Source organism: Rana temporaria, chromosome 7 (assembly GCF_905171775.1).
Source record: "Rana temporaria chromosome 7, aRanTem1.1, whole genome shotgun sequence".
Taxonomy (NCBI): domain Eukaryota; kingdom Metazoa; phylum Chordata; class Amphibia; order Anura; family Ranidae; genus Rana; species Rana temporaria.
In genome coordinates, this window is record NC_053495.1 from 60,887,224 (window position 1) to 60,959,312 (window position 72,089).

Sequence of the window (72,089 nt, forward strand, 5' to 3'; positions counted from 1 at the left end):
CTGGAGTGACGAGTCTGCCTGCAGCAGCTAGTGGCAACACTTTGCATGCCTGAGGGCACATCCTGGATCCAGAGGCTGCGGTGAGTCAGTGGCTCTTCATGGGGAAGTAAAAAAACAAGAGAGGGTCCCCACAAGTGTGTTCCAGAGGAAGGGAGAGCGATCATGCTGAGCTGCAAACATAGAGCTGTGACACTGCTCTGGCTGACATCACAAGCCCGGCTAAACAGAGGTGAAAGGTTCTCAGGGTCTGAGGGACATGAAAGTGACTTTAAAACTGATATATTAACAAACAACCCCTAAGGTGAGAAATTAAACACCTTTCCAATCTCAGGTCACCCAATAATAGATACTGATGAAGAGATGTTAGTGTCTTTGAGAGATGCAGCAGGATATGCTGTCATATATGTAGAAATCTAAAATGGAAATTGATGCATTAGGAGAAAAAGTATATTATATTGAACATAAAATGGGTGACTTTAAAGAAGCTCACAACGATCTAGTGGGCGCCTATTTTGATCTTGAGGAAGAAATTAAACATCTAAAGCTGAAAGTTGCATACCTGGAGAACAGGTCTAGGGGCAACAATATAAAATTCCATGGAATTCCTGAAAATGTTAAAATGAAAATTTGAAACAATTTCTACGGTGTATGATCTTAGACCTGATCCCCATGGTTTCTCACCAGGAATTGCTAATTGTTGCCTAAACCCCCAAATATACCCCAAAAAAATGCCAAGAGATGTTTTAGCTAAAATACATTCCATGTGAAAGATCAAATGATGCAATTTGCGAATCAACATTCACCACTCCCAGATCCTTACGCGGGTATGCTTTTCTATTCAGATCTCCATGCGTGCGGCGTGGAAGAATCTGAATACCATAACCAAAATTCTCTGTAACCACAATATAATCTACAAGTGGGAGTCCCCCACTAAATTACTGATTGATTGGAACAACACCACTTATTCAATATCTACATTGGACGATGATCTGAAGATCCTTAAATCATGGAGTTTACTACCTAACAACGATTGTAACATTTTGGAAAAATCCCATCTGGAAAATATTTCCCCTCAATGGCACAACAGCCTTGCATAAAAGCTCTCATTACTCACCGAATTAACTGATTTCTATGCCCCCTTATATGAAGTTACAGTACACTAATCATCTCAGGTTCAGGAAACTCTATTGTTTCAGTAGGTGAATTTAAATTGTGCCCCATGTTAAAAGTGCAGTTTAACCACTTCACCCCCTGGAAGAATTTACCCCCTTTCCGATCAGAGTATTTTTTTCGATTCGGCACTGTGTCGCATTAACCGACAATTGCACGGTCGTGTGACGTTGCACCCAAACAAAATTGACGTCCTTTTTTCCCACAAATGGGAAGTTATTTTTTATTAGTAATGGCGGCGATCAGTGATTTTTATCGTGATTGCGACATTAATGGTGGACACATCAGACACTTTTGACACTATTTTGGGACCATTGTCATTTATACAGCGATCAGTGCTATAAAAATGCACTGATAATGTGTAAATGACACTGACAGGGAAGGGGTTAAACACTAGGGGGCAATGAAGGGGTTAAGTGTGTCCTAGGAAGTTATTCTAACTGTGGGGGGCTGGGCTACAAGTGTCATGGCAGTGATCACTGCTCCTGATGAAAAGGAGCAGTAGATCACTGTCCTGTTACTAGGCAGAACAGGGAAATGCCTTTACTCGTGACACGATCGCGGGACACCAGCGGACATCGAGTCTGCGCACCTGCACGGCAGCAAATTTAAAGCAACGTTACAGGTATGTTGCTTTGCGCAGCCATGCCATTCTGCCGACGCATATCGGCGTTAGCCAAGTGGTTACAATGCACACTTGAGTTGCCCGGCAACTCAAACATTTTTACTGTTCCTTTTATGTTTTGTTCGAACTGTTTACTTCTTACCGTTTACCTTTTTTCTATTTACTGAAAGGATCCTTTTTTTTCCCTTTTCTTTGGAAGCTACACCGCTCTTGGAAGACTCATTGGTCTAATGACACTTATATTTATGATGGTAAAGCTATATCTCACTTCTAGACCTTTCCAATATGACAATAATTAAACTTTTGTCACTTAAAGCAGAGGTCCACCCAAAAGTGGAACTTCCGCTTGTTGTACTCCTCCACAATTGGCACCTTTCGGTGAGGAGGGGGGACAGGATACCTGTCTTTCACAGGTATCCTGTTCCCACTTCTGGGGGCCTCAGCCGTGGGTCTTGACGTCAACACCTGAGCTCCATCCTCCTTCCCTGGCCACCGGGTCAGTAGGAGAGAGGAGCGAAGCCTTGTGCATGTGCAGTAGGGTTCCCAGCGTGAAGCCATAAGGCTCCACTGCCGGGTTCCCTTACTCGCAATGGAGGCGGCATGCACCCGACAGCTGATGGAAACATCAGCTGTGGTGTCGACATCACTGGACTCCAGGACAGGTAAGTGTCCGATTATTAAAAGTCAGCAGCTGTAGTATGTGCAGCTGCTGGCTTTTAATTTTAGCAGCGGTGGGCGGACCTCCACTTTAATGTGAAAGGGGTGAATAGCCCATACAAATGGAAGGCTCTACGGACTGAACAACTGGAGGGCCATCGTTTGGAGTCCCCTGGCCTACAGTATCGATTGATAACTTGAATGGAAAAAAATAAGTTTAACTGGGATGAACCATTTATTTCATATCTTGGAATACAACTTATCTATCCCTCATCTAAATTGTATTAAGTCAGTTACCCTTAAGCCTCATACACACGATCGGACTTCCATCGGACTTTTCTGTGGACTTTGGTCCGAAGGGCGTTGGCCGTGAACTGGTTCTGCATACACACGGCAGAAATTTTTCAGCCAACATTCACCAAACCACGTGGTTTTTCAGCTCTTTACTGCCACCCTTTGGGCAACTTCTACTATTGTTGTCTGATGTTTAGCATTGGTTCTGAGCATGCGTGCTTGTACTTTGGATTTTAGTCCGATCGACTTGTGTACACAGGATCGGATGATTCTCCATTGGACATTTGTTGTCGGAAAGTTTGAGAGCATGCACAGCGAACATTTGTCAGTTGAAAAACCGTCAACAATTGTCCCATGGAGCATACAGACGGTCAGATTGTCAGATAAAACACATCCGTCGGACCGTTGTTGTCCGATCGTGTGTATGGGCCTTTAGACCAAAAAAATAGACTTCAAAAACATTCAGAAAACACAACTCTCTTGGGTTGGATGAATGGCAGCATTTAAAATGCAAACTTTACAGATAAGTTTGCATTTTAAATGCTGCTATTCGTTCTCTTCCCATTCTTGTGTCTTCTAGATTTTTTTTAAGAAAGTGAATTCACATTTTCAATATTAATTACTGCTAACTCTAATGGAGGCATGAACCTCCCAGATATCCGACATTACTACTATGCATCACTTCTAGACAAGATTAAATATTAGTTCTCTCCTACTAATGACAAACTATGGTTAAACATTGAGAGAGGAGCTACCAAGGGTAACGATATCTTTGTTCTAACCACTGCATATAATTTACTTCCTAAAGTAATTATACCCAATCTTCTTACTATTAAATCTATATTGTCAGCTTTTAAATACATTACATCTAAATCGCAACAAATGGGCAAAATAACTAACATATTCAATCCTTTAAGGCCCTGTACACACGAGAGAATATCTGTTGGAAACGGTCCGCCGGACCGTTTCCAGGGGGCATTTCTGCTCCCGATTTTGATCTGATGGCTGTACACACCATCAGATCAAAATCCCAGCGGAAAACATACGCAGTGACGTGGCCGCGCCATCGCCGCGACGATGACGAGGAGACGTGCGCGACCCTGGAAGGTAAATTCTTCCACGCATGCGTCGAATCACTTCGATGCATGCGAGGGATGGGGATCGCTTGGACTTATCCGGTGAGTCTGTACAGACGACCGGATCAGTCCAACGGACAGGTTTCCAGCGGATAGATTTCTTAGCATGCTAAGAAATTTTTATCCGCTTGAAAACCGTCGGCTGGAGAAATGTCCGCCGAAAAATGTCTGCTAGGCCGTACACACGACCGGATTTGTCTGCTGGAACTGATCCGCGGATAAATCCCAACGGACAGATCCGGTCGTGTGTACGAGGCCTAAGGCCCCATACACACGATAGAATCCATCCGCTGAAAAATCTCAGCGGATCGGTTTCAGCGGATAGATTCTATGGTGTGTACATTCCAGCGGATCTTTATCCGCGGATATTTCCGAATTCCAGCAGATAAAAATTTGTTGACATGCCAACAAATCTATCCGCTGGAATCGGATCCCACGGATCCCACGGATCGATCCGCTGGTCTGTACAGACTCACCGGATCGATCCGTCCGAGGGGATCCCCCGCATGCGTCGTAATGATTCGACGCATGCGTGGAATTCCTTATATGACTGCCTCGCGCACGTCGCCGCGTCATCATCGCGGCGATGGCGCGACACGTCATCGCCAGAGGATTTCGTCGCGGATTTCGATTCGATGGTGAGTACACTCCATCGGATGGAAATCCGCGCAAATCCTCTCGTGTGTATGGGGCCTATGGAGTAATAGAATATTGCAAAGCTTGCCTTTCAGTGAGTATATAGATTACATTTCTATTATAATTTACCTTGTATCCATAAGAACTTGGGGCCAGATTCAGGTACCTGCGCCACGGCGTAACGTATCCCGTTTACGTTACACCGCCGCAGGTTTACAGCGTAAGTGCCTGATTCACAAAGCTCTTACCTGTAAACTTGCGGCGGTGTAACGTAAATCTGCTCGGCGCAAGCCCGCCTAATTCAAATGGGGCGGGCACCATTTAAATTAGGAGCGTTCCCGCGCCGAACGTACTGCGCATGCTCCGTCGGGAAAATTACCTGACGTACATTGCGCTAAATGACGTTGCACGGACGTCATTTGTTTAGACGTTAACGTAAATGGCGTCCAGCGCCATTCACGGATGACTTACGCAAACGACGTGATTTTTTAAATTTCGACGCGGGAACGACGGCCATACTTAACATGGCTCAGAACACCTAAGGCTCAGCCCTAATTTTACGACGCGTATCTCGATGGAAACAACGTAAAGTTAGAGCGACGGGTAACGCGGACGTTCATGGATTGCCGTAACTAGTCATTTGCATATTCTACGCCGACCGCAATGGCCTCGCCACCTAGCGGCCGGCATAGAATTGCATCCTAAGATCCGACAGTGTAAGTCAATTACACCTGTCGGATCTTAGGGCTATCTATGCGTAACTGATTCTATGAATCAGCCGCATAGTTAGGACGGGCGGATCACAGAGATACGACGGCGTATCAGGAGATACGCCATCGTATCTCTTTTGTGAATCTGGCCCTTGGTTCTTAGCAAGTTAAGTAAATTTGATCACCTGAGGAATTTTAATCCTGAGAAAAAAAATTATATTCCTCTATCGATTTGGGAATACTTTATGTCTAATGTTGATCAGAAGGTAAGAGGAATATCTTTATTTTATAAGCTCCTTTCCATTTTTCCCAATAATATAAAAAATTCTAATATGCTAAAATGGGAAAAATAATTATCTCAAACTTTTTCCTGGGATTCTTGGTGAAAGGCCATACTGATTTATAACATGGCTTCCTAATGTATTGAACATTGGCAACATTTTCAGAAAATAGTAAACGGATGGATTTTGACACCCTACAAAGTGTCAAAATTATTTCCATCTTTATTTCCCATATGTTGGAGTTGTAATGACCAGGTTGGTACACTTTACCATACCCTACGGGATTGCAAAACTTTACACAGTTTTTGGAACTCAATATCTTCCTTTATTGCATCCTTTACAGGAAATCTACTCACACTTACTTGAGCGATGGCCCTTTTAGGAATTAATTTAGACTTATAGCCTCTAAAATATAAAACAACAGTGGCTAATATTCTAATAGCTTGCAAGACTTGCCTTAACAAAGCTGTTGAAATCTATTAATGCCCCAACTTTTCTGATGTAATTTTAAGATTGAATACGCAAGCTCAGTATGAGTTAATGTTAGCCTATAAAAACTACACCATGGCTAGACTTAAGAAATCCTGGCAAGCTTAGATTCTTCACCCTAGAGCTTCTAAATATCTAAAAGACTTTACCCGTCAATCATAAAATGTATATTACCCACCATTTACCAACGAGTGTTCAATTCCATATGTAGCTTCTTATGTATTTCTTTTTTTTCTTTTATTCTCTCTCAAATCCCCCCTTCTCTAGAAGGCACATGTACAGTCATGCCAATGAACATATAAATGATTCAGAGAAGGATTGGGAGAAAGTGCTGTGGTCAGATGAGACCACAATTGAGCTCTTTGGCATTAACTCGACTCGCCGTATTTGGCCCTAAGAAAACCATCCCTACAGTCAAGCACGAAGGTGGCAACATGATGCTTTGGCGCATTGAGGGGCTAATGGACAGGGCCATGTATTGTAAAATCTTGGATGAGAACCTTCTTCCCTTAGCCAGAACACTACAATGAAGTAGTAGCTTAAGAAGAAGCACATTAATGTTATGGAGTGGCCTAGTCAGTCTCCAGACCTTAATCCTATAGAAAATTTATGGAGGCAGCTGAAACTTCGAGTTGCCAAGAGACAGCCAAGAAACCTTAAGGATTTAGAGAAGATTTGGAAAGAAGAGTGGACCAAAATCCCTCATTAGATGTGTGCAAACCTGGTAACAAACTACAACAAACATCTTACCAAGGTGCTTGCCAACAAGGGTTTCTCCACGAGTACTAAGTCATGTTTTGCTTGTGGATCAAGTACTTATTTTACTCACTGAACTGCAATATAAAGCAGAAATTCTGTGATTGTTTCATCTTTCCATCTATTAAACCTTCTGAGCTTGTTGTTGGATTGTAAAACATGTTTTATGCCACTAAATACCTTATACAGCCCACTCCCTGTTTCTTGTCTGGTAATAAGGCCTAGGCTTATGACATCATGTACCGCTCTCTCTCGTGAGAGTTTGCCAGGAAGGGAGGGTGGTGAGTCATAAGAGGGCCAATGAGATCTGTAGAGCTGGAGGTGTGTCTGTGTAAATCCAGGAAGTGAACAGGCAGCAGCTTTAGCTGCCCACAGCTAAAATGGATACAGCCAGACTCAGTAAAGGGAAATTTCTGCAGCATATTTGGCAAGTACAGAATGACAGTGTATATAAAAAAAAATGCTGGAGGGGAGCTTCAGAATGGCAAAGATGTTTTTATTACAAATGATGTGAGCAGACTGCAGTTCCTCTTTAATTTATAGCTTTTTTTTATGTGTTTTTTCTGGATTTTTGGTTGATATTCTGTCTCTATCATTTAAAATACATTTAAAATACACCTACTGTATGATAAAAATAATAGACCCTTAATTTCTTTGTAAGTGGGAAAACATACAAAATCTACAGGGGATCAAATAATTTTTTACCCTACTGTATGTAGCCCTCGGTTGCTACTAGTAACTAACATCCACCAAATCACCCTGTTGCCAGATCCCCATATATCACTTCTGAGACAATGAGCAGTCATTTGCGTCGTTTTGTTTTCTTTATTGCGGGATACAACTTGGTTGGGGTATAGGAGAATATGAGATGCCCATAACACTTATTGAATTGCCATCACATTTATAGAACATTGATTTAGCCCTGAAAAATGATGCCCTTCTAACATTCAGAGTCTCTTCCCCTGCATATCTCCACTGTAGACTATTGCTCCTCCTCTTTTTCTCTAGCTCCTGCAGATTATCACTCCTCAAGATTCCTCTCCTCTTGTACAAATCCTTTGCTGCAAACTGTTAGATTCCTGTCTCATCCCTTCCAGTAAGACCAATGGGGATCGCTCTGAATAACACCAGCTTGCTGGCTGTACTTAGTTACTGTAATAAAGTCTCTTGAATGGTGTGGCCTGAGCAAATTACTAAGCCAGAGGCATACAGTACCTCTCCCCGGCAGCCTAGCAATTTTAGTAGCTACACAGCCTCTTGGATGATGTTACCTGAGTGCTTTACTAGGCCAGAGGCATACAGTACCTCTCCCCGGCGGCCTAGCAATTTTAGTAGCTACACAGCCTCTTGGATGATGTTACCTGAGTGCTTTACTAGGCCAGAGGCATACAGTACCTCTCCCTGGCAGCCTAGCAGTTTTAATAGCACATGGCAACAAATGGACTACTGCTTCCAGCCAGCCCAAAGTGCAAATCCTGTGTTTCCTGGCCACAGGAACTTGACACTACACTCCGCAGTCTCTCTTCTGTTTCGGAACTCCTCGCCCAGCACTCCATTGTGACTTCCACACTGACCTTCTCCTGCACTAACTTCATGGTGAAGATCCAGGAATACATCCTAGCAGCTCCTCCGCGTCCCCCCACATGGGGATGCCCTGCAGCAGCTGCCTATAACTCCATTCTCACTTCTCCAGCCCGACAGAATCCTCCCCAGCAAAATGTGACCTCAGCTTATATGGGAGGCCTGCCATAATGGGAATTGGTTGGGGCTCCTCACATGAGCTGCCTGCCACTCCATCTTCAGGTCCAGCCCCTATTCTAGAACAATCTTCCTGAAAGTAGAGAAGGTGCTTCAGAGCCAGACCACAGGTGGTCACACCCACTGCTACACTAATCACTCCCAGTCCCAGATCAAAACAAACAGGCCTAGCCTAGAGCACAGGCCTGCCTAAATTTGCCTGCACTGACAGTTTCAACCTTGAAAAATCCTATTCTAGCACCTACCTATGGTGAACTGGCCCTCAAACTTTCATTGAGAATTCGGAGACCACATGTGATGCTGCATTGGAAAATTGGCCAGCACATGGACATTTTTAATAAATGAGATTTGGCCAAAATGTGCTACCGACAAGGTGTACAGGTAGGTGTTTTACTACAAGAATGAAGATTCCACAAATGACACAGCAGTGTAAAATTAGCCAGCAACAGGACAATTTTAATAAGCAGCCCCAAATTTACTATATACAAACAGCACAGCAGGAACAAAAATTGTCTCTGGACAGCAGCACTAAGAAAAAATTGTAGCCGTTTATTAAAAGAAGGACCGCACTACAAGTCACAGCAAAATAAAATAAAACCTGACCGCTGACGCGTTTCGCACTGAAACTAGTGCTTAGTCATAGCACAGCAATCTAAAATTGTCCAGCTGCAAAACAATTTTAAATAGTGATTTTCAGACCAAAGTTACTAAAGACAAAAAGCGAAGGTAAGGGTTTTACTTAAACTGCCCAGAAGCAGGGCAGTTAAATTTTTTTAATTTAGGCCCACATTTAGAGAAAATTAGTACAGGTAGAGGTTTTACTACAAGAATCTCATCCCTACTAGTAAAATGGTTCGGAAAGCAGAAGGTAAAGTGGACCAGTAATGCAGCCACAAAGGAGGCCACAGAAAAAGTATTAAACAAAGGCTAAGTCCATCCAAATCTGATAATTCATCACTGGGTGAACAGCTGTTTTATAGCACATGCTAGCTGCTAAAAGCAATTTTGGTTTCAACACTGAGATTTTTCATCTGTTCTCTCCCAACTGTGGTCATTATATGTCAATATGAATTGTGTTGGACAGGGTAGGCTTTCCCAAACTCTTCATACTAAATGATCTATACTTAAAGTGTTACTAAACCCAGGACCCTGCATTCACTATATCTGGTCTCCCACAGTACACAGAACACGGAGATGCAATCATTTTACTAACTATAAGCTGCCAAATACCTTTTCTCATCAGTAGTATATAGCAGTCTTGTGACTTTTATATCAGTGCCTTATTAAAGCTTGTAGGAGAAATTCTTTATACTGCACTGGCTGTCCTATTAGGATGCGGGACCCCTGACCCTCTGTCTGGACAGTTATGATTGGCCCTGAGTTGATCACATTCACTCTCTCAAGAAAAAAAAAAAAACTCTCTAGCAATACACACCAAACTGAGCATGTGCAGCCTGACTCTACTAACTCTGCCTTATCGGGACATGTTTTGGTGACAGTGGAAGAAGGGGAGGATCTGTGCATACAGGATCAAATAGCCTTTTTACACAATACAGAGGATTAACCCCTTAGTTTCCACAGTGAGTAGAACAAGCATGCTTTACTGCATATAGAGACTGATTTTACTATTGTGGGTTTAGTAACAAACAAAACCACTCCCTAGTCCCCAGGCAATTATAAACCAACCCAAGAACACAATAAAGTTATTAAAAAAATAAATGGCCAATGTCTAATTAAAGTAAACTTGTAATGCTTTAAATTTTAAAATGTCTCCAAATTTCAGCTTCAAAAAATAAAATTTAGCGCTGCCCCACCCCTTTTCCAACTCTTTAACCTCAATACTGATCTATACCTCCCAACTTTCTGAGATAGGAATGAGGGACACCTTTTATCACAAGTGTGTAGGCAAAGCACACTCCCTGCCAAGCCGCTCATAACTTACATTAGCGGCAGCCACAGTGCCCGGTTACCATGGCAGGTTAACGTCACACATTCAAACTCCTCCCAACGTGTTTTGCACGAGCATGCATTCTCAGAAGCCTCGCTTGTGCAAAACGCGCTGGGAAGAGCTTGGCTGTGTGACGTCACACCGCCACAGTAACCAGGTACTGTGGCAGCTGCTGATGTAAGTAATGAGCGGCTTTTTTTATCCTTGTTGATGGTGGTTTTTAAAATAGATTACTGTGATTCTCCTCTGAGATATTTGTGAGGTGAATAAAGCATGCAATAAAATACTACACTATCAGTTCCTTTTTGCTTGGGTCTTTGACTTTTCATGAGGATTGATTGCTAAAGACGGCTACCCCCAGTGGAAGAAAGAAGGACTAATGCTGCGTACACACGATCAGAATTTCCGACAACAGATGTTTGATGTGAGCTTTTGGTCAGATATTCCAACCGTGTGTATGCTCCATAGGACATTTGCCATCGGAATTTCCAACAACAAATGTTTGAGAGCTGGTTCTCAATTTTTCCGACAACAAAAGTTCTTGTCGGAAACTCTGATCTGTATGCAATTCCGACGCACAAAAATCCTCTGCAGGTTCTGAATCAATTCGGTGCATGCTCGGAATCACTGAACTTAATTTTTTTCGGCTCATCGTAGTGTTGTATGTGACCACTGTCTTGACCTTCGGAATTTCCGACAACATGTGTGACCGTGTGTATGCAACACAAGTTTGAGCCAACATTCCGTCGTAAAAAAATCCACGGTTTTGTTGTCGGAATGTCTGATCGTGTGTACGCAGCATAAGAAATCATTCTGAGAGCTGATTTATATGTGTCATGCTGTTTATAACGTGGCAGCTTTATAATTGGTGGAACTATTACACTATCCGGTGGAAGCTTGCATCACAATTTTGGGTGATTTAATTTAGCAATGGTTGCTGCTTATAATTTGGCTGCCATAACTTCCGGTGAGTTATTCACTTTGGCTAATCTAGAAAGAAGCACAAACATATTTTTGATATGCAGTGAATTCACAAGGTGGAGGGAATTATTTGGGATTGCTTCTGCACTTTTGGAGTTTAATCTTTCTTTTATTTAAATATTTTAATAGCGCTGCATATCTTGTTTATCTGTTACTATTTATGGTTTGTACTTAGACCATATTTGCAAGCAGCTTAGTGGGATTAGCGCTGACATTGTCTATTTTATTCGTCTGACCATGTATGGTGTGAACATGGCACATAGAAAACAAATTTGTGTTAAGCCTGTATTATGCAGATCAACACAACGCAACGGAGATGGTGTGGACGATCCCTAAAACCCTGTACACACGGGCTGAGCATCGGGCATTATTCGGCTTGTGTGTACAGCAGCCAGTCCAACAGAAACCCGCTGAATGTCCGGCTTCTGTCAAAGGGGCATGACTGAAAAAGGTCTGATCAATGCTCTTAGCCAATGGCTGACATTGTCTATTTTATTCGTCTGACCTTGTATTGTGTGAACATGGCACATAGAAAACAAATTTGTGGTAAGCCTGTATTGATCTATGCAGATCGACACAGCCCAACGGAGATGGTGTGACCGAGCCCTAAAATTCTGTCCACACGGACCGAACATCGGGCGTAATTCGGTTTGTGTGTATGGCAGCCAGTCCAACAGGAGCCCGCTGAATGTCCGGCTTCTGTCGAAGGGGCGTGACTTAAAAAGGTCTTATCAGCACTCTTAGCCAATTGCGCTGACTGGTGTGTTCTATCGAGGGGGGGGTGTGCCCCCCTGTCAGAACACAATAGCTCAGTGGGGGAGATCGCTGTACTAATATCGGATTGTTAATACAATCCTCTCGAGCTCTTCAGTTTGCTAATGTGTACTAGGCATCAGAATCGCTCTGGTGCGTCCCAGAAGCACTGCACAGAGTAGAGCAAGTATTTGAAATTTCGGATTACTGGACTAGCTGTGTGGGCACAGCATTCCTGGAGGTATATAGCCAGATTCATGTAGACGTGCCTAACGTTAGGCAGGCGTAGCATATCTCATATACGCTACGCCGCCGTAAGTTAGAGAGGCAAGTGCTGTATTCACAAAGCACTTGCGTCCTAAGTTACGGCAATGTAGTGTAAATGTGCCGGCGTAAGCGCACCTAATTCAGATTGGGAAGAGGTGGGCGTGTTTTATGTTAATAAGGCATGACCCCATGTAATTGACGTTTTGAACGTACGGCGCATGCGCCGTCCGTGGACATAACCCAGTGCGCATGCTCCAAATTACGCCGCAAAGACTCATTCGTTTCGACGTGAACGTAAATTACGGCCAGCCCCATTCACGGACGACTTACACAAACGGCGTAAAATTTTTAAAATTCGGCGCGTGTCTGACGTCCATACTTAACATTGGCTGCGCCATTTTTTGGTGGAATATCTTTACGCCTGAAAACGCCTTACGTAAACGACGTATCTTTACTGCGACGGGCTAGCGTACGTTCGTGAATAGGTGATTTACGCATTCTAGACGTAAATCAGCATACACGCCCCTAGCGGCCAGCGTAAATAGTCAGCTAAGATACGACGGCGCAGGCGGTCGTATCTTAGCAACATTTAAGCGCATCTCAATTTGAGAATACGCTTAAATATACGACGACGCAGATTCAGATTTACGACAGCGTATCTACTGATACGCCGGCGTAACTCTACCTGAATCTGGCTAATAGAAAGTACAGCAGGGACCAGGGAGGCTGGGAAAATGTACGATGTTAGTTCACCTTTACAATTTTTTTGTAAAGTTGAACTAACACTTACAATTACAATATGGCTTGTCTAGCAATTGTGTATGCTTTATATTTTTTTATTATTATTTGTTATATTTTTTTCCATTAAATTTATCCTTTAAATTTAGCCATAAATAGTTACTGGATTTTCAAACCCACTTCAAATAAATACAATTTTTAAAATAAAAATGTGTGCCTAATATGTTTTGTCCATACACAGTTGTCTCGGCAGTTTGTTTACAAACTGTTTAACCAGCATGAGAACAGCAGTAGCCCAACAAAAACACACATAAGCTCCCCATGGCCTGCAGAACTCAATGCCAGGTTTTCCTCTGTCAGAAGACAGCACTCACATTGAAAACAACTGTGCCAAGTTTCCTTATCTGGTACAGAGTCATAGCTTACCATATTTAGATGTCTATATGCAGATAGTTTGTCAATCTTATTCAAACATTCAGTAATTCTGAACAGCACATAAAAACATGCTGGAAGATATACAATATGCAGTCATTTTTGTCTCATTAATAATTGTTTTAAGGAATTTTTATTTGGCACCAACAATTTACACAGCGCTTTACATATTGTACATTCACATTCGTTTCTGTCCTCAAGAAGCGTAAGGTGCCAGCAGAACGGTGACAGGAGGATCTGTGGAATCGTGCGAGCAGGTGGTCACCTCGTTGTCATCCCAAACGAGCAGTTCTGATCCAGACGGTCTGCTCGACCCCTTTCTACCCAGGGGAGGCCAACCCATTGACAACCTGTCTGACAATGTTGCTCAGAGAGGTAGGTGAGCTTGGAAGTTTAGCGATGATGGATGGGCTTGGAGGGGCATAGAACATCTGGGAACTCAGTAATCCATCCTCACTGAGCTGGGGCGGCTCCTCAGTCCTTTCCATTCGATGGTACAGAAGAGACCTGCCACCGAAGCATATTGCCCAAGGTGTAAAGTTCATGGGCCAGATTCACGTACCTGGGCGCATCTTTGTGCGGGCGTAGCGTATCTTATTTATGCTACGCCGCGGCAACTTAGAGAGGCAAGTGCAGTATTCACAAAGCACTTGTTCCGTAAGTTGCGGCGGCGTAGCGTAAATTGGCCGGCGTAAGCCCGCCTAATTCAAAGTAGGAAGCAGGTGGGCGTCATCTATTTAAATTAAACGTGACCCCATGTAAATTAATAGCCGGTCGAACTGGGCATGCCTACGACGTAAATGTAACTTACGCACAGCCCTATTCACGTACGACTTACGTAAACGACGTAAACAACGTACATTTTGATGGTCGTTCCGACGTCCATACCTTAACATGACTTACCCCTGCTTTATGAGGGGTAGAGTTAGGCTGGTCGTACGCCTTACGTAAACAGCGTACATTAATACGTCGGGCGCAAGTACGTTCGTGAATCGGCGTATCTAGGTCATTTGCATATTTATAATGGGAACGCTGAATGCGTCCAGCGTAACTATGTGCCCACGATACGTGTAGGCAAGTTACGTCGGACGGCTGAAGCCATGTTTTTGGACGAATCTTGCTTTGTGAATCGGCATAAAGATGCGACGGCGCACATTTGAATTTACGGCGGCGTATCTGGAGATACGTTGGCGTAGAAGCTTTCTGAATCTGGCCCTATGTTCCTTCATTGGTATGAAGGGCAAATGATCTGCAAATCGCCCTGATCTCATATCCGAAAGTGGGCAAATTCCGCAATCAGCTGAGCACATAGCGCAGACCTCATGTGTACTCATATTAACGCCTTCACTTCCTGTACCTCGTGACCAGGGCAAAGATCCCCGTAACACAGGTTCAGATCCAGTTACTACTAGAAACCAACCGCTAGGGAGGGAGCCAGACAAGGACCCCCTCGCTACAGGAGGACCTGTCGCCTTATCAGGTACCACACCTAACGACTGGCTGCTTGGGTCTTGAACTTGTGCTTGGTTACCCTTAGCGATGGCATTCCTCTTCTTGTTTTGCTGAGTTAACTCTTTTGTAGTAACTGAGCTTTTATACCCCTTGTTTGCTATACAGACTCATAGGGTTCTTAGATACGCACCCCTTTTGGGTAACTTTAGACTAGGTTAATAACGTTTAAAGTAACATTTACTGAACAGGTTCCAGCATACAGTTCAGCATGAACAAGGTCCTTACCCTAACCCTAACTATTGTGGTGTGGCTGCCCAGGCATACCTTTGTGAGGCGAGAGTCCATTATGGTATTTTCCATGGTTTAGTCTCCAAGGAATGCAGCAGTCCCAATCTGCCATACAGTGCCAACCGATTAAACTTGTAGGTCCTACTGGAACCCTGGACCCCAGCCTTCCCTCTTTTTTATAGCACAGGTGAGCTGGCTAGGACCAAAAGCCTGGGAACTGAGCTTGTAACAATGAACCCTTTCTCCTGGCCTGGGCCATGCTGCTAATTTTCTTTAACCAAATAAAGTTCAATCTTCCTACATATGGGCTGCCTTAGCCTAGGGAACGGTAAAGACACTTTAATGCTATGTTCAGGCTTGTAAGCCTGCCTTACAATTGTTTTCTATGTGCCTTATCAGTGACCTGCATTTATGCAGTGTGGAGCCCCTACTTACCTGGTCCTCCACTCCCCTGGCAAGCGGTGCTCCCTGTTGCTTCATCCTGGCTTTCCCCTCCATTCCCTGCACACCCCTTTCTGTCCACACCACATATATCATCCACCTGACTCTTTGCACAAAGCTCCTGCCACATGCCTCCTGTGTGTGAAGTGCCAGGCTGTCAGGTCCCCTGCTGCAGCCTGCGTATTTATTTCCTCACACAGGATGCATACTTCCTCCCCTCTAGGGGGTAGTGTCTGGTGGGCAGATGTGTGCGGCTGGGGGTAAGCTCTTTGGAAACAAAGAGCTTGCGTCCGGCAGTGCACCTGATGTGTCCGCATGTGAAGCAGTGTTACCTGTTGTCTGGGAAATCTGAGTGTGCAAAATTCGACAAAAGCTGTAGATGCTGACTTTTTGAGTGTAGACTTTTTGAGTGTAGACACTCAACCAGCGCCACCCTCACCTGAGTCAGTTCTTCATCGGTCTTCGGGTCCCTGGCTCCGGCATGTTAACTGTGGGCAGACATCTGTGACTCCTTTCAGCTTCACAGCCAGGCTCTCACTGCGCATCCGTGAGCTGCGCTGCGCTTTGCAAATGGTCCCGCAGCCTTCTGGGACCTGTGATGTGTTCCAGGAGGGTGTGGGTTGGAAGGGAGAAGGAGAACAAATGGTGGGTGCAGGTGCCAAGACCAGGTACCCGCTCCCCTGTTGAAAAGTTTTTTTTCCAAATGTGGCAGAGGAGAGGGGGAGGAGGAAGAGGAGGTAATGTTTCACTTTAAGATAAAAAATGCCCCACAACCTTTCCTCCCACCTCTGTCAATAAATCCTTACCTGGCTTAAAGGAGTTGTAAAGGAAAATTTTTTTTGCCTAAAATTAATGTCTGCAAGGTAGACAGACAGAATAGTGTAATGATTCTGTTAAAAAACTAGTAAATACCTATTAAATTCCTTTATCTATATCACCTCTGGCGTTCTAGTTTCTGTTCTCTCATTCACTTCCTGGTTTGCATCGCTCGTTCATGTAAGAACTACATTTCCCAGTATGAATTGTGGCACAACCAGTAATTCACACCTCCTTGAAGTCTCTAAGGCCCCGTACACACCATAGAATCCATCCGCTGAAAAATCCCAGCAGATGGGTTTCAGCGGATAGATCCTATGGTGTGTACACGCCAGCGGATCTGTTTCCGCGGATATTTCTCCCCTGGGATGGATTCCAGCAGATCGAATATTTGCTGACATGCCAAGCAAATCCATCTGCTGGAATCCATCCCAACGGATGGATCCGCTGGTCTGTATAGACTCACCGGATCCATCCGTCCGAAGGGATCCCCCGCATGCGTCGTAATGATTCGACGCATGCGTGGAATTCCTTATATGACAGCGTCGCGCACGTCGCCGCGTCATAATCGCGGCGACGGCGCGACGCGTCATCGCCAGAGGATTTCGGCGCGGATTTCAATGCGATGGTGTGTACACTCCATCGCATGAAAATCCGCCGAAATCCTCGAGAGGATTTATCCGCGGAAACGGTCCGCTGGACCGTATTCGCGGATAAATTCTCTCGTGTGTATGGGGCCTTACACGTAGAGAACGTCCTGCCACACAGATGTAGTTCCCAGGAAGGGGTGAGCACGTTACTGACCACCGCAGTAAAGCCTCCCATCACGGTGGTCAGTATAATCAGACAAGCAGGAAGTGAACAGAACAGAGAAGAAATAGAGCAACTTCTGAGCAAAAACGAACAATCAGGAAGTGAAAAGAGGAATGTCTGCAGGTAAAGGATGCTTATTATGAAAAATACATTTTTCGTTAACAACCCCTTTAAGGTTGCCACCTGTCCAGAATTCACCGGGACAGTCTGGGTTTTGATTTGCTTGACAGGAGGGTGAGGGGGCACTATGTGCGCTGCACTACTATTTTCTTTTACAGTGTCCAAAGGTGTCCCAGATCTGTTACAATCCTAGAGTGTATACTAAAAGAAAAAATGTATTGTGCACCGCTAAAGTGTTTGGGTTGGGGTTTGGCTTGAGGAAAATGTGGCAACCCTAACCTGGCTCTATGTTACCGTGACATGAATGTGCGCTCACAAACTTGCACGCACACGTGCGAACCTAGATTATGTAGATGTTTTTCTCTGAATTTTTTTACAACCTTTTCCTCTTCCAAATAAAATTTAACAGAAAAAAATAAAATAAAAAATACCACTGTTTGTTTACCGATAAAAAGTATACCTATTACGTGGGCATTATAGATAATGATTATTTTAGGACCAGTAAACATAACGCTCAGATAGTGGAAATGGAGCTACAACTTCTGGCCATGCAGGGGTTAACCGCAGGCTTTCAGACCTTGTAGTATATTAGCTTTGCGCATGAACTACATTTCCCAGCAACCTTTGCTTATCAAGTTTTCACGACAATTTACGTAGGCTTGACGCATTACACAGCTTGGATTTCTACTGGCCGAGTCAGTACACCAATAAGCTGTCGATTCCAACACTAGCTCGGCCAATGGGAAAGCTGTTGCTAGCACGTCCCTTTATTTTTAGCACATTGCTCTTCTCACCAGAATGGAATATTAGCTACTACAAGCTCCTGTGAAATCCCTGAGCCGATTCCACAAGAACAAAATAGTCCCTGTGATGTCAGCAGTAACTCTTTCATGTCCCGATTCCAAAGCAAATAAAAGGCTGAACACAGTGATGTTGCAGCAGAAAACACAATGAAGAGTCCCTGCATCCTTCCGAGGTGGAGATGTTTGTTCACGAAGCCCTTCCTTATGCTTTGGAAGTGGCTCTAATAAGAACTATTATTTACAGACAATTAAGAACATAATTACGGCATCATGTAGAAAATATCGACTGACAAGAAAACTTCTAGTTGCCAGTCAGCTATTATTTCTGACAATGTAGAATAAAAAAATGAAACTGGTTACTATGAGCAACAAGAAATGGTCTTATTAACACACTTCATACAACAGTTTAATTATCAGTGATAGACAATAATGAACCATTACACATAAATGATCACAGAAATAATTATATACAAGATTAGGTAATTGGTCATTATCTGTTTGGAATATTATCAATTATTACTGTTATTATTTGTTGATACATTTCTGCTCAACATTGAATACATAGTTTACCTTTACAAAAAAAAAAAAAATGCCTATGCAGATAAGGGACATCTGTGAATAAAAACAAATTGTGCAGCTTTGACCAAACTTAAAGCGGGGGTTCACCCTATCAACGCAAAAAAATATATATTTTTTTCTTCTACCATAAAATCAGGCATTGTAGCGCGAGCTACAGTATGCCTGTCCCGATTTTTTTACCCCCGTACTCACCTTGTACTCGTACATTGAAGATACCGGGGAATGGGCGTGCCTATGGAGACGGAGGATGATTGACGGCCGGCTCTGGCGCGTCACGCTTCTCCGGAAATAGCTGAAATAGGCTTGGCTCTTCACGGCGCCTGCGCATAGCCTGTGCGCAGGCGCCGTGAAGAGCCGAGACCTACTCCGGCTGTCTTCGGGGAGAGTGACGTGCCAGGGCCGGCCGTCAACCATCCTCCCTCTCCATAGGCACGCCCATTCCCCGCGGGAGCCGAAATCTACAATGTACGATTACAAGGTGAGTCCGGGGTTAAAAAAATCGGGACAGGCATACTGTAGCTCGCGCTACAATGCCTGTCTCGATGGTAAAATCAAGTCAGTGAGGGTGAACTACCGCTTTAAATAATGCCCTTGCTATAGGTGTAGGCCATTTTCGTACCTCATAAAACTTGACAGGAAAACTCCCAGGCAGGACCATTGATAAGGGGCTGCAACCTGCCCTCCTGCACGGGGCTCAGGTGCCAAAAGTTCAACAAGGGGTGCCCAGAGCAGCAGGAGTGGGCTCAATTACTGGAACCAAGCCCCCTGTGACCCTCTCTGTGTTTACAATGCTTTAGTTTGTCAATGAACAGGGAGCCTCTGTACAGAGTGCTTCATGTTCATTCACTTTGCAGCTGAGACTGCAGAGAAGGTGTCATGGTTATGCAGTAATGTTTGTCTGTCAGCTTACCTCTCCGTGTGCTCAGATTAAGAGGCCAGCCACTCCCACCTAGCTGCTTAAAGGGGTTTTCCACCTTTTTTTTAAGTTTATTAAAAGTCAGCAGCTACAAAAAGTGTAGCTGATGGCTTTTAATAAACTGACACTTACCTGCTCCACGGCTCCGCTCCTCGCCCCCCCTCGCCGGCCGGCGTCTTCATTCTTAGTGTGGGCACCCGGCAGTGACAGCTTTCGGCTTCACGGCCGGGCACCCACTGCGCATGCGCGAGCGGCAGTGCGCATGCGCGAGCGGCAGTGCGCATGCGTGAGCGGCGCGGCGCCGTCCGATTGGACAGGCGCTCGCCTACAGGGAGGGGCTGTGAAAAGACGATTAAGCTAATCGCCTTTCCAGCCCCTCGGCGGAAGGAGGAAGTGGGACAGGAAGTCCCCTTCTCCTGAAGCCCCCACTCCCCCCCAAAAAAAATTACATGCCAAATGTGGCATGTAAGGGGGTGAGGAGTGGGTTAAGAGGAAGTTCCATTTTTAGGTGGAACTCCTCTTTAAGTAATCACTCCTCTAAGCATGGCTCCACCCCAGGCCCTATCAGGGAACTTTATATTAACCTGTGCACTGCAAGCCAGCGGTGCTGATTAATATTGTGTGTTTGGTTTCCTGCTTGCCGTGTGCTCTACGTTTGTCTCTGTTTTACTGATCTTGGCTTATTCTTGACTATCCCTGCCTGCTTGTGACCCTGTCCTTTGGCGTGTTCTATGTTTATCCTTGTCTGCTAGTTGCCCTGACCTTTGGCTTATCTCCTTACAACGCTTGTCATCCTGGGCTGCTGCTTCCTCTCTATCCTCCTGTAGCCTACTGGGAGACCCTGGGGACCGCGACCTGGAGCCAGTTTCTGCGCAGTCCATCCTCACCACGAGAGGCTCTGGTGAACACCTGCTGGCTCTTAGACTCTGCGCCCTGGGGAATCTTATGCTCTAGCTCCCTGTGGGATCCGTGTTGGTGCTCCAGTGGTCCTGCCTCCCTTAACCACCCAGAGTTCTATCCGCAGCAGTCAGTCCTAGGGTCCACTACCTTAGAGGTGCACTCCTGACTCCAATGGAGTGCATCTGTCACCTGGCCTCAGGTGACCTGACAGAAGGGATTGAGGAATCTGTGTCCTCAATCTCTTTCTCAAAAGTAAGACATTGGGTGTCTGTTTAGACCCCTGATATTTTACCAACCCCCCCCAGAAAACAACTGAGGACTCATTAGCAAAGGTATTCTGGTTGCGTGAATAAGTGGTTTGTTCATGCAGCTGGAGCCGCCTGTTTTGGTTCACTGTTCCTGTCAGCTAGGTTTACGTGGCCCCATGATTTCTAAGAGCAGCTCTGCTTCCAGGATGTTGCTAAGGACGTTGTTACGAGAGGCCTAGCTATTACTCTTCATTTTCACCATTACAGGAGCGAGATCGTAAACACTGAACTCTGAGCTACTGCATCAAAACACATGTAAGGGGGTTTAAATCAGAGAAAGAGCTCACTGATGTACAGGGGGTGCTCTGATGTATAGGGGGCTTCTGATGTGTTGCAGGTGGGGGGGGTACTGACATAAAGAAGGGACTCTGACATGATGGGAGGAGCTCTGATGGGATGGGGGCCTTTAGCGTGAAGAAGAGACGCTGACATGATGGGAGGACCTCTGAAGTGATATGGTACCTCTGATGTGATGGGGCCTTTGACATGATGGGAAGCAGCTCTTAAGTGATATGGGGCCTCTGATGCGATGCCCGGCCTCTGATGTAAAGAAGGGGCTCTGACATAATCAAGAGGAACTCTGAAGTGATATGGTATCTGTTATGTGGTGGGGGCCTCTGATGTGATGGGAGGACTGCTGAAGTGATATGGTACCTCTTAGGTAATGGGGGCCTCTGATGTGATGGAAGGACCTCTGATGTATAGGGACACTAAGTGATGGTAGGACCTCTGAGGCGATATGGTGCTTCTGATGGAAAGGAGGGCTCTGATGTGATGTGGAGCCTCTGACGTGAAGAAGGAATTCTAACGTGATGGGAGTACCTCTGAAGTGATATGATTTGAAGGAGGGCTCTGATGTAATTGGGGCTTCTGATGTAAAGTTAATTTGCTCAAGGCGGTTGTGTGCATTATCCCAGGCTCAGGTTATGTTTTAGACTAGGGTGCCTTTAGATTGTGCTTACTTTTACGGGTCTTCACTTACATTTGAAGAAGTTTTATATGCTTTGGATGACTAATATGGTTGTGAGTAATAGATTATATATGGCTGTAATTATAGCATGTGTTTGTTTTTAGAAATTGTATTTTATAGCTATCGCAATTTTTTATTCTAACTAGCTGCACCCCCTGAACCCCTGAAGAAGCTCAACTTGTGAAAGCAGTTGGGATATTACACCTTCCTTTCTTGTCTTCATTGTCATTATCTGATTTGCCATTGTATTCAAATCTATTATATACTGTATGTTAAATATAAACAATAATTCGAGCGGCCCTTCCTAAAAACTTGGCGCTTATGGAGTCAGATAGAACTGTAAAAACAAATTTGTAGAGAAAAATGGGTAGGTCTATAATACACCTCCCTCTACTATCACAATGCTGGTGCCAGCTGGAGCTGCTACTATATCCTATCCTTAGACAGGTTTATACATATAAAACACAACACATATATTATAAAACAATATATATTAAGCAGTGCTCCTAAATAAAATTAATTAAATGATATATAACATAAAAAAAATTATGTTATATATATACAATTTCATTAATTTAGGAGCGCTGCTTAATATATGTTGTTTTATAATATACGTGTTGTGTTTTATATACTGTATGTTATTTCATATGATTATAAGAAGGTGTATGGGTTGCTTTTACCATATTTATGTACGGTTCATTCAAGTTCTTAGGGACTAAATGTTCTTATTTCTAATAATTATATTTTGAAATAAAATTATGTTGTGTTTTTTTTTTTGTATAGGCGTATGCGTATTATTTTCTGATTAGCACCATTAAAGATTGAGAAACGCTGATCCAGAGAAATGGGACCAATCCTAGAACAGTTGAAGGCCAAGGTATAAAAAAAAAATTGTATCAAGCTAAATTTATAGTCAAGTGCAAAACACAAGGTTTATTTGTTCTCGTCATTCCATGAATCCCACAAACAATAACTTGTACTTTGCCTCCTTATACAGTAATGACCAGTTTTGTACTTTGGTCCCAACAACTCTAAAGCTGACAGAATGTACCTAATGACTGTAAAATGTTAACTTGTACAACTACACTGTGTAGGGCAAAGCATTAAAGGTGATGGACCTCGGCACAAATTGGCACATTAGGAAATAAGAACGCGTGCAAAGAAAATATTTACATTTTATGAGAATTTCCACATATTCGTGTAAAAAACCTCCACCAAAAATTTGTATTTGTTTCTTAAGCTTCTTGCTTACATACAGGGGCTGTACAGCATGCAGAGCCTGCATTATGCCTTCTCTGGACCTTCTGCTGTAGCATACAGCTGACCATTGAGATGAATGGGAAGAGGTGGCTGCGTCTAACGTATGCTCAAATCGCATGAGTTTGCCACATAAGTCTGTGCGCATGTGGGTGTTTTATGAAAATCCCAGAGCACAATCACGCACAGCCGCATCCTCCCATTCATCTCAATAAACGTCAGCGGGTCTTGAGGGGGGCATAATGCAGCCTGTGCACGCTGTCTTGCCCCTGTATAGCTGTGTGCATGAAGCCTTAAAATGCATTGTGTTTTCTTGATCACATGGCACACCTCGTTAATAAAACCTAATATGCAAACATAAGAAGTCTTGCAAGTTGTATGAGTCTCTCTAATAATAGGTGACTGAGTACATCAGAAGACCAACATGAAAGAAAATTAAAGCTATGTGGGAAGTCGGTGTTGGCCATAGCAAGCTAACGATAGTGACTTCCTGTCCTATTCTGTATTTAAAATAGTACAGAATCACATTTGTCACAATGATCAATACTACCCTTTTTCACATTCAGCTGTGCTACTGTTTCTATAAATATTCTCTGTTCGGTTTTATAATGTTCTGTACAGCCCTGGGATAATGTTTAACATGCAGAATGATGTGCTGAAAATGCCAGAAAAGAGAACCAATTTATAGGGGACAATAATTAGCCTTCATGGGTTGCCACATTTTTTTTTTCTCGATAGAATCACAACACATTTTAGGCCACTTGTGCAGGGGGTCATCTAAGAGCAGTGTGTCCCTCCTGGCATTATAATGCGCTCTAGAGAAGTGGTTCTCAACCCCCTCAGGGGTCAAATGATGATTTACCAGGGGGTCACCAAATCCTGGGCTGTTCCTGAAGACTGTATCACTCTCCCAGCATTTTTGGAGCCACCCAGCAGGGCTATCCCTGGAGCATGTGGCCACCCCTCTGGGCTGTTCCTGGAGCCCGCAGCTGCCCACTCAGCCTCTTACGCAGGCGCCCATTCAGTTTACGGCATGGCTGGGGGGAAAAGACTAGAGGTCAGCTGACTGGTGAGGAATGTGAAGTGGGAGGGGCTGGAGGAGACCCTGTCTCCTGATTTCGGCATAGGTGTCACTGCTACGAGAGTAACCACAGAGCTGGAGACACAGTGAAGCCGGAGACATTGAGTGACACTACCTGCGATTATAGATGCCATTACAAGGACTCAGGGAGCGCTAAATGTCTGTGGGTTAGGGGCGTAAATTACTTGCCTTGCCTTGGGTGCTGACAACCCGCGCTACCAAAATAATTTTACCGTTAGGGGTCCCCACAACTTGTGAAATTTTATCAAGGGGTCACAGCCCTAGAAGGTTGAGAACCACTGCTCTAGAGGGACATGACCAGTGTCCGGTCCCACTGCAGGAAGCCTATTAAAGTCTATAGCAAACTGCGGCTGAACACTATACTGAGTGGTACCTGTGTTTAAGGCCCTGTGCTTTCAGGCAACGAAGGTCCAAAACACAGGCTGAACAGTACAACATTCAGCCCCGTACAACCACAGCCCACCACAGACTTTGGTAAGCTGTGGTGGGGCTGGACACTGCACATGTCCCTCCTGATCGCACTAAAACCCAGAGAGGGACATATTGCTCCTAGATGGCCCTGTGTGCAAGGGGCCTTAGACCTCATTCACACAGGCACAGGGGTCTGTACAGTGTGAATGAGGTGTTTGTTTACAAGTCTGGAGCCACCTGGAAGTGCATGCAGGAAAGCTATGCAGGGGTAGATGTGCAGATAACAACAAAACCTGGGGAATGCCCAGGGGAAAAACCAAGCCTACTTACCGACCAGCTCGCAGAACAGCCAATTAACCTGTCTAACAGTATGCGTTAAAAAACGGGGTTTTGTCCGCACGCATTTGCAAACGCATGCGTGAGCCACAGAGCCGCGCCAAGGCACCCTGTAATCTGTGGTCCTAACACTAAAAAATGAGTGTCCCCACAATGGAGGCACATGCATTCTAATGGGTAGATGAGGGCAGGTGGACTGAAGGGGAGCCACCCCTCCTTAAAGGTGCAGGAGCACACCAAACACCCAGCATGTAGCACAATGGCTGCAAAGGTGTTGGTGTGTTGCTGGACCAATACAAGCACCATAGGTGAAACATAAACATGTCCGCAGCCCCATCTATAGCTGGCCATAGCAGTAACTAGCATTGGAAGGCTAAAGCGGATAACAACAAAACCTGGGGAATGCCCAGGGGAAAAACCAAGCCTACTTACCGACCAGCTCGCAGAACAGCCAATTAACCTGTTTAACAGTATGCGTTAAAAACAGTGGTTTTGTCCGCACGCATTTGCAAACGCATGCGTGAGCCACAGAGCCACACCAAGGCACCCTGTAATCTGTGGATGTGCAGGGGTGGATGTGCAGCCTGAACGCACACCTGCCCTTGCGTGTCATTCAAAGGTGCATTCACAGACTCAACTCATTTTAAATTACTTTTTGTTCGAGTACCATGTCAATGTCTCCAATTTACAGGAACATTCTACCTCAGTGTTAAAGGGGTTGTAAAGGTTAGTTTTTTATTTTCTAAATTGGTTTATTTAAGCTAGTGCATTGTTGGTTCACTTACATTTTTCTTCGCTTTCCCTTCTAAATGTTTTTTTTCTATGTCTGAATTTCTCACTTCCTGTTTCTCCTCAGGAACAGAAAGTGAGAAATTCAGACAAAGAAAACAAAGAAAAAAAACATTTAGAAGGGAAATCGAAGGAAAAGGTAAGTGAACCAACAATGCACTAGCTTAAAGGAACCTATTTAGAAAATAAAACACAAACCTTTACAACCCCTTTAACATTGACAAGTGCATGCGGATAAGAATAGGTACGATTTTTCTCATCAAGGAGCCAATTCAACAGTTGGAAATTTGACCTCATTAGATTCAACAAAAAGTTTCCATCCTTGTCCTTCGAACATTTTTTCTTGGTCTGGGCAAAATCGATTGTCCAATTGTTCCCTTTGACTTTTAAATAATCAAATGAATGTTCTGAAGACGAAAATTCTCCAGCTGTAAGACCAGCTTTAGGTAAAAAAGAACACTTTAAAAGTTGTCACAAGAGCAAAAATAGAGGCTGCTATTTATGGTCTCTTTGAAAAAATTTATTTGCTTGGCTTTGCTGACCCGAAACAAGTATGCAAATAAGGACTTCTGACTCTGATGGTCTGCTTTCACTAGGTAAAAATAAAGGAAAAATTACTAAAACAAGAAAACCAGTGGAACTGACACATATAAGGTGGAACTAAAGTCAGAGGGCCAGATCCACAGAAGAATTACGCCGGCGTATCTATTGATACGCCACGTAATTTCAAAGTTCCTGCGTCGTATCTTTGTTTTGTTTCTACAAAACAAGATACGACTGCATCTGGGCTCGATCCGACTGGCGTTTGTCTTAGTACGCCGTCGGATCATAGGTGCATTTTTCCGGCGGCCACTAGGTGGCGTTTCCGTAGAATTCCGCGTCAAGTATGCAAATTAGCTAGATATGGCGATCCACGAACATACGTCCGGCCGGCGCATTTTTTTATGTCGTTTGCGTTCGGCTTTTTCCGGCGTATAATTACCCCTGCTATATGAGGCGTACTCAATGTTAAGTATGGCCGTCGTTCCCGCGTCGAATTTTGAATTTTTTACGTCGTTTGCGTAAGTCGTTCGCGAATACGGCTTTGCGTAGAATGACGTCACCGTCGTAAGCATTGGCTTGTTCCGGGTTAATTTCGAGCATGCGCACGGACGGCGCATGCGCAGTTAAAAAAAACATCATTTACGTCGGGTCACAACGTATTTACATAAAACACGCCCCCATCACATTGATTTGAATTGCGCGCCCTTACGCCGCCAAAGTTACACTACGCAGACGTAACTTACGGCACAAATTCTTTGAGGATAAGGAAATACCTCAATCCGGAGATTATCTGGTCTTCACACATGGACTTTATTATTTAGTCACTATTATTTATGTCACATATCGTATGTTATCACTGACATTGTATTTTGATACATTTTTTAGCGCCGCACTAATTATTTAGATCTAATGTAACAGGAGGGGATGCGCTGGACATCTAATTTTACATATACAACTGGCCCTTTTTAGGGCAATCATAATGCTGATGCGGTCCATGATGAAATTGAGTTTGACACCCCTGCCTTAGACCCTGATGCTCACATTCTGAACTTTAGTCTATTGATCATGACTACATATGTAATAATCATAGTGATGCTAACCTTTTATTTTTGAAATTGTTCCTTGGAATTTACTTGGATGGCGGCGGGGCAGCCGAGACCAGAGCGATTGCTCGGCTTCGGCTGCCGACATCGCGGGCACCCTGGACAGGTAAGTGTCCATATTAAAAGTTAGCAGCTACAGTGTTTTTACCTGCTGACTTTTAATGTTTTTTTTTTTAAGCCGGACCTTTAAGTAGTGGATATGTATGGATTATTTTAGGAGTACGAAGATATTTTTTAGTGACACATACAATCTATGTGCAATTTAAAAAAAATAATAATATACAAAACACGTGTCCTGTGTTCCAGTTATATCTTCATAAAGTGTCCCATGTTTAAATGAAAATGACATGTGCTGTGCTTCAGTTACACTATGTGGTAGGTATCTCCATCATTCCCTTCTTCACTAATGCACAAACAACGACACACTGTGCTCCACTCAGGAACTCTCACTTCCTGCTGTGGCCAATGGGACATGAAGTGAAGAACATTCTCCCAAATTGGACACAGATAGTAAAAAACAAAACAAAAAAACCCTGTCTTGGGTTATAACCATCCCTTAAAGAGGAGGACCAGCCACCTTGTGAAAAATTAAAAGTCAGCAGCTACAATTATTGCAGCTGCTGACTTTTAATATATGGACACTGTCCAGGGAGCCCACGATGTCAGCACCGCAGCCGCCATCATTCTTGGTAAGGGAACCCGGCAGTGAAGCCTTGCGGCTTCACAGCCACTTCCCTACTAATTGGTCCGGCGGCGGAGGAAGGAAGAGGAGGCCGAACTTCTGGGAGACGGGGCCACGGCTCTGTCTCCTAGAAGTGGGGAACGGTACCTGTCAAAAACAGCCGGTTCCATACTGCACATGCACGAAGCACTATGCACTTTCTAATTGTTGTGTAGGAAGGAGGAGGGGCCCCCTTTCCCGGGAGTAGGGATGGTACCTGTTCCCGCCTCCCCCCTGAAAGGCGCCAAATGTGGCACCAGAGGGGGGGGGGCGGAAGACGGATAAGTGGAAGTTCCACTTTTGAGTGGAATGCCGCTTTAAGTGGGGAACACACTATAATCAGGACGAATGAGCGTCCGATATTCCTCGTTGTTTCACAGCAAGTCAGAACCAAGGAAGGAAGTAATGTACGAAAATTCTTTCACGACAAAGGCTTTTTTTTTGTTTGTTTATTGTTTCTGATCACGTGCAGTCTTTAATTTTTCTTGTATGAAATCGGTACACATTAAATGAAAATCATTCATTCTGTTCCCTTCGGGAATTTCCATTCAGAAAGTCAGAATTGGCTGTGGAAAGCTGTGTATACGATCGTTCCGATTTTCTTATAGTGCCTTAAGAGCCTTTTCACACTGAGGCGCTTGAAAACTTCCCATAAAACGCTGAGCGCTTTTGTGAAGTTAGCGGTGTGCTTTTTTGATGGGCACGTGCCTCAAAAACGACTTCAAGAACCATTTTGAGGCACTTTTGAAGCGCTTTTCAGGTGCTTCCCATTCATTTCAATGGAGAGGGACCCTTTTGAGGTGTTTTTTTTTAGCTCTCCAAACATTTTTGAAGGAGTTTTTTCACCGTCCCACCAGTGTGAGTGAGTAACTTATATAGCGCTACAAATGCGAACTAAATCGACTCAAGGTGAAGTGTGAAAGCATCTATTGATTTTAATGGAAATAGGTTTTGGTTTTTTTTTTTTTTGCGCCAAAGCGCTTGAAAAGTGTGAAAGGGCTCTTATTGAAAAAGGAGGGTTCCCTTCAGTACTACTTTATGGTGGCCTCTGTGTATTATGTCACATTATGGAAAGCACATTTATTTGTATTCAGAGGGAAAAAAAATATGTTTTTGATATGACAATGTATCCAATGTATATGCACTAAGGTAAGTGATTGAAGCAAACAATGTTTCTCCAGGCTTGTTGGTACGGTAGGTCATTACAGTGCTGATTGTTGGTACGGTAAGTCATATCAGTGCTGATTGTTGGTACGGTAGGTCATATCAGTGATGATTGTTGGTGCATCTCTCCAATTCTCTGTTTACAGGCCCTAGAGTGCAGCAATGAAACAGTTAAGCTTGCAGGGGAAGCGGCTGGCTGTAGATCCGGCACTCCTTTGCGAGCCGCAGCACCTTGGGTGTGTGAATGTGGGATCCCTCCGCAGGGTTGCTAAGGGTGAAACTTTTCTCCTGACTTCCCTCACTTTGGGCCAGGAGGAGGGAGGTAGCGGGATCCCAGCGGACTCTCGAACCCCTAAGTAGCACCCAAATAATATCGGGGGGAAGCTCACGGCGATACGTTCAAGCACTTTGTACACCACCTCCTCCTGTTTCTCCCAAAGCACAGCCAAACCCAGCACCAGGAATCTGACACAACTACCGACCAAGTAAGGCTTGTTTACCGGGGCGGAGGGGGGCATTGTTTGGGGGTTCTGGGGGAAGGGGACTCTAGTTTTGGTGCGGTCGGGGACGTGACACAAGCTGTTAGTATGTTTGCCTCTATACTCGGCCATATTTGCATCTCCAGGCAAGCCGTGGGAATGGACTCTTCGCTTATCCGAGCTAGAAACATTTTGTTTTTATGGTTGTCGGAGTGAAAGGTGGCGAGGAGAGGTGCGGGAGGCCACATTTTTACCAATGATTAGTACTGTAGTAGCTTCCAGCTGTCATGGTGTACTCCCAGCCTCCCTCCATCTGTCACACACTGTCCCTCCTCTACTCAAGTAGCTGGACATCCACACTTGCCTAAAGTGTACACATCACAGGAGGAAATACAACCAGCTGTGACAGAAAAATCTTCATTTTCACCATTGGAGATGACAGATCACCTTTTCTTGTGTTTATTGATGAGCAATCGCTCCAATCGGCGACCACATCAACTTTTGTGATTATTGATAGTGATTATAAAAATCAGGCTTCATATATCTCCATTCTAGACCTATAGAAACCCTCCATAAGGCTGCATGGAGCCCTATGTGCTGGGGATCCCTACTGCCATATGTTTATAGTTTGGGGTTGTTTTAGATCCTTTTTCATGTATCATTCCTAAATGGTAATGACCTGATCCCCCATCAGTCCTGATGGTCAGTTTGTAGATTCGGTGTGTAGTAGATTAATGTGTGTTTTTTGTTTTTTTGTTTTGTTTTTTGCTCCATGTTTGGAATCTAATATGGCTGCCCATAGGGAAGCAGCTGACGCTCACAATCCTACCCAAGGCCTCAGCTCCTGGCACAAGAAGTATTTGCTGGCTGTGTTTTATCATCTGGATTATATACTTATCAGCGCTTTAGATTTTGTTTTTGGTATTTATTTTTCCCCATACATGAAGTATAACCTTCCGTAAGATCACATTCTCTGTGTATTCCTATCTGAAGAGGATTCATGAAATACTATAAAAATATTCCCTTCAAGTAAACACAAAGGTGTAATAACTAATTATAGACGTGGTGTTTTGTACAGGATGTAATCAAGAGAAGGAACCGTCCAATTTTTGGCTATGGTCTTGTACATTTGTATTAACAGCTGTTCAGATATCAAATGTATGTCTTTGGTGTAACCCATCATGATTGGGGGGGGGGGGGGGATGGGGGTGTCAGGAAGAGGCAGACATCTTTACTGCTTTACAACATGGATCGACCACCACATAACCGCGATTCACTATGCTGCTTCTTTTTTTTGTTTTCCTTAGACTTTTCAACTGCCCATCAAGGAAGCCTTTTTTATTTATTTTTTATAAAAAAAAAGTATAATCCTTAATTGTTGTAAAATAACAGTATCTACTAATGCGATGAACAAGGGGCTGTTGCTGTCGTGTTTGCATATACTATTTTTCCGAAGTGGGGGGGAAAAAAGCCACATCTACCTGCTGTCCATGACAAAAATAGAGGAGCACCTCCAGATCGGAAATTTTAAACCTATAGCCTGTTACAAATTTTTTTTTTTTTTAGGAGACCAGCTTTGTATAGGTGGACATGGAACAAAAAAGGGACATTTGCTTGGAAAACAGATCTGGGAGTACAAGGTTATGGGCCCCCTCCCTCTCACCTTGTTTAATGTGTAAACAGCCATTTAATGTCAGCTGCACCAGCCCTTTAAACATGTAGAAGAGGCGGCGTGTGATTGGTTGGGCTCTTCCACACCCCGCCTGACAGCTCCATCTAGAATGTTTTCCTTGTTGTTTTAACTCTTTGCTTTCCTTTTTAGTATGCTAGTGAAGGCTTCAGCCATTCCGTCAAATGCTGTAACCCATCATGAATGTGACCTTTTTTATGAGACGTTCGCAGCGCAAATAACATCTGATATTTTCTTTTAACCTTTTTTTCAACCATTAAATCCTGTAAGGAGAAGCAGTGGTGCAACTCGAGCTCTAGGAATTTTTTTTAGAGTACAGAATTTGTTTTTCTAGTACACTGGGTATTTTGAGTATTACTATATATGTCATAATCCCACCTTTCTTTAACCGCTTCAATATCGGGCATTTTCACCCCCTTCCTGCCCAGACCAATTTTTAGTTTTCAGCGCTGTCGCACTTTGAATGACAATTGCGTGGTCATGCAACACTGTACCCAAATGAAATCCTTGTGTTCCGCCACCCCCCCCCCCCCCCCCAAGCACCACTAATAGAGCTTTCGTTTGGTGGTATTTGATCATCTCTGTGTTTTTTATTTGCGCTATAAACAAGAGCATTTTGAAAAAAAAAATATATATATATATATATATATATATATATATATATATATATATAACAAATCCTCTGTTTAGGCCGATACATATTCTTCTACATATTTTTGGTAAAATAAGCGTTTGTTTGGTTTGCGCAAAAGATATAGCGCCTACAAAATAAGGAATAGATTTATGGCTTTTTTTTTTTTTTTTTTTCTATTAATGGCAGCGATCTGTGATTATATATTTTTTTTTTTATTGTGACTGTGACATTGCGACGGACATATCGGACACTTTTTTTGGGACTATTCACATTTACACAGCGATTTAGTGCTATAAAACTGCACTGATTACTGTGTAAATGTGACTGACAGGGAAGGGGGTTAACACTAGGGGAGCTGAAGGGGTTAATATGTTCCCTAGTGAGTTCTAACTGTAGGGGGAGGGGACTTACAAGGGGAGGATACCGATGTGTGTTCCTCTGTACTGGGAACACACATATCGGTCTCCTCTCCTCTGACAGGACATGGATCTGTGTCCAGGGATCCTCAAACTACAGCCCTCCAGCTGTTGTAGAACTACACATCCCATGAGGCATTGTGACACACTGACATTCACAGACATGACTAGGCATGATGGGAATTGTAGTTCCTGAACAACTGGAGGGTCGTAGTTTGAAGACCCATGGTTTACACTCACAGATCCATGGTCCTGCCGTGATTACAGGCAATCTCAGGTGCTCGGTGGACATCGCGGCCGCTGGGCATGCACACCGCGTACCGAGCAATGCGGCAGGCGCGTGCAGTGTGGGAAGCCCAGGACGTCACATGAAGTCCACCCGGAGGGAGGGTTCCCGCCGACGTCATTTTACAATGACTTGGTAGGGAAGGGGTTAAACATTTCCTATGGTACTGAAAATATACAAACCAAGCTTTGTAGACGCTTCAGAGATACTGGTATGATCAGTAAAATTATTTAATATACACTAATGTCTGTAAGGGTTTATTAACATTTTTCTTGCATTTTTTGGTATGAACAATAAAGTGCAGCTTATTGTAAAACTATATAGCTAATCACAAATCTAACTTTTTTTGTTTTGCACTTAAGGTAGAATTTCAGTCAAAACCTAACTAGTCTTAATTTATTTTTTTACATTTTGACCATGGCAATACTTTAACCTCCCTGGCGGTATGATTCTGTCTGGAATTACGTACCAAAAGCGGTACAATTATTTGCAAGGAAATTTGGCGTTTTTATATTGTAGGCCTGTAATTCTTAGGAATAACTCACTTAAATCTGACCAAACAAGGATCTAATGGGCATCCCGGGTATGACATTTTTTAAAAAACAAAATGATAAATTATAATATAATAAATAATTATAACAAATAATATAATTCTAATAAAAATTATTCAATAATGTAATCAAATCAAAATCACTGAAATTTGCTCAGTTGCAGAATTGTCGCTGTCATTATTATTTTTTTTTTTTTTATGACGAATTTCCCCACAAATCGCTATCGCACAATTCTGCAAGTGATTATAATGTATTATTGCTGTTTTTTAGCTGATCTAAAACCATTTTTGACATAAAGGGACACTTTTGGTTGCTATGGACAATCTACAGTTTGCAGGGAGAAAGAAAGGTTTTTATTATATAAAATGACATGTAGGGCACTGGGCAGACCACTAGGGACAAGGGGTGTGTGTTTTTTTTTACATGCAGTACTGTAATCTAAGATTACAGTATACTGTATGTATAGTGTTTGTTTACGTTTTTGAATTTGGCGCCGTTCTCCGCGTCGTAACGTCGCAGGGAACGGAGATCGGCGGCACAGGAGGACGCTGTGTGAATCGAGCGAGGTCCCGCTCGCTCACACAGTGCGGTGACATCGCTGGATCCAGGGACAAGGTAAGCCAGCGCACGCTGCAGGCTCTACATGGCTAGCCCGAGCGTGACTCGGGGTTACCGATCACAGCATGAAAAACCCACCCCGAGTCACGCTCGGGAATACCGCCAAGCAGGTTAAAGGGAAACTATTATGCAATTAGAAACTAATTTTGTTCACGGCACTAAAGATGTTTATCTGCAGTTTTTCTGTGGCTGAACAGCTGTTGATGTGCAAGAGTTTCAGCAATCGCTGGGATCATGGATTATCTTCATATCTGATATCTGTTATTAATTGTCAAGACGCAGCCTTGTCAAAAAGGATTTTGCCAGATTCAAACTAACAAGTGAACTGTCTTACCTTTTTTACAGCAGGTCTGCGTTGTGGACTACCATGAAAACTGAGGATTTAAACTCGCATGATTGGTTTCATTTAGAGGGATCTCCAAACTACGGCCCTCCAGCTATTGCAAAACTACACATCCCATGAGGCATTCTAAAACTCTGATGTTCACAGACATGACTAGGCATGATGGGAAATGTAGTTCCTGAACAACTGGAGGGCCGTAGTTTGGAGAACCATGTGCAAACCGTTTTTAATAGGTTATTTTTTTAATTGTACATTGAGGGACACAGGATCGTAATTTGGGTATAATAATGGTTTGGTGTTGCTTCAGAAGTTTAGACACTGGGAAAACAAAGCTATAAGTGGTGCCTTAACCCCCCCTGAAGCCTGAGGCTCTAATTTACTTAAAAAAAAAAAAGAAAGAAGGTTGGGGTGCAGAGCACTACATCCAGCTGTGGTGGGCTCAGCGGGTCCTGAGACCCGATTGGCCAGGGAGTCTTAGGACCGTTTTCATCGGACATGTCTCCTGGGAGCTTTTGGTCTGATGTGTGTGTGTGTGTGTGTGTGTGTACACACCATCAGACCAAAATCCCCACGGACAGAGAACGTGGTGACGTAGAAGACACCGACGTTCTCAAACACGGAAGTGCAATGCTTCCACACATGCGTCGAATCAATTCGACGCATGCGCGTGATTTCAGGACGCTGGTTACACGTCATAACCAGTGGACATGTCCGATTAGGTGTACTAACCATCGGACATGTCTGACGGACATGTTTCCAGCGGACAAGTTTCTTAGCTTGCTAAGAAACTTTTGTCCGCTGGAAACCTGTCTGCTAGGCCATACACACGGTCGACCGTGTGTACGCCGCCCTAAGGTAAGGAGGCCTCTGATTGCTGCCTTCCCGTCAAATCTCCCGACCGGGGGGGTTTAGTTGGGTGTTGGTTTTAGCAGCAGCCGCCACTGGTAGAGATCCGTCCTTTAGGGCTCCAGTGAGGTTTTTTTTTTCTTTCCCCCTCCTAGTGTGCTAGGAGAAGAGACACCCTTTCTCCTTCTCCCCCTATTTATTTATTTAATTATTTGTTTTATTTATGACTTTAGCAGAAATCTCCAGTTGCTGCAAAGCTTTAGAGGCTGTACCCGGACCTCGCTGCAAGGAAGAAATTGGGCTGGTGGCCTTCAGTGTGTCCTTAGAGCTCTTGGCTCTGCTGAAGAGTTTGGTGGAACTCTGTCCCTGAATTCTCCTAATGCCTATCGGGAGGGAGATAATTTAGATATCCAAGCTGCTTGATGGCGGTGCATACGATAAGTAGGGTGCTTCATTGCTCTTCAAGGCCCAAAAAAAGCATCAACTCAAGAGCACCACCTGCAATACATTTGGAGGCAAACTAAAGGCCAGAAGGGACACGGCACTTTTTTTTTTTTTTTTTTTTTAATTGGTGCGCACTACCCTACCCATGTATCCCCACTAGGTATACTATGTTTTCTGGCGCACACACAGACCTCTTCTGCCATCTCCTAAGCATCACCACGTTCCTCCAGGATGTTTTCTTGTGCTCCCTGCTGCCTCCTATGAAATCTGCCAACAGTATTAACCCTTCTGATCTGCAGTGTTTGTGAGTACGCATTGTGGCATATCCCTCTCTTGCACATATAAATGGATCATAAGTGCAAAGGCAGCAGTTCTGCAAGCCTTGGCAGCTTACAATCCATTAATAGATACCTCAGTTGCTGCAGAGCAATTGGTGCTCATTTTACAGCTTTCTGAATCGGCTAATCTTCAGCATACCTTTTATGAAGTCTATACCTGTACCCATCCTTGGCCAAGGATGAAGAGAAATATGCCTTTTCTGTGTTTTTAATGATCTGGTACATGAGTTTCAGTTTACTGACCTCTGCCTACTCACCACTGTAGTTAAGGATATCATTTTGGTCCTTGTTTGACACATGCATAAGGTCACCAGCCAACCTGGGTTCTCTAACAGGTCCCCTTCAACTTTTCCTGGACGTTTTACTTTTTTGCACTCTGGAAAGCATAATTCTTATGATGCAAAGTAAAAAACTTCAATCCCAGGAATTACTTTGTGAGAGAACTCCTATCTATTCCCCAGTCTGGCTCAGTATCTGGCCTTGAGTACCACCAAGGGTCAAGTCTCTGCCCTAGTGGTTCTTTTTTAAAGATTGCTTTCCTCTCGCTCCTTCTGTTCCAATATAAGCGAATCCAGATGAGTTTTATTTTATTTTTTTATCATAAGTTTTAAGAAAAATTTCACTTTCCATTAAATATTTTTTTGGCATACATTCACGACTTCAGCTCCAGAAGGTTTGCCTATAAGGCTTATCTGGGTAGATATTCACCCTGGATTCAGCCAGTTGCGTCACTGGCACACTCTGAAGGCCTGGCATACCTTGCCGAAACCAAAGGCTCACCCTTGCATATGCGGAAGTGACGTCATGGTTCTGGCCAATCGGTCGGAGCGTGCGACCCAGGAAGAAAGACTGGGGTAAGATGTTAGCCCTCTCAGCAGTGGCCATGAGCCACTGGAAGGCTTTGTTTCAAGGTCAGTATTTCATAATGTGCTAGTATGCGATGTAGACTAGCACATTATGCAATCGCCTTACGAGAGAGAGAGAGAGAGTGTTTTTTTTTTTTTTTTTTGGTATCTGGTAAATGCACATAGGGTATTGCAGATAATATATTTAGAAGTTTGAAAATGACGCTTGCTGTAAAACCTCAACTTTTATTGGGTCTGCCTTTTACAAAGCTCACCTTTTCAGATTTTTGAATGGTGATCTGTGTAAACTCCTGCACTCATTTTTTTAAACCTTTGCTCTATACGTATGTGAGGCGATTGCCTTGTCCAGTTGTGTTTTCTTGCGTACACAGTAGTCATTTGTATTCAGCTTTGGATGTGCTTGTGACACTCTGCTTAGGCCTAAACCTGGCACTGTATCAATGGGTATTATTTCTAGAACCTGACAGAGGAAATAATGGGCGTTTTAATTATCTAGATAGCTTTCATGACAATCGCTTCTTGCCTAATATCAGCCAGTTAGAACTTTTCATGCTTTTGTAGACCACTATCCTAAATAAATATTCTGATAAAATGATGGATCTCGCAAAAGTGAGTACACCCCCTCACATTTTTTGTAACCATTTTATCTTTTCATGTAACACTGAAGAAATTACACTTTGCTACACTGTAAAGTAGTGAGTGTACAGCTTATATAATGGTGTAAATTTGCTGTCCCCTCAAAATAACTCAACACACAGCCATTAAAGAGGAAGTAAAGCCTCCTGGAAAAAAAATAAACCCTGCAAGACCAAGGCATAATGAGCTAGTATGCATAGCATACTAGCTAATTATGAGGTACTTACCTGAGATCGAACCCCCCGCAGTGGCTCTTGTTCGCCTCCTCCGTTGCTGCCATTACTCCCGGATTGACTTCCGGGTATCGCGGCTCCGGCACTGTAATTTGCCAGAGCTGTGATGACAATCGCTCACATGCATGCGAGCGTGAGCCGTCGGTGACAGCGCGAGCGTCTTCACTAACGGCACGCTCAGCGCACCTGCGTGCCGTAGACATCTGTGCAGTCTTTTCTGCAAATATCTCCTAAACCGTATAGGTTTAGGAGATATTTCTTGTATCTACAGGTAAAACCTAATCTAGGCTTACCTACCCACTTTAATGTCTACTTTTACCTACAGGTAACAGTAGACATTAAAGTGGTTGTAAACCCTTGGAGACCAAGCCGCTGGCAAGTGAAAATTTTCAAATTGGACCCAAAGTTTCAATTTTGTGTGGCCACCATTATTTTCCAGCACTGCCTTAACCCTCTTGGGCAGGGGTCTCCAAACTTTTCAAACAATGGGCCAGTTTATTGTTCTTCAGCCTTTAGGAGGGCTGGATTGTGGCCAGCGGGGGCAGAAAAAGCCCCGGCCCAGCATTGGTGAGAATAAATATGGCCTCATAGTTTGCGATCAGTAGGATAAGTAGTGCCCCTATTAGGAGTAATTGTATCTCATCATTGGAAGAAAAAGTGCCCCCTTGTTGGAGTCAGTGGGAGGAATAAAGCCCTGAGGGCCGAATAAAGGCTAGCAAAGGGCCGCAGTTTGGACATGGAGTTCACCAGAGCTTCACAAGTTGCCACTGAAGTCCTCTTCCATGATGACATCAGAGTTGGTGGATGTTCGAAACCTTGAGCTCCTTCACCTTTCGTTTGATACTCCCCAGATGCTCAATAGGGTTTAGGTCTTTAGTCTCCGAAGAGAGGGGATCATGCTCTGCTTCAGTATGTCACAGTACATGTTGGCATTCATGCTTCCCTCAATCAACTGTAGCTCCCCAGTGCTGGTGATCTGACGATTATGGTTCCTCCTATCGATATGGTTCCCATCCTGACTGCGCAGGAGCATTCCTTGGCGGCGGAAATCACCAAACCTCCAGGGCAACATGGAATTTGAGGTAAGTGGCCAGTCGGCCTCACGTCCTCGCTACGCTCGGATGGCTCGCTTGGCCGTGTGTGTGTGTGTGTGTGTGTGTGTGTGTGTGTGTGTGTGTGTGTTGTTGGTGGTGGTTTTATTTTTTTTTTTTTATTTTTTTTTTACATCCTCCAATCCATGGGGATGTTGAGGTCCGCGCCTGCGCAGTCAGGCAGGGAACCATCTCGATAGGGAAACAAGATGGACAAGGCACCGGCATCAATCATGCAGCCCCAGACCATGACACTCCCACCACCATGCCTAACTGTAGGCAAGACACACTTGTCTTTGTACTCCTCACCTGGTTGCCGCCACACACGCTTGACACCATCTAAACCAAATAAGTTTATCTTGTTCTCATCAGACGTTCCGGTAATCCATGCCCTAAGTCTGGATTCACACCTATGCATTTTTAGTGCTTTTTGCATTTTGCAGATTTGCACTATAGAACGTGTTCCATAGGAAATCATGTTAAACGGCCTGTAGTGCAAAGATGCATAGGTGTGAATCCAGCCTTAAGCTGGCCATACACCATCTAATCTTCTTATTCAATTTCCTTTTAGATTTACCTTCAACTGCGTAGTACAAGGGCCTGCCTGATTGAATACAAATTGAAAGTGTTTAGATTTGACCTCATATTATATGGTTTTGGTAAATATAAAGGGAATCTATAGAAGAAAATTGTATAATGTATGGCCAGCCTTAGTTTGCTTGTCTTCAGAAAACTGTTTGCAGGCTTTATTGTGCATCATTTGTGTCACAAGTCACCGGGGAGGAAAAATGGCTAATTGGGCCCAATTTTTCACTTGAGTTGTACTCACTTTTGTTGCCAGCGGTTTAGACCTTAATGGCTGTGTTGTTGTTTTAAGGGGACAGCAAATTTACATTATTATACAAGCTGTACACTCACTACTTTACATTGTAGCAACGTGTCATTTCTTCAGTGTTTTCACATGAAAAGGTATAATGGTTACAAAAAATGTGTGTGTCCCAAGACATGTCACTTTTTTGAATGTTAGCTTCGCCATTCTTGTAGTGTAAATTTTATAGAATGAAGGGAGAAAGGGCAGCACATAAAAAAAATATATATATAATGTTTATTATGTACAATATATTATACATACAGTTTTTTTGTTTGTTTAATGTTCGGATTTATGTTGTATTTGGTGTTTATTTTGACTCGCCACACAGCTTTTGTCTGCTTTAATTGAAATTGCAAACTTTAAAATATACTCCATTCTGTTTTTATCTGCATGTTCCAAAAGATCAAATTTGAAGAAATAATTGGTTATTGTACCACAAATTCTACAACCACATAAAAATGATTTCCTGTGTGGCGTTTTTGTTTTTTTGTTTTTCTCTATGCCCACATGAGGCTTGGTATTCTACACTGAGCAAAATTATAAACCCAACACTTTTGTGTTTGCTCCTCTTATTGCCCCTATTTATCATGAGCTGAACTCAAAGATCTACGACTTTTTTTCTATGTACACAATAGTCTATTTCTCTGAAATATTATTCACAAATCTGTGTTAGTGAGCACTTCTTTGCCAAGATAATCCAGCCACCTAACAGGTGTGACATATCAAGATGCTGATTAGACGGCATGATTTTTGCACAGGTGTGCCTTAGGCTGGCCACAATAAAGGGGCACTCTAAAATGTATTGTGGGGGGGGGGGGTCCAAAAAACAGTCAGTATCTGGTGTTGCCACCATTTGCTTCATGCAGTGCAGCACATCTCCTTCGCATAGTTGATCAGGTTGTTGATTGTGGAATGTTGGACCATTCCTCTTCAATGGCTGTGCAAAGTTGCTGGATATTTGCAGGAACTGTAACACTGACGTATATGCTGATCCAGAGGCATCCCAAACATGCTCAATGGGTGACGGGTCCAGTAAGTATGCTGGCCATGCAAGAACTGGGATGTTTTCGGCTTCCAGGAATTGTGTACAGATCCTTGCAACATGGGGCCATGCATTATCATGCTGCAACACGAGGTGATGGTCGTGGATGAATGGCACAACAATGGGCCTCAGGATCTCATCACGGTATCTTTGCATTTAAAATGCCATCAATAAAATGCACCTGTGTTTGTTGTCCATAGCATTCACCTGCTCATACCATATCCCACTGCCACCATGGGGCCACTCGATCCGCAATGTTGACATCAGCAAACCGCTCACCCACATGACGCCATACACACTGCCATCTGCCCTGTACAAAAACTGGGATTCAAACGTGAAGAGAACACCTCTTAAAGGAGTTGTAAAGGTAAACGTTTTTTTACCTTAATGCATCCTATTCATTAAGGTAAAAAAAAAAAAAAAATCTGACAGCAACGGCCCCCCCCCCTGAGCCCCCGTTTTACTTGCCTCACCCCTCAAGTCCCGGGCGCATTCTCGTCATCCTGTTTGGTTCCCAGCCTGGCCGTTGATTGGCTAGGCCGGGCGGATTGATAGCAGCGCAGCCATTGGCTGGCGCTGCTGTCAATCACAGCGGGGCCGAGTGATACAGTCGGCGGCTATGGCCGCCGCTGTATCACGGGAGCGTGCTCGCAAAAGCTTTCCACCATGCGAGGGAGCTTGCATTAACGTGGAAAGCTTTTGCAAGGAGGAGCAGAGACAGCCACTGAGGGACCCCAGAAGACACGGATCGGGGCCACTCACTGCAAAACGAACTGCACAGCGGAGGTAAGTATAACATGTTTGTTATTTTTAAACAAAAAAAATCTTGCCTTTAGTGTCCCTTTAAGTCGGTTATGACGAACTGCAGTCAGGTCAAGACCCCGAGGAGGACGAGCATGCAGATGAGCTTCCCTGAGATGGTTTCTGACAGTTTGTGCAGAAATCTTTTGGCTATGCTAACCGACTGTTGCAGCTGTCTAGTCCCAAATGATCTTGGAGGTGAAGATGCTGGATGTGGAGGTCCTGGGCTGATATGTGGTTACACGTGGTCTGCGGTTGTGAGGCCGGTTGAACGTACTGCCATATTCTCTGAAACTCCTTTGGTGATTGCTTATGGTAGAGAAATTAACATTCAATTCAAGGGCAACAGCCACACTTGTGAGGTGAATGGATTATCTCGGCTCACTAGTGCTCACTAACACAGATTTAGACAGATTTGTGAACAATATTTGAGAGAAATATGCCTTTTGTGTACATAGAAAGTCGTGGATCTTTGAGTCCCAGCTTATTATAAATGGGGGGTAAACACAAGTGTTGCGTTTTTTTATAATTTTGCTCAGTGTTGATACAATGAAAATATCAAACTATTTGAATGGAAAGGTTTGCATGTCATAAATTTGGTTGCTGTCTGACAACTGAGGATGGCTTAATGAAAACATTCGTAATGTTCGGAAACTTCGGCGTCTGAACTGATTTTATATTTGGCATTTAACCACTTCAATACCCGTGTATAGTCATATGTTGTCCACAAGGTGGCTCTGCCACGGGTGCCAATTCGCATGCCCTGGCGGCCGCGATGTCCGCCATGTACCTGCGATTTGGCAGTTACAGAGCCAGGGATGTGTGGTGTGTAAACGGAGATCCATGTCCTGCCAGGGAGAGGAGGCCGATGGGGTGTTCCTTGTACATAGGGACACCGATCGGTCACCCCCCCCACAGTAAGGAACACTTTTAACCCCTTGATCGCCCCCTAGTGTCACCCCTTTCCCTGTCGGTCTCATTTATACAGTAATCGGTGCATATTTATAGCACTATTCGCTGTATAAATGTAAATGGTGTCAAAAGTGTCCGAACTGTCCGCCACAATATCACAGTCCTGACAAAAATCGCAGATCGCCACCATTACTAGTAATAAAAGAAAATAATAATAAAAAAAAAGTCAGAAATCCATCCCCTATTTTGTAGACTCTCTACCTTTTGCGCAAACCAATCAATATACGCTTATGCAATCCCCTCCCGCCCCCAAAAAATAGCGATTTGCTCCTTTTTGTACTATTTTCGTGTTTTTTTTTTTTTTTTTTTAACCCCATTATGTTACTAAACATCTCAGGCCTGGGTCACACCTGGTTTTTGGTGCTTTTTGCAGAAACACACTACAGTTTATTTACATGTTTTCCTATGGGACACGTTCACATCCATGATTTTTTTCAGCTGCTGCGTATTTGTAAAGGGCAAAGACTTTTTAACGCAAAACGATGCTATTTTGTTTTTTTTGGTTCAATATACTTCAATGGAGAAGCTGCAAAAAAGCATGCAATTTGTGTTTTGTAATCTGCCCAACAACAAATTGGCCCAAAGAAAATGTAATTTTTTTTAAGGTTATTATCCGATTAATCGAAACAATAATCAGCCAACTAATCGATTATGAAAATAATCGTTAGTTGCAGCCCTAGAGCGCGAGTTACCGGGGACAGGGGTGTATACAGACAGACAGACCTCACTTTTTTTTTTTCCTATTGCAAGGAATGTAAACGTCCCTTGTAATAGGAATCTATTGTGACAGGTCCTCTATATGGAGAGATGCGGGGTCAACAAGACCCCCACATCTCTCCTCCCAGGCTGGAAAGCATGAGATCAAGGGGGAAAAAATCGCTGATCTCATGCTGACAGCCGCGATCGGGGCTTTGTTTACATCTGGGAACCTGGGCGTGACATCATCTGGTCACCGGAAACCTTATGGTCCTCATCCTGCGCCGGCCGATTGTTTCTCCGGTCCCTGATGGCACAGGAGAGCCCGGAGCACCTGATGGTGGCGGGAGGGGTCGTCCCCTCTGGTAGCTTAGAAGAACTATCAAGCGGCGGAGCTGCCGTTATGATTGTTCTTGCTGTGCACAGGATCGCCGGCTGGAAATAATGATATCTGAATGATGCTTGTAGCTGCAGGCATCATTCAGATATCCCCACTGAAATTCCAGGGCATCATATGGATGTCCTTGGGCTGGAAGTGGTTAAGGAACTGCAGCTCAAGTTTTTGAGTGAGGTAGAAGCTCTAGGGCAGGGGTATGCATGTAGTGGACCTCCAGCTGTTGCAAAACTACAAGTCCCATCATGCCTCTGGGTGTCATCCTTGTGGCTGCCAGTCTTCCTTTGCCTAATGGGACTTGTAGTTCTGCAACAGCTGGAGGTCCGCTAATTGCAAATCCCTGCTCTAGGGTGACAAGTCCATATTTGCCATCGTTTCTGAAAATTGACCGTGTTGTAATTTTTATACACTAACATTAACGCATATTGAGCTTGTGTATTGCTCCATATAAATTCAGATAAATTTGGTGGATTTCCATTGTTTTGTTAGTCAGCCTTGCTGCTATTAATACATTTTGCTAATACTGTTCTATACTCTAAAGAGTAAAGATCCAGGTTTATTCCTAAAAGGGCCATTGCGGGAGTAAGGTGGAGTAAATTACCAGTGAGGTTAGTGATAAATGTTGAAACTGATTTTCAGAAGCTACTAAGATTTTGGCAAAAGGGAACCAGTTTGTTCCATTGCATCGCCAGCAAGTGATGGGTAGATTTTGGAAAGTTTATATTATCCCAATGTTCAATGCAGGATGATGCCTTAGTGCTCAGAATTATGGCCTTATTCCATTGTTGCAAAGAATAAGATGAGGAAAGATCCTTTTTCCATTTCAGCATATTATTAGTTTTAACAGATTTAGGGAATTCTGAGAAAAGTTTATAAAATAAGGATATTTCTTTTCTTATCACAAGCTTATTTGTTCAGTAGGTACCTCCCAGATTATTGATGGGATATTCATGCTTGATTCCGGGTCAAATTCCTATAATTACAGACATTAATTATATCTTTAGTTATACATTTTGAAAGGCTTTTTAATACAGAAATGTTGGCTTGCTGAAAAGTTTGTCTATTTACAGTATAGTATGCACTCAATACTTGGTCGGGTCTCCTTTTACATGAATTACTGCAGCGTGGCATGGAGGCGCTCAGCCTGTGGCACTGCTGAGGTGTTATGGAAGTCCAGGTTTCTTTGATGGTGGCCTTCAGCTCATCTGCATTGTTGGGTCCAATGTCTCTTTCCTTCCACTTGACAATACCACACAGATTCTCTATGGGGTTTAGGTCAGGTGAGTTTGCTGGCCAATCGAGCAAAGCGATACTATGATCATTAAACCAGGTATTGATACTTTTGGCAGTGTGGGCAGGTGCCAATTCCTGCTGGGAAAATTAAATCTGCATCTCCCGAAAGCTGGTCTGCAAAGTGAAGCATGAAGTGCTCTAGAATTTCCTGCTGGAGGGATGGGCTAACTTTGGACTTGATCAAACACAGTGGACCAACACCAGCAGATGACATGGCTTCCCAAATCATCAGACTGTGGAAGATTTTGCATTTAATTTGTAATTCAAGGTCCCAGAGTCTGGAGAAAGAGTGGAGAGGCACAGAATCGAAGTAGTGTGAGGTCCACCTGTGAGGTTTCCACAGTCGGAGGCTGATTGCTCCATGCCACGCTGCATTGATGCAGTAATTCATGCAAAAGGAGCCCCAACCAAGAACTTTGTGCATACTATACTGTGCATGGACTAAGGTGTAAGAAGGGCAATAAAAAATAAAAACACATGCTTGCATATGTTTTGAAATGAGTCTTCTTTACTATGGAATATATTACTATAGTAACATGGTATTGAAACACTTTTAAAGCTGAACTTTAGGGGGAAAATACAATTACCCTTGCAGTAGGCTCTCCCTTCAAGGGTAAATCTTTTTGTGTCTGTGGCAATTTTAAATGCAGAGTTTACTTGCCTAATCCCTCACTTCCCCAGCGGTCAGTGCTTGCCTCTTCCTCTGAGCAGCCCCTTGATTACAACGCTGGACTGGTGAGAGTGTGACTGACTGTGGGGCAGAGTGCCAAAGGGGTAACTTTGGGGGACCAGCTGCTCAGGGAAAGAAGCCTTGCAGGAGCATGGAATAAGGTAAGCAGAAACTTTTTAAAGTCTACCCTAAACATAAGTGAGCATTTACCTTGCTTTGTGAGGGTAGCCCCACTGCAAGGGTAGTTTTTTTTAATTACTTTTTTTTTTTTTCCCCTGATGTTCAGCTTTAAGAATTTTGTGAATGTTGAGTATCTAAACATGCCTTTTTTTTTTTTACATAAGGATTACCTTTTCATGGCTTCCGTTGTGTGTTTAGGAAACTGTATACTTGATCCAATTAAACAGATGGTTGCATAGGTGATGTTTAAATCTGTCTTGTGGTGTTTTCAGTATATAAATTTAACAAACCAGTGTTGTGTTTAAATCTGTCTTGTGGTGTTTTCAGTATATAAATTTAACAAACCACTGTTGTGTAATATATACTATTTATTTTTTTGTTTTCCTATCCTCAGAGAATATGCATCTGGAGATTAAGGTCGCCCTGAATTTTATTATTTCATATCTGTATAATAAGCTTCCAAGAAGAAGAGCTGATCTGTTTGGAGAAGAGTTGGAGAGGCTTTTAAAAGGCAAATACGAAGGGCACTGGTACCCGGAAAAACCTCTGAAGGGCTCTGGCTATCGCTGTGTTCACATTGGTGAAACTGTGGATCCGGTAGTTGAGCAAGCAGCACGCAGGAGTGGGCTTGACATAGATGACGTAAGAGCAAATGTACCAGAAGAGCTTAGTGTGTGGATTGATCCATTTGAAGTGTCTTACCAAATTGGGGAGAAAGGAACCGTTAAAGTATTGTACTTGGAAGATGTAGAAAGCAGCACTGAGCTGGACAAAGAGATAAAGAGTAGCTTCAATCCTGAAGCACAAGCATTTATCCCAATCACTAACCAAGAAACCTCACTGTCCAACTCGCCATCTCCATCTTTTGGTCAGTCCCCAAGTCCAACTTTTATCCCACGTGCCACCCAGCCCATTACATTCACTACTGCCACCTTTGCAGCTACCAAATTTGGCTCAACCAAGATGAAGAAAGGAGGTCAGCGCATGGCACGATCGCCCACCAATAACTTGGCAAAGCACAAGGGTCTGTCTCTGTCAATGCATTCATTAAACTTCAGCCCAGCCCAGGGAGCTCCATCTCAGCTTTCTCCAAATGCCAAGGAGTTTGTCTTCAGTGGGCCACCTGGGCTTTTCTATGATGGGGATAGCCAGAATCTACCAAGCCCAGGCCAGTTTGCTACTTCATTCAACACTGGGAGCAGTCTATTCAACGATAAATCCCCTTTTGTGGATGGATTGAACTTCAGCCTTCCTTATCCAAGCCAGCCTTTCCAGCCTGTTGTCTTGGCTAATTAAATTTATTGAATTTCTATAACCTCCTCCCATTTTTTTTATTTTATTTTTTTTGAAAAAAAAATGAAAATTGATTTTGATTTATAAAATTAAAACAATGGTAACACAGCTATTTACTGGGAGACAATGTACTTGGACTGCATTGCTACTGGACGCTTGTGAAGTTCTCATCTTTTTACAAGAAAATGAATATATATTAAAGTATATATAAATACGGAGAGTATATGGATATCTAGTCAGTTTCTTTATTTTTTTACCTTTGTCATTGGATGCATCAGAAGAAGTAGAAATGTTTTGGGAATTGTTTCCCCCCTTATGTGCCCTAAGGAGGAAGGAAAATAAGACTGAAGGCTCTTGACTATCTGCACCACCATATCAAAGTGTCCCTGAAGCAGGATTGTCACACAACAATGACTGGTACACTTTGCAGCTAGTCTTTTTAAGATCCTCTTCTGCCAGCCAGGAAGAACAACTGAAACCTAACAACGAGTTAAAGACTTTTTTTTTTTCCTGCAATTCTCCAACACTGTCTTTTCGCACTATTACTTTTCGTCTCTTTTATAGTCTTCAAAACTTCTGTCTTCTATTCTTGTGTTCCTTTTTTAAGAGTTGTGTTTTTTTTTTTTTTTTTTCTTTCCTTAAAAGCACTGCACGATCAATTCTAGCAAGTCTTCTGCAAGACAAGTAAAATGGTACTCTGCATTGTCTCCATGAGGTTTGATCATTCTGTAACAAAGGTGGTCAATCTGTAGAGGGATCTGATCTATGTTTTGGCAAAAATTTCCAGTCTGCCCAAAAGCAAGTCTTTAATTTCAGCAAAATGGCTATATTTGGCCACAAATGTTCTAAAGATGACATTGAGAATGATAGATCGGTATAATGCACTATGGTTAGAATGATGTATGAGTTTTATGTTTGGCTTGTTGGGGCACTCTGAGACATTGCAGATTATGTAGAATTGTATTTACTGATGGAGGGCCTGCTAAAATAGTTGTGCTAAATCTATTCAATACAAAGCAAAAATATTTAGTCTCCCACTATGGATGCCTAATGGGCACCGATGAAGAATTGGGAGCTCAACTTATCTGCGCTTTTAAGGTGAAATTTAAAGTAGAACTTTTTCTTTTCTCTTCTAGCAGTATTATGAGAAATTGCCTGAGCCCCTTACAACAAGTTTGACACTGTCTTTTTGTTGTAAGATCACATTGTGGTGGTATTGTTTCCTTCTACTTTCTGACCTCTTGATACAGAAGGCATATTTAGGTATAGCAAACATATTCTATTCCTTGTCAGAAATAGGCCAGCGTGGCTGAAATAATGGCATTGGATAAATATAATATATTAACAAATGTTTTATATTATATCTATATTTTTAAAGCTGTTTATAAATCCATTTTTTTATTTATTTTATTTTCTAAGACGACTTTGGGATATGCATTGTAAGGATCAGTAATGAAAATTATATATTTAACAAAAAAAAAAAAAAAAAAAACGAAAAAAAATAAACTATAGCCCAGCCTCTCCATGAATGCAAAATCCATCATTACTAAAGGTGTCCTTAAGACCAACCGTGAAGGGTAACTGTTTTCCTCTGAGGTAGATGGCCAATGTCCATGTTGGATTTCAAAAATAAAAAGAATTACTGCTTAGTACTTCAGGCTAAAGGTCCTTTCTTTTTCAGCCTTGTCACTCTCAAATGCACTTTTGCTTAAAGTAATTTGTAAAGTCTCATGGGTTTTTTATTTTTTTTGTAAAAAATAACAAACATACTTGCATGCTCTGTGTACAGTAGTGTTTTTTGCACAGATCCTCCTCGGTTCCCTCTTCAGTGCTCCTGGTGAGTGCCCCCACAGAAGGTAGCTTGCTATGGGGGCACCCAAGCCACAGCTCCCTGTATCCAAGCATGGAGCTTCAGCCTGGCCCCACCCCTCCCCTCTCTCTCCTCATTGGATGGCTGACTGATTTTTGACAGCAGGAACCAATGGCACTGCACTGCTGTCTGCCAATTAGGATGAGAGTACCGGGCAGCCAAGTCTTTCATGCAACGTCGCTGCCTCCAGAAGGGGCTCAGGTAAGTATTAGGGGGGCAGAGGAGGGCTGCTGCACACAAGGCTTTTATCTTCATGCAAAGACATGAAGCGTAAAAAAAACGTTCTGCCTTTTTACAACCCTTTTTAAATGCAGGGTGAAACATGTCCAATGCTTTTACAGTTGATTGTCACCAGGAAAGGGCAAGCTGGTAGCAAAGAATTATCTTGCTCAGGAGCTGCAAAAACTGCAGGGGGTGGGAGGGTTCGAAATATATGTAATGTATTTTTCTCATTAGCATTCGTTTGGACTATACCTGTTTTTTTTAGGCAGCTTTGCATCAACCGGTTAAGCCCAATTTACATATTTGTATGTGTTTAATATCAACTTGTACCTCTGTATATTGTATGTAAGCTGTTCTAGAATGCAGCCAGAGCCATAAGCAGCAGTTTTTGTGGTGCTTGACACAGATTCTGGTCACTCGGCATAAACCCCCTTTCTACCACTATGGCAGTGTCCTTTTCTGCATACTTTCTCGCAGGCCTTCTTTATATTAAGTGCGTAATAAATTTGCACTGCTTCTTTTTCCAGTTGTAAACTACGGGGTTGATTTACTAAAGGCAAATTGACTTTGCAAAGTGCAGTTGCACTCTGCAAATGCAGATGCTCCAAAGCTTAGTAAATGAGGTAAAGCTTCACTTTGCAAAAAGTACCCCAATTGCGTGAAAGAAAAGAAAAAAAATATGCATTTTTGCTTGCACGTGATTGGATGATAGAAGTCCAGCAAAGCCTTTGCTCATTTACTAAGCTCTGGAACAACTGCACTCTGCCTTTAGTAAATCAACCCCTATGTGTAGCAATCCCCCTCTTTTCCTTATCACTTATTTTGAAGATTCACTTCACCAATTTGGCCTAATGCAACAGTCAGGCCATGTTGGACATCAAACGCCTCTTGTCTAATTCTATATCTTGAGACTTACAGTAACTAATACATATGCGATGGGTGCTCGTCACCCCTATTCATGGCAGTTAAACTTTTAAGCTATCCCTGCAGTTACAGGTTTAGAATCTACATAATTCAGCTGAATTGGGCTTTATCGCAGGGTGCTCGTTCTCTACCCGCCCCCCCCCCTTTTTTTTTTAAATGGACAATCGGATTATCTAAAAATGGATGCATCCAAATACTAGTTACTAATACTTTTTTTTTTTTATTTTTTTTTTTCAAACTTTTTTAATCTCAAGTGTTACAGATGGTATTCTATATTAAATCTAGAAAGTATGAAATTTGATAATGGCTTTTAATTTAATGGGCTAGCATGGTAAACGTTTGATTTCTGTGAAATTACAGAGAAATTTAAATTCTCTTGCATTATTTTTTTTGCAGCATCCGTTAAAAAGAATATAGATGTTTAAGACCTGAGTGTATCAAAACAAAGTAGTAAAGACATGCCACAGATTTATGGATCAATATTTGAGACCATTTTCTTCCCCCTTCTTTTAAGCTAGCTGCCAAACGCAAAGTCAACCATTCTTAGGTGTGTTTTTTTAATTTTTTTTTTTATTATTTTTCCCCCAGTCCCTTTCTAGGATATTAGTTTCATCATGGATCAGTAAGATGTTTAGTAAACAGTATTTTTTGCAAAATATAATCAAGCACAATCCAATGTAACTTTTTATATAAAAAAAAAAAAAAATCTATAACTGCAAGTATTTTGCAGATCTTTCCTCTTTTTATAAAAGAAACATCTGAAAAATACTTGCAGTTATAGAATTTTTTTTTTATATAAAAATTCTATGACTGCAAGTATTTTTCAGATCTTTCCTCTATAAAAAGAGATCTGAAAAATACTTGCGTTTTTTATAGAATTTTTTTTTTCCCCTCCTACTTTTGTGTGCTTTATAACATTATTGCTCTAATTTGGTAACATTTGCTGAGCATTTGACTGTATTTTGAATTGCTTGGGTATAAAATATGAACAAATATAGATTTTTCAGAATCTTCAGAGGTCAGCACATAAGAAGCAACCATAGGGGGAGGGGGTCTAAAATATTTTATATAGCTAGTTATATTTAACTGGTAAAAAGTTGAAAAAAAACAGTTGTCCTTAATGTCCCCTTTTTTTGTACTTTTATCAATTCTTAAATATTTTTTTCCGGTTAATGTGACCTTAGACAGGTTTTCAATAGTTGAATAATTAAAAAACCTAAAAGGTTACAAGCAAGGGAGGAAAGAAGAAAATATTACATAGTGCTTACTGTTAATTTGGGGAAAATACTGGATTGTGAACAAATCATTTTTCTGCAGCTAGTGTAAATGTAATTTTCCTAATCTTTTGCAAGCATTCACATTCCTCAAAAATGTTGCTTTTTCTATGCTATTAGTCTTATTTTAATCTATTTGAACCCAATACTGTTTCACTAGCTTTTGAGTCTTGTTAAATTCCTGGGCGAATGAACCTTTTGTATGCATGATATAGAAATATCCATATAACACCACATTTTTGGATTCAAAGCTTGCTTCTAAAATATATGCTTGGTGATCTTTCCTCAGTTGAAAGGGGGGGACTTTTTTTTTTTTTTTGTTAATTGCATTTCATCATGGTTCAAGGCTCTCAATATATAATTCTGTGGAGGGGGGAGCTACAGTATAGGCCTAATGGTATTCAAATTTTAATAATTGGCAGAAATGCTCTTCAGCTACCAAAATGAATGCTACTCTCCTGAAGTTAATTAGGTGTTGATACTTCACAAGTTTCAAAACGACTATGTTTTCAATATGCTACACCACATTTTCTCCCATGGTATATATTTATATAATTTTTTTTCCAAGAAAAGACACTAGCTCTTTGTGTTTCCTAGTTTTTATTTGCATTTATAATAAAAGAAAATAAAAAATATATAAAGTTTGCTACATTTGTAAAATGTGAGGAATATATTATAAATATATATTTCTAACGTACATTTAAGCTACACTTCTGTTCAGGTTTTTTCTTAAGGAAAATATAAAAAAAAAACAAAAAAAAACTAAGGAATTTAAAATATTTTTTCAAAAAAAAAAAAGGTAAAAAAGAAAAAAAAAATCCCAGAAACTGCCTCTTCTCAAAGCGGATACAGTGTCTAATCTTGTACAGAACTGCGAATTAAAGAAATAATCTTTATAATAAAAATTAAAATATTGACTTGTAAATGTTACACTATAACAAGTATTTTGTTTTACTTTTTTTGTTTAACGCAGGTCGATTGGGTGGGAAGGGGGGAATATTTTTAGTTTTATTTACTGAGAAAATATAAAGTAACTTGATTTTATTTTATTTTTTTCTTTGTGTAATTTCTTTTGGAACATTGTGCAATATTTGATGGCCTAATGGAGTGTTAAGTTTCAGATGTACAGTTTATATTGTTCCAAAGTTTTTTTAAGTTTGTATTAAAAGCATGATATTAAGATTACAGTTTGGTATTATTTTTTTCCTTTGCTATTCAAATGGAAGTTATTTATCCTTTTTATGCTGAAAGTAAATTTATTTTCTTATAGCGGGAAAGCAAAAAAACGGTTATCATTTAATGATGATTTCTCCAAGATTCAGTGCAAGTGCTATGAAACGGAGATTGACTTTGTGTTCTGATACTGTTTTTAGGGGTTGAATTTTATTTGCAACTTACTAAGCGAAATAAGAGCTGCTATTGACCAAAATGCAGTTGCTTGGCATAGTAACTGACCCAAAACTAGTATGAACATAAGTTCTGACCGCATTACAATGTGCAGAAAGAGGTTAGCCGTGTCCACATAATTCTCTCCATACAGGTTTCATTTTAACCACTTTTCTACCAGGACAATAAAATGATAAAATTAACACATTTAATTTATGCATACCATTTTCTATTTCCTCAGCTATTTATCAAATGCATACTTTCAGGACAAAAGTGTGTGTGTGTGTGTGTTTGTGTGTGTGTTTGTGTGTGTGTTTGTGTGTGTGTGTTTGTTGACAAAATACAGTACCTAAACTTTTCATAGGTAATGCTTTAAAGCGGTTGTAAACCGCATAAACGTTTTTTTTTTTTTTTTAAAACCTGCAAGGCAAAAGGCATAATCGGCTAGTATGCACCGCATACTAGCCGATTATGAAATACTTACCTCGGAACGAGGTGAATACCACTTACCTTGTCCACGCCGAGCAGGATGTCATCTTGCTTCCGGCGTGTCTTCCGGGTATCGCCGCTCCAGCGCTGTGATTGGCTGGAGCGGCGATGACGTCACTCCCGCGCGTGCGATTTAAAATCGGCAAGGTCCGGCGGCTGCCGGTCCTATCGCCGTGGATTTCCCCCTGCGCATGCGCCGCCCGCATTGCGAGGGGAATATCTCCTAAACCGTGCAGGTTTAGGAGATATTCTCCTTACCTACAGGTAAGCCTTATTATAGGCTTACCTGTAGGTAAAAGTCAAAATAGTGGGTTTACAACCACTTTAAGGTCGGTTATCGCTTTAGAGTGTGGGGGTCAGCAACCTGTAGGTTGTGATCTACCTGTAGACAGATGACTGGTAGATTGTGGTCTGGACTTGCTGACCCGCCACCCCAGAGCATCAGAGTGCAATGCAGAGGGACTATCTGTAAAATTGGAGCTGTGGTAGGGAGCAAGAGCCGCATAAGCCAATGTCTCCTCTGTAGTGCTGGCTCCTGTCCCATGTGGAGTGATACCAACTGCACGCCACCTTTTATCATGGCTAGCGGTCTCCAGAGTGGTGCCAGCAGCAGTTTAGAAGATCTTCAGGTCAGTTTGAAGCAATACACAGGGCATAATAGTATAGGGCTGCTTTCACACTGCTGCAATTTACCCACACTGCGGGTGCAGTGCACTGAATGTAGGAGTTTTGGTGTGCTTTCAGAAAGTGCACCACACCTGCAGAATCTAATCGAAGTCTATGGCAAAGCACAGCAAACCCAGGAAAGTTGCATATGCACTGCACCCGTGGTGCAGGTGAAAGCAGCCTTATAGGGGGCTCAGAACAGTAAGGGGTTTATTTACAATTGCATTTTGGGAGTGGTAAAACAAAACCGGTTATCACCTCTGCCCCAACCGCACCCTCTTTAGCGGCGTACACATGTTGCAGCTGAAGCAGGAGTTATACACCCTGTCATGGTTAGTGGGTGTAGTAGCGGCTGAGCATGACCCATTCAAGTGAATAAGGCTGCTCTGCAAGTGCCTTGGGCAGTACAGCAAACAAGGGGTTAAAGCAGTCAGTGCTGTGCTGCTTTCTCACCACCTGCTTTAACCCCTTGGACCTCCCAGAAGCATGCACTTGCAGAGTGGCCCAATTTACTTGGTAGTCAAGCCATCTTGTGCTATTCCTGCCATATCAAGCTTTCCTAAATGGTAAACTTGTACTTGTACAATGCTTTTTTTTTTTTTTTTCTTCCTTTCTGAGCAATGACCTAATCGGCACATGTGCAGTTGGTCCCATTTTTCCAGCAGGCTCCTCATGCTGGAAAAATGGCATTTATGTTCTGGTGCTATGTCATTTTCTCTGTCGGGTCCGAGATCCAACGAGACTAGTTTCCCATTCACAGGCTAAGTCTTAACCCCATGTGACTCGCCACGTCACAGGGGCTGTGAAGGCGCTGAGTGCAGCACAAGCCTGAGAGATCAGTACTGCGCACGCCTGAGATTATGGAGAGGAAGGGCAAAAGTAAAAAATCGTATTGAACGTAGAAGAAGGCAGTCAGTATATCGGCATCTGCAACGAAAAAACGTTTTTACACTTAAGAAGCGATTTGTGTTTTCCCTATGTTGCACTTTGATTTTAAAATGACTTAGATACTTCTTCCCCCGAATGAAGTGTATTGAGTTTACTACCACCTTAAATGGGTCGCAATTGGCAGGCAGTAGCACCCACCAAAAGCAACTGCAGCTAAAGGGGGTAGGGATTGGGGTGGTAAAACTGACTCATCCGCTGGGTTTTTCCACCCCTAACTTTACATGTGAATGAGCTCTAAGTGTGCCACTGCTGAATGCAACTCATTCACAAGTGCATCACTGCTGCTCCTCTGAAAAACAAACCGAGTGTTTGACAGGTGGTGATGCCTCCTCGCCACCATGTTTGCTGTGCAATGCACACGATTGCAAAGCGGTAGTATGGCAATTGGAGGTTTAAATCAGGTGTGAGGCGATACTGTGCCCTGTGATCTTTAACTTTTCCTATGGGTTTTTTTTTTTCTTCTTTAAATCAGGGTAAAGTTTGAGAAAACCATACAGCATAACAGACTTAAACATTTGTAACACAACAGTGCAGCTATCAAAAAGTACAGGTATAGATCAGTCTTAAATTTCAAAAACAAACATTACGACATTTGGAGTACAATATCTACCTGTACATATCAAACCATAAGTTTTTCTCCATAGCTGCATACTTTATAATAATAACAACAAGGTGTTATAGACTGACCCAATGGGACTACAGTATCACAAAGTACTAAAGTAAGAAACAAATAACTGAAAAGAAAAGCACATAGTTCCATCGCTCTCGTAAAAGTGGATAACATTCCCCACAGAAAACTCCTAATGGGGAATTGGCTGCCACCATGCCTTAATCATCCCTCCATGAGTCGTACCACAACACAAAGTACAGGTTTCGACACGACATTTTATGACAGTTGGTATCCTTACATTTGTAAAAGGCTATCTTTGACTAGTTGCGCAGGACCCAGACCGGGAGTGTTAAGCCACGGCTGCCACATTTCAGGGCATTCTTATGTTGATAGGTGTGTTTCTCACGTATCAGCAGGCTGTTAACCATTTCCACCCATTGTCCCCCCGTTGGTACCCTTGGAAAAATCCAAAGCCTTGCAATCACCTTTCCGGGCTATATAAAGGAGACAGAGTATTGCTGTGTGGCCATTAGGCGAAAGCTAGGGTATCTCCAACGCACCAAGCAAACACACAATTGGGTCGTGTGGCACCGGTGGTTGGTACACTTGTGAGATAGTGGTGAGGACATACTTCAGTACTGGAAGAGTTTTGGACATTTCCACATGTGTAGTAGGTCTCCATCATGTATACAGCATTTTGGACACAGTGGCGGATCTCGACATCCCCATTTATGTCGGTGGACTGGAGTCCTGTATACTCTATAGAGCAAAAATAAATGTGATAGCCTGCGGGACGCAGAAACTGAAACTAATGGGGCAGATATAAGGCACAGCTCCCAGGTTTCACCGTCTATGGGGCCTAGATCTTTTTCCCCACCCCTTTCTGCACGGAAGTGTAGAGGCATTGTGTGATGCACTGAGCAGTCTAGCATACATTTTTCCTATATTATTTATTTATTATTTTATTTTTTAAGGTGGATCTCCAGTCCTTAAAGCCCTGGTTCACATTGATTCTACTTTGAAATCGCGCTGCTTCTCTTGAAGTAGCACGATTTCAGGTGCTACTTGATAGACGTCTGTGGTTTTATGCATAGATGCCTATTGTATAGATGTCTATTGAAGTTGCACCTGAAATTGGCAAAAGTAGTGCAGGAACTTCTTTTGAAAATCAGTGCTGCACTGCAAACTCGGTGTCACACCGATTGGAACAGTGCCAATGCCTCCAATAGGCTGCGACTTGTCATGCTATTTGGTATCTCAAATTGCTCCAATGTAAACCTAGGCTTAGGTTGCCTACCCCTACTTTAGAGTTCACCATGAATATTGGACCTTGCTCTCACTTTGTTTGCAGCGATACTTCACATGTGACAGAATCACGGTTTACCAACCCACGCGGGACCTACAGGAGAGTTGAAATGGGCAACTAGAGCTCCGAACTTGGCCTTTCTTGCACATCTGTTACTTGCTGTGTATTGAAAAGCTGAAATGCAAACTAGTGATACCAAAGCTGGTTCTTCCCAGTTTGCAGATAGGAACCAGCTAATCTCCTTGGATATTAGCACTAATGGCTCTGTGTATGGCCAGCTTAACTATTCTTTCAAGTTTTGACTTCACAAGCTGCATATTGTTCAGGGTCCCTGACTCTAGTATTTAGACCAGAGACAGCCAGACAACTAGCATCTTCAAAAGGAAGTTTCCATATTGCTCTTGGTACAGATTTTGGTTATATATTAAAAAATAAAAATATTGTACATAACCTTTTCTTTATAGTCTACTCTAAGACAATGCAGTCTTGGCATTCATTTGGATCTGCAGTTGCCATAGTGCTGCACATGTAATTGGCTTTGACACCAGCCAGTTGAGGGTTTGAAAGTTCTGTTGAGAGCTGACATAAAACCATAATGACATAATGAATATATCTGCTTTGGAAAATGATTACATCAGTGGGGAGGGTTCCACATTGAGGTACTTTCTGGTTTATATCTCCCACAGGTTTCACTGATGCATAATAGGCTTGGAGCACTTTGACAAATGCATTGATTATAAATGGAAATTGTCTAGCCCCACCCAGATTGCAATGTGCGTGTACTCTTCATGTTGAAGTACATCTTGAGCCCCTTTACTAGGGTTGCCACCTGTCTGGGATTCAATCCACCTGAAACCCAGACACCTTATTCAGACACAAATGTGACTTGCAGCAGGGCTTGACAGGAGGGTGAGGGCGCACTATGTGCGCAGCATTACTACTCTCTCTGGAATGCCCAAAGGTATCCCAGGTCTGTTACAATCCTATAGTGTATGCTAAAACGGAAAAAAATGGACACTGCGCCGCTAAAGTGTTCGGGTTTGGCTTGAAGAAAGTGTGAGCTATACTTTGTACATTTGGACCGAATATTGGGTGGTTTCTATTGAACACTCAGCCCGTGTGTAGGGCAGCCGGAAGTTGGCTGAACGTCTGGCTTCTATTGAAGGAGCATGACTGAAAATGGTCTGCTGGAGGGGGGCCATCCCTCTGTCAGAACACCATAGCTCAGCGGGGAAGGTCGGTGTACTAACACTGGATTGTTAGTACAGATCATCTTCTGAGCAATTCAGGTTTTTTCATTCAGCCCGCTGGGTTTGAGTGAAAAAAAAAATGAATAGTGTGTACTAGGCTTTACTCCACTCCCAACATATTTTAATATTCGTTTATTTTCCATACCACATAACTAATGTGCTGACAGGGCAAATAGTTAAACAAGAAACTGAAGTTAATTTGTATAGCGTCATAAGCAATATTTGTCCAGTTTCTAGAATTGTGTCGCTGTTGTGCTTGATTCAATTTGTACTTGGTAGGATACTCCTTTCTGCATTTTGATCCTAGCTTCTAAATTTAGTCTGACCTTCCTAATCTTGTACGGAGTAACCAGATCTGTTCAGGTCTAGTTTAAAAGCCTCCTACTTTACTATTGCAATATAAGCATTAATAGTTTAATCTTGCATTTTCAACTGCATGATTTGGTGTGTGTGTGGCGTTTTTTTTTTTTTTTTGGTCAGAAATCCTCAGCATGCATCTATTGCTGTCTGGTAAATTTAGAAAAACGTAACCAGTCTTGGCAGATGGACATGTTGAAATGTCGTATTTTGTAACATCCTTGAAGGTCTATGGACAAGGACATTTTTCCCTGGGAGTGCTGACAAATTATGGAAGGGTAGGACATTAAAGATTTAGTAAAACCATGAATTAAGCAATTTTTAAAAGGATAACATTGTGTATTTTGGAAGGTATGCTGCACGATGGTTGGCCCAAACTAGGGCAGTGTAGGCCAAAGGTGAAAAGTTCAGTTTTCACTGCTAATATATCAAGTCTGGTTAAATGTCCATGTATCTCGAGGATCTTCAAACTACAGGTCTCCAGCTGTTGCAGAACTACAAATCCTATGAGGCATTGTAAAACTCTGACATTCACAGACATGACTGAGCATGATGGCAAATGTAGTTCCTGAACAACTGGAGGGCCATAGTTTGAGGACCCCTGATGTATCTAGTACCATAGTGGTAGGGATGAGCATAAATCCTTACAAACGCATATATATATATATATATATATATATATATATATATATATACACACACACACACACACACGTACTGCTCAAAAAAATAAATAAAGGAACACTTTGAAAACACATTAGATCTCAACGGGCAAAATCTCATCCTGGATATCTATACTGATATGAACTGGGTAATATGTTAGGAATGAAAAGATGGCACATCATTTGATGAAAATTTAAATTGTGCACCTACAGAGGGCTGAATTCAAAGACACCCCGAAAATCAAAGTGAAAAAAATTATGTAGCAAGCTAGTCCATTTTGCTGAAATTTCATTGCAACAACTCAAAATGGTCCTCAGTAGTTTGTTTGGCCCCCAAGTGCTTGTATGCATGCCTGACAACATCAAGGCATTCTCCTAATGAGACGACGGATGATGCCCTGGGGTATTACCTCCCAGATTTGGACCAGAGCATCACAGAGCTCCTGAACAGAATGAGGTGCAACCTGGCGGCACCAGATGCACCGAAACATAATGTCCCAGAGGTGGTCTTTTGGATTTGGGTCAGATGAGCGTGGGGGCCATTCAATGGTATCAATTTCTTCATCCTCTTAGGAACTGACTGCATGGTCTCGACACATGAGGCCGGGCATTGTCGTGCACCAGGAGGAACCCAGGACCCACTGTACCAGTGTAGGGTCTGACAATGGGTCCAAGGATTTCATCCCGATACCTAATAGCAGTCAGGGTGCCATTGTGTAGCCTGTAGGTCTGTGCGTCCCTCCATGGATATGCCTCCCCAGACCATCACTAACCCTTCACCAAACTGGTCATGCTGAACGATGTTACAGGCAGCATAAAGTTCTCTGCGGCTTCTCCAGACCCTTTCATGTCTGTCACATATGCTCAGGGTGAACCTGCTCTCATCTGTGAAAAGCATGGGGCACCAGTAGCGGACTTGCCAATTCTGGTGTTCAATGGAAAATGCCAATCAAGCTCCACAGTGTCTGGCAGTGAGCACAGAGCACATCAGAGGACGTCGGGCCCCCATTAAGTCTGTTTCTGATTGTTTGGTCAGAGACATTCACACCAGTGGCCTGCTTGAGGTCATTTTGTAGGGCTCTGGCAGTGCTCTTCCTGTTCCACCTTTGCACAAAGGAGCAGATACCAGTCCTACTGATGGGTTAAGGACCTTCCCTACGGGTCTGTCCAGCTCTCCTAGAGTAACTGCCTGTCTCCTGGAATCTCCTCCATGCTATTGAGACTGTGCTGGGAGACCTAGCAAACCTGGCAATAACACATATTGATGTGCCATCCTGGAGGATTTGGACTGCCTGTGCAACAGCTTTCTTTTTTTTCTTTCTGCTAATTAAGGGGAGTGTTTAATTGGTAACAGGTGAGTATATAAGTGTCTGTAAAAACTCCATAAGAGCTGGCTCCTTGCTAAGAGTAGATCTGTGGAATTTCTGATCAGAAGTGGGATTTTTGAATACAAGTGATGAGTTAAAAACCAGGATTTGCTGTTAGCTGCTTTTAACTGTTTGTGCTTGAAAGTGTTGAATTGTTTGGCTCATTTCTCTGACACTTTTTAAACAGCTTTCTTTTTTTTCTTTCTGCTAATTAAGGGGAGTGTTTAATTGGTAACAGGTGAGTATATAAGTGTCTGTAAAAACTCCATAAGAGCTGGCTCCTTGCTAAGAGTAGATCTGTGGAATTTCTGATCAGAAGTGGGATTTTTGAATACAAGTGATGAGTTAAAAACCAGGAGTTTAAAACAAGAGTTAAGAGAGGAGTCTTCTAAAACTGTAAGTAACTTCTTAAACTTCCTACAAGTAATTGTATTGTAACTGGGAAATGAGTGCTAGCAGGGTTGAAGGGTTTGCTCAGTGCACAGTGTGTCACATGTATGCAAAATTGGTGCAACAGCTCCAAGATGGATACCGCTGTGACAGATGTGAGCAGGTTGCCCTTCTGGAAGCTCGTATTAGAGATCTGGAGGAGCAAGTTGCAACACTGGGTAGAAATGACAACCTTGAAAGGGGTTCTCTGCTCGCTGAGCAGGTGGTCAGTAAGGTTGATGTGGAGGGTGGAGGGGCAAGTCAGGATTATCAGATAGGGAGATGGGTTAATGTAGCTAGAGGGAGTGGAAGGGGTGTGCAGAAAGGGAAGGCCAGTCCTGTATTTGTGCATCAAAACAAATTTGCCAATTTGGGTGATGATGTGGAGGTGGCAAACACAGAGGTGGCAGCCCTAGATGTTACTGCTACCCCTAACAGCCGGGAGAGCAACCCATCTAGTAGAGGTGGGGAGGGGAGTGCAGGTAGGCCTAGACAGTTGGTAGTAATAGGGGATTCTATAATCAGAAGGACTGATAGAATAATTTGTCGCCAGGATCGCTTCAACCGAATGGTTTGCTGTCTCCCTGGTGCCAGGGTTCGGCATGTGGTGGACCGGGTGGATAAATTACTGGGAGGGGCTGGGCATGACCCAGCTGTCTTGGTCCACGTTGGAACCAATGACAGTATACATGGAAGGTGGAGGCTCCTTAAGAATCAATTTAAAGAACTAGGCTGCAAGATGAAGGGAAGGACCTCCAAGGTGATATTCTCTGAAATATTGCCTGTGCCATGCGCAACACAGGAAAGGCAGGGGGAGATTAGAGAGCTGAATGCATGGCTAAAGACCTGGTGTAGGAAGGAGGGATTTGGGTTTCTAGAGCACTGGGATGACTTTTCATTGGGGTGCAACCTATATGCTAAGGACGGTTTGCACTTGAATGGAAGGGGGTCTGCTGTGCTGGGGGAGAGGTTTATGGGAATGCTGGAGGAGTATTTAAACTAGGATTGAGGGGGGAGGGTGAACTAGAATTACATCGGGTACACAGGTCAGCTAGGGGTCAGACATTAATGGAGAGTGGAATGGGGATAGATGGGGGGAGGGTCATGGCAGGTGACAAGAAAGTTCCCATGTTGCAAACAGCCATTGGAAATAGTAGTGCCATTTGTACTACTATAAATTATATGAAAAACACTAGAGAAAAATGTAACAATACATTTAAGTGTTTGTTCACCAATGCCAGAAGTCTGCCAAGCAAAACAGGTGAGTTGGAAGCTCTGGTGCATGAGGAGAGCTATGATGTAATCGGTATTGCTGAAACTTGGCTTCAATCCTCACATGACTGGGCTATTAATATTCCTGGCTATGCTCTCTTTCGGAAAGACAGGGTAAAAAGGAAAGGTGGAGGGGTCTGTCTCTATGTGAGAAGTGACCTCAAAGCAAGCGTGAAAGAGAACCTGGTTGATGGAGAGTGTGGTGAGGCTGAAGCATTATGGGTGGAACTGCATACAGATGTGCGTAGTTCAAAATTAATCATTGGAGTTTGTTATAAACCACCCAATGTTAATGAGGAGGTGGAGACTCAGCTCCTTGCACAGATGGAAAGGGCTGCAAGGGCTGGGACGGTGATAATAATGGGGGATTTTAACTACCCAGAAATTGACTGGATTAATGGCACTTCTGGGACAGTTAAAGGACAAAAATTTAAAAACCTATTGCAGGACAATTTTATGGTGCAGTTTATTGAGGCCCCAACTAGGAATGATGCTCTGTTGGACCTGATAATCTCAAACCATGCAGAGCTTATTACTAATGTTCAGATAAAGGAACACCTGGGTAGCAGTGATCATAACATGATTTCATTTAATGTTAACTATAAGCAGGAAATACATACAGGAAATATTAAAACACTAAATTTTAAGAGAGCAAATTTTCCAAGGATGAGGGCTGCTCTCCAGGACTTGGACTGGGAGGGACTATTGACACAGATGAACACAGAACAGAAATGGGAATTTTTCAAAAAGACTGTGTGGAACCTCACTGCAAAGTATGTTCCCATGGGCAATAAGTTTAAAAGGCTAAAAATAAAACCTATGTGGCTCACGGGCAAAGTTAAAAAAGCTATAAACAATAAGAAAGTAGCTTTTAAAAAATATAAAAATGAAGGAACACTAGTGTTGTTTAAATGTTACAAAGAATATAACAGGATATGTAAAAAGGAAATCAAGGATGCAAAAATTCAAAATGAACGACAGATTGCAAAAGATAGTAGGACAAACCCCAAAAAATTCTTTAAATATATTAATAGTAAAAAGGTGAAGTCTGAGCATGTAGGCCCCTTACAAAATAATCTAGAGTGGGTGACTGGGGACAAAGAGAAGGCAAATTTATTAAATGCTTTCTTCAGCTCTGTGTATACAATGGAGCATGGGGGAGCTCATGTCCAAAATGGGGGTGGGAGTGACACAGCCCCAAATCCACAATGGCTCAAAAGTGATATGGTCCAGAAATATTTAGACAGAATAAAGGTGGATAAAGCACCTGGACCAGATGGCATCCACCCACGGATCCTAGGTGAGTTGAGCTCTGTCATTTCAAAGCCACTGTATCTAATATTTAGGGACTCATTAATGACAGGAATAGTACCACTGGATTGGCGTAGAGCCAATGTGGTGCCTATATTTAAAAAGGGAACAAAGTCTTTACCAAGTAACTATAGACCTGTTAGTCTAACTTCTATAGTTGGGAAGATACTGGAACGTTTAATAAAAGACCACATGGATGAGTTCTTGCAGGAAAAAAACTATTTAAGCAGCAGACAACATGGATTCATGAAAGACAGAAGTTGTCAGACAAACCTGATTTCCTTTTATGAAGAGGTAAGTAAAACCCTGGACAGAGGTGTGGCTGTGGACGTGATATATTTGGATTTTGCAAAAGCGTTCGATACAGTTCCGCACACACGGCTCATGTGTAAGGTAAGGTCTACAGGATTGGATATATCAGTTTGTAAATGGATAGAAAATTGGCTGAAAGCCAGAATTCAGAGAGTCGTGGTTAATGATTCTTACTCTGAATGGTCCAATGTTATCAGTGGTGTACCCCAAGGTTCAGTGCTGGGACCCTTACTTTTCAATATATTTATAAATGATATTGGGTCTGGGATCAAAAGTAACATTTCTGTCTTTGCAGATGACACCAAGCTATGCAGTGGAATAACGTCCTTGCAGGATGTCTCCAATTTACAAGCCGACCTCAATGCTCTGTCCAATTGGGCGACTGAGTGGCAGATGAGGTTTAATGTTGATAAATGTAAAGTTATGCACTTGGGGGCTAAGAATATGCATGCATCATACATACTAGGGGGAGTACAACTGGGGGGATCTGTAGTGGAGAAGGATCTGGGGGTTTTAGTTGATCATAAGCTCAATAATGGCATGCAATGCCAAGCTGCGGTTTCCAAAGCGAACAAAGTCCTTTCTTGTATTAAGAGAGGTATGGACTCCAGAGACAGAGATATAATTTTGCCCCTGTACAAATCATTAGTAAGACCTCATCTGGAATATGCAGTTCAGTTTTGGGCACCAGTTCTCAAAAAGGATATCGGAGAACTGGAGAAAGTGCAGAGAAGAGCAACCAAACTGATAAGAGGCATGGAGGAGCTCAGCTATGAGGAAAGATTAGAAGAACTAAATCTATTCACTCTTGAGAAGAGGAGAATTAGGGGGGATATTATCAACATGTACAAATATATAAGAGGTCCATACAGTGTACTTGGTGTTGAGTTATTCACTTTACGGTCAACACTGAGGACAAGGGGGCACTCTTTACGTCTAGAGGAAAAGAGATTTCACCTCCAAATACGGAAAGGTTTTTTCACAGTAAGAGCTGTGAAAATGTGGAACAGACTCCCTCCAGAGGTGGTTCTGGCCAGCTCAGTAGATTGCTTTAAGAAAGGCCTGGATTCTTTCCTAAATGTACATAAAATAACTGAGTACTAAGATTTGTAGGTAAAGTTGATCCAGGGTAAATCCGATTGCCTCTCGGGGGATCAGGAAGGAATTTTTTCCCCTGCTGTAGCAAATTGGATCATGCTCTGCTGGGGTTTTTTGCCTTCCTCTGGATCAACTGTGGGTATGGAGTTGGGTGTATGGGATTGTATTGTGTTTTTTATTTTGTTTGTTTATTTTTTTGAGGTTGAACTGGATGGACTTGTGTCTTTTTTCGACCTGACTAACTATGTAACTATGTAACCTTTATAGGGTCCAAGTATCGCCTTGTGATACCAGTAGTGACACTGACCCTAGCCAAATGCAAAACTAGTGAAAAACAGTCAGAAAAGATGAGTAGGGAAAAAAATGTCAGACACCTCCACCTGAAAAACCATTCCTGTTTTGGAGGTCGTCTCATTGTTGCCCATCTAGTGCACCTGTTGTTAAACAGTTTCAGCTGCTTTGCTGTTACTGTAATTGAAATTAACAACCCCCTCTGTATACACCCCTCCCCCTCTGCTACTCAATATCCCAGGAGTTCTGATTCAAACGTGTTCCTTTAATTTTTTTGAGCAGTGTATATTTGGTATTTCTCTAGGCACAACTTTACTTTTTATTTTTTTGTGCTTGTGAACTATTTTAAGTCGGGATCTAAAAGGAAAATCGGTTACTCCTGTATACGATAGCAATAAAAACTATATTTTTTATTAGGTTGGGAAAAGGATGGCTCTTTATTGATCTCTGTTTTGCCACTGGGAATTAAAAAATATGCGAATAAATAACTTGTAAAACGGACCATTCGGTTTAACCACTGCAATACCAGACACTTCCATCTCCTTCCTGCCCATGTTATTTTTAAGTTTTCAGCATGTCACACTTTGAATGACTGACTGTTAAAGTGGAGGTTCCACCAAAAATCTAAAAAAAAAAAAAAATGTAATTTTTTTTTTTTTTTTTCTTACCCTAAATAGCTGTTGCTATGTGGAAGTGCCGAATCTACCTCTTCATCCTCCGCGGTGGATTCTCTTCCTTCTCCTACACTGGGTGTCTTTTTGTGAATGGGGCACGCTGCATTCTGTACGGCTTCACTGCCTGTTTCCCTTACTGTGGATGGCGGCGCTTGGAGCTGCTAGGATCGAGGATCGGCGGGGGCCGACATCACTGGCTGCTAGGACAGGTAAGTGTCCTTATTAAAAGTCAGCAGCTACAGTGTTAGTAGCTGCTGACTTTAATTTTTTTATTTTTTTATAATGGAACATCCGCTTTAATCAGTCATGCAACACTGTACCCATTTTTCGCTACAGTATATAAATAAAATTGCACAAGTTTATAAAGAGAAAACTCATGTTCATAAACTTAGGCCACATGTATTCTTCTACATTTGTTTGGTAAAAATAACTTAAATCCGTGGATCTTATTTTAGTCTGAGTGAAAGCTAGTCTACAACCTATGTCATACATGTTTACAAATTGATCAATACTGATAGGCAGTACATCTTGAGGCCCTAAAATGCCAGGACAGTAAGAAAACAGACAATCCAATGTCTTAAGTAAGAGGCATAGTGAGTTTTTTTTTTTAAAGTTGTCATATTAACAAGTTATGTCCTATACACAGCATAGGCAAACTAATAGATTACACTCCAAAAAGTATGGGGATACCACATGTGTGAGACATTTCCATAGCCTCAAATTAACATAAATTACATGTAAGCTACTCCATCTAACTTCCTGACTACCTGTCACATTTTTGGAGGCTCCGGAGCACCAGCACAGTGGAAACACCCACAAAATGACCCCATTTTGGAAAGAAAACACTCCAAGGTAAGGGGCATAGTTTTTGGAAAATGTAGCAAAGTTGCCAATTAATAAGATCTAACATATCATGGGCATACTTAAAAATCCACCCCAAAACATATTCTGCTACTCCTCCTGGGTATGGGGATACCTCACGTGTGAGACTTTTTCACAGCCTGGCCACACAGAGGGCCCCAAAATCCAAGGAGCACTTTCAGGCTTTCTAGGAGGATAAATGATCTATATTCCTGCCTACTTATTACATTGTTCGAGGCCCTGGAGCACCAGAACTGGCCCATAAAATGACCACATTTTGGAAAGTACGAGCAAAATCCGTTCCAGGAGAACGCGCGTAGTCCAAAGTACTCTCATATCAAAGCGAGTTTCCCCATTGAAGTCCGTGGAAACGAAAATAATCTGTTCCACATTGACTTCAATGGCATGCAATACCGCATGTGGCCAGAGGTGGGGGGTGGGCCGGAGAGCCTCGGAAAGGCCGAGGACACCTCAGAAAGACTTTGTTCCCGAGGTCAGCTGAGCTGTCCTCGGGCCTTTCCGTGCATTTCCGAACGGCGCCGGAGCCCCCCACCTCAGGCCAAACGTGGTACTGCACACCACTTTGGCCTGAATCCTGCTCGTTTTGCGAGACAACACTCGCAAACCGAGTTAGGATTTTTTTAAATACAGTGCCTGTATTGCGAAACGCTCGTTACTCGCAATCCGAGGTTCAACTGTACCCCAAAGTATTTAGCCACAGTGTGTCTTTTGCAGCCTTTTTTTGCCCCACGGTTCTGGAAAATGCAGAATCAAAATTAACATTTGTCTACACAAAGTTGTCACTTTTAATAAGATATTTCTCACATGTAACATGGGGTTTTCTGCAGGTTTTTGTCTTCAGATTTACCAAAACCATGTAGTGCAAGGGCCTGCTTGCTTGATTAGTTCCAAATTTATATTTGGTGTATGCCAAGACTTCACTGTAGTGTTGAATAGGAAGAGAAAATCTTCTAACACGACCTGAGCTTTCTAAAGAATATATAAAGCTGAAGACAACAGATATACATGTAAAACTTATGTAGGGAGATTCGTTTCATCCCTGTGTATTATCTGGGGCTGTTCACTTCACTGGGAATATGAGAGGGTTTATATCCACTTTAAAAAAATTGCAGGCTGTTGCATCATTGGGGCCCAGGGCACCCACTAGCATGCAGTAGCTTGTAGAATAAGTAAGCACTGCAGAAAGCTTCCTCTATGGCCTTCTGTGTTACGTGACAGGTTGGTGAGAACAGGGCTGAGGGAGGTGACTGAACAGAGTCTGCCATGTTTTGACTAGAGAAAAAAAGCTCTGTCTGAAGAAGTGTCATGCTAGGCTGGATCCCCTCTGTATGACTAACATTGAGTCTGGTTTCCCACCTATAAACACCATTTATAAAAGCTTTGGATGGAAAATTTTAATTTAACATATCATCCAGGAACAAGGCAAAACTCACAGCATGAACATAAGAAAACCCATAAAGGCACCCTACCCTGGTTACTGCTGGAGCACTGGGAAACGCATGTAGTGAGCCCCTAGTGGTCAGGAAGATTTGGAGGACCAGCAATTGGAGAAACATGTGGCAGATAAACAGTATGTTTATATGCTTACGTACAAGCAACCTGAGATGAACGTTCTTAGAGCACAGTGGTGACACGGAGGAATTTTCTTGAAGAGCAGAGGGATACAATTGTTGGTGTGGGGGTCACATCACAGAGGAAAACATAAGTTGTAATATATTTTCATGAGAGGCTGGATAATTAATTAATACCATGGAATTTACAGTTTTTGATACAAACAGGTGAAACTTGAAAAATCTGAATATCGTGCAAAAGTTCATTTATTTCACTAATGCAACTTAAAAGGTGAAACTAATATATGAGAGAGACTCATTACATGCAAAGCAGAATAGTTCAAGCTGTGATTTGTTATAATTGTGATGATTATGGCTTACAGCTCATGAAAACCCCAAATCTACAATCTCAGAAAATTTGAATATTACATGCAATCAATAAAACAAGGATTGTACATAGAACAATATCGGACCTCTGAAAAGTATCAGCATGCATACATACTCAGTACTTGGTTTGGGCCCCTTTTGCAACAATTACTGCCTCAATGCTGCGTGGCATGGACGCCATCAGCCTGTGGCACTGCTGAGGTGTTATGGAAGTCCAGGATGCTTCAATAGCGGCCTTCAGCTCTTCTGCATTGTTTGGTCTCACGTCTCTCATTTTTCTCTTTTACAATGCCCCATAGATTCTCTATGAGATTCAGGTCAGGCGAGTTTGCTGGCCAATCAAGCACAGTAATTCCAATGGTCATTGAACCAGGTTTTGGTTGTTTTGTGAGTGTGGGCAGGTGCCAAGTCCTGCTGGAAAATTAAGTCAGCATCCCCATAGAGCTCGTCTGTGGAAGAAAGATTATGACAAATCACGCTTGAACTATCTTGTTTTGCATAATTCAAATAGGAAGCATAAGGGGATTTTGACGGTGCTTACAAATGTTAATGAGAATCGTATATATTTATATAAGTTTAATGAGAATAAAGTTAAAAACATAACAGAGACAATTTGTTCACGGATATACAGCAGTTCATGAAATGGGTGGTCATACAAACAGGTGAACAATTACAGCGAGCGTTTCAGATTTGTATATTAATCCTAACACGTTTCGCCTTGTAGCTTCATCAGGAGATATACAAATGAATCAAGAGATTCATGAAACTATTCAGAAACAAAAAGAGAAATAAGTAACAGAATAACAAACTATAAACAAGGGTATAGAAGGGTATGCAATAATGTTCCTATACACATCCCAGGAGAAGCTTACCATGCCAAGTAATCCCATAGACTAACCACTCTGATCAAATCTTGCTTTGCATGTAATGAGTCTATCTCATATATTAGTTTCACCTTTTAAGTGAAATAAATAAACTTTTGCCCTATATTCAAATTTTTCGAGTTTCACCTGTATAAGGATATATGCACAATCACAATGTGCGCTGTAGTGACAATTAAGGTTATCTATGTTCATATAGAAAAATAGTTTGAACAAGAAAGTCAAACCAAAAAGAAGGACTATAAGGAAAATCGACTGACTAAATGATTATTCAAAAGTAGAAAAATGTATTAAATATAGTGATTTTTTTTTTACATATGATGGAAGAACTAGAATAGTTTTAGTGTCGGTATGTGTAGGCTGCTTTGCTGGTCCAATATACCCTACAGGTGGTGAACCGCACTGCAGCCAATCTTTTATAACTTTGTTCCCTATCCAATCAAGTTCTTCCATCATATGTAAAAAAAAAAAATCACTATATTTAATAAATTTTTCCACTTTTGAATAATCATTTAGTCAGTCGATTTTCCTTATAGTCCTTCTTTTTGGTTTGACTTTCTTGTTCAAACTATTTTTCTATATATGCAGCCAAAGGACTGGAAAACTGACATATTTACATATGCAATAAATTACAAGCCTCATATCTTTATATCTACTATATCTATGTTCATAGGTGTATAGGATATGTCATACATGTTATTTTGTTGGGAATAAAGACACACACAGAATTTCTGTTCACAATCGTTTTGTTGAGGATATTTTACTCATGCTATCATTGATACCAAGGGTTGGCAATGTTTAAATGATGCCAGCAACTGGCACGTAATGTAATAAGCCGTGTTATTTAGACTGCACATTTCATGTCCACTTTAGGTCACAAATTTATTTTTATTTTTTTAAATGTACCTGCATAGAAATGTAAGCACACAGGTTATAGCTATAGCAGGGGCAACCAATGCTAAAGTATAGCCGCCCTTCCCGCTCGTGAAATTTAAATTTCACGTAGTTTACGTAAGTGATTCGTGAATGGCGCTGGACGCCATTCACGTTCACTTAGAAGCAAATGACGTCCTTGCGACGTCATTTGCCGCAATGCACGTCGGGAAAGTTTCCCGACGGAGCATGCGCTGTTCGCTCGGCGCGGGAGCGCGCCTAATTTAAATGATTCCCGCCCCCGGCGGGATCATTTACATTAGGCAGCCTTACCCCCGGCTATTTAGCATATCGCCCGCGCAATTTACGGAGCTACTGCTCCGTGAATCGCGGGCATTTCAAAATATTTGCGTGGGCGCAGAGCAAAACTCGTTGCCCTGTGCCCACGCAAATATTGCACGGATCTACCTGAATCTGGCCCAGTATAAAAATCTATGATTACAATGCCAACGCAATGCTTACAACTATGAAAACTTAAACGGTCAATCAATAATTTATATGCAGTGCTACTGATGCTGATGCTACTGATGCTAAGGTTCAACAATTCTATGTGGGACAACTATGACTTTCTGCTTTAAACAACACAGGGAGGTCATTCTGTTGTGCTGCAATAACAAAAGTAATGAAAAAAGCGCACATAAATAATATAGTAATAGAAAAATCATTGTGCGAAATAAAAGTATTGCTGTCACATAAGCAGTAATTAATTGAGCATAATATAAGTCTGCAAGAAGGTCTGGCCTATCATTTTGTGGCTTGTGTCTGGCAATCCACTGCTGAGTAAGGGAGATCAAAAGCAAGATGGACACTGTGAATTGTACATGACAGGCTATCTGCTTCTCTTGTGAGTGCAATACTTATTTATTTAGCTCAATATTTTTTAATTTTGCTTTGAATTTAGATTTTCTATTATGATTATTTCATACCATAGGTATCGCTTATCTTTCTGAATTCCAAAAAATGCAACACATGTATTATTTCTATACTACTGTTTTGCTTATCAAGACTAAAAGATATATAGCCTGATTGTTGCTGCAATGTGAAGATCTATTCCAGGTAGAGCTACTTATTCAGTACCATTACAATGATTGCTTCAATTGATAGTATGGCCTAAACAGATGCACAAAAGAAAAAGTAAAATTACTTCAAACCATAATGACCAGCATTTATATTTACTGTTGAGCTTGTGCTTTGCCATTCTAATGCCACGTACACAATATCCGAAAATCAGACATCAGATCGTCCTACTTTTTTCGTTTACTAGTCGCAAGTAGAAATTCAATAGGTTACTAAAGTCACGAAAATTCTCATACGACAGAAAAAAAAAATCGGAAGTGATGTCATGTGTTGTAATGTATTTGTGTTGTATTTTCGGACGACAACTGTACTGACTAAATGAAAATCGTACGATTAGGTATCGTACGAGGAAAATTTTCGTGCATGTCCGATAAAATAATATCGGATGAACTGTCATGATTTGCTCAGGGAAGCCCTGTACTAACGATCCGATTATCGTACGATTCTTCCTCGGACGACATTTTTCGTATGATATTCGGAGCGTGCACTTAAAGGAGTTGTAAAGGAAAAAAAAA

At 42.4% G+C, this 72,089-nt stretch overlaps 1 protein-coding gene across 1 annotated transcript; it reads left to right on the plus strand.

The window, feature by feature from the left end:
• The first annotated feature begins 29,702 nt into the window (after positions 1 to 29,702).
• Positions 29,703 to 48,798, plus strand: TOB2 (transducer of ERBB2, 2). The gene is made up of 2 exons (XM_040359464.1): positions 29,703 to 29,948; positions 46,248 to 48,798. The coding sequence occupies exon 2, from the start codon at positions 46,253 to 46,255 to the stop codon at positions 47,147 to 47,149; it is 897 nt and encodes a 298-aa protein (XP_040215398.1). The 5' UTR covers positions 29,703 to 29,948; positions 46,248 to 46,252; the 3' UTR covers positions 47,150 to 48,798.
• The last annotated feature ends 23,291 nt before the right edge of the window (positions 48,799 to 72,089 follow it).

Bases quoted from the DNA above. Each gene is read 5' to 3' on its own strand.
- TOB2 (XM_040359464.1), top strand. From the start codon at position 46,253: ATGCATCTGGAGATTAAGGTCGCCCTGAATTTTATTATTTCATATCTG.